Genomic DNA, 72,089 nt, shown 5'->3' on the forward strand with positions numbered 1-72,089 from the left:
CCTACATACATAAGTTCCCCTGATTGTTCGCATGATTGTCTCTTATTAAAACAGTAAGGAGGAGGACGGAGCTGCCTGTCTAATAATTTTCATGTCTTTTTTTTCCCCGTCTCTGCTTGTCATCACCTTGACTACAAAAGAAAAAAAAAACTATTAAACATTACTGTGATGAGTTCCTGACTGCTATTTAATTAAACGCATCCAGGGTTTAACCGCAGACTTGCACTTTAAATGGCAATAGTAAAAGTTCCAGTGCTTTGTAATTCTCAGACAACACTATCAGCGCTGCCTCACACGGCTTTAATTAGAAATTTAACTCCTTGCGTGCCACAGATAGGCTTTCTTTGCCTAAATGAGTACTACCTGCTGAGAATATACGACAACAAAGCAGCAGAAGACAACAATGTCACTTTCATTAGTGAAGTTGATCATGTGTTGCCACAAATGTGCATGTTGTGAAGCCAGTCTGGTTGTAGTGTCGTGATAATATGATTCACAAAACAAGTCTTTGTCCCCTTATGTCTATAATTTAAGGTACCAAGACCCAAGGCTGTAGCCCCCCACCTTCATAAAAAAAAATCACATATAAGGTTTAACATATGTGCTGTATTTTTTTATCAGGAGCAAGTACAGCTATCCAGTGAACTGTACCAATATTGAAAGCCACTGCTGTCTACATAAATTACACATGCAGTGCAATATAAATGATTGACACTTCAACAACAATTTTTTAATATATTTGAAAGTAATGAAATACAGAGACAGCACAGTGTTTGACATTGATTGTATCTACCCACAGTAGTCGAGCAAGCTGGAATATGGCAACACCACTTGGACAAACCACACGCAGAACTGCTTTCTACCATAAGTGGTAGTAACAATAGCTGGGTTTCCATCCAAATGTATCGCAAATTTTAAGCGAATTTTGTGAAAATGCGCAAAAGAAAATGCGAATTTATGCACGTTTCCATTCATTATTGTTTTGCGAGTATTGGAAGTCAACAGGTCGAGCAGAAGGTGGCGCTTCTCATGAAAAATAAAATGCAAAAGAACACCCGTAGAAGAAGAGGGCGCCGTGAGATGACGTCACTGAGAGCGTCTCATGTCCGCAACTGATGTAAACAATTGCCGGCACATCCACGACTACGACGAGATGGAGAGGTTCCTTGGGAACTTCTTGGCTATTGCGAGAGCTCTCATCACACTCATATCAGTGTTGTCAGTGTAGCTGACATAATGCCGTGATGTCTGTGTTGGTACACCAGGCAGCGCACATGATGCAGCGGTATTCAACACATCCAGTCTATTCAGGTAAGTTGTGAAATACACTCACCTGACACTGGAGTGATTACCTCTCTCTACGTTCACACAGGTGTGTGTGTGTGAAGTAGAAGTAGGATTCGGTAGCCTACGTCATTGTTTATTTGCTAAATCTGTTTCAATTGCCAAAAGTCGCATTTTCCTAATATCGATATGCTGACTTTTCCACCCCCTCCAAGCGTAAAAACTTTTTTGCGATATTTCGGCCCTTTTTCGAATTTCTGGCGTTTCCATTCAAGTTTTTTTTTCGCAATTGTTGAAAATGCGAATAAAAATTGGTGGATGGAAACCCACCTAATAATAACGGCAATATGTACATATAAGTATATATGTATATCAGTGGCGGCTGCTGGTCTTTCAAACAGGTTTACATCATAACATTTGTCATATTGTAGCGAGGCAGTAACTTATTAAAGGAACATTTAATTGAAGCCGTTTTTCAACCACACTCATGCCATAGAGCCTCAGCAAAACACACCTCAAAGATTTTCAGATGGGTTAAAACACCTGAACTGTGCTGTACAAACGGTGAAAATGAGCTATATTGCTTATAGAAAAAAGGAACTCCGGACTCCACTTGCATGTGCCGGTGTGTATTTCCAAAGTGCTGTCAATCACAAAGGGGTTCAGCCTTTTAGACAATTCCTCCAATCATCATGCAGACACCGAGCGTCCTCTCCTACCGCTCCATTAGGTCCCAGGGAAGCTGAGCCTCCCTGGAAGTGATGATTTTTCGCATTTATCCAATGACCGTCTCGCTTTGCTGCATGAAAAAAACCTGCTCAGCGCTGTCTCATAGGAATGCTTGGAGGCCCCGTGTCCACTGTGCTGACACGAGAATGTATGACAGGGAGGTCACATTTCAAATCTGGTGATAAACAGCTGACATTTGAACATCATAGTCATGATGTTAGACACATCCTAGCGCACATTTAATGCAATGTAAATTCTTATTTTAATGTAAATTCAACAGTGCATATTTGACCATTTCTTCTATGAAATTTTAGGGGACGTTCAGCCTCCCTTGTTGTCTCAGAGCAATCACCCTTGATGTATATATACACCGATCAGCCAAAACATGAAAACCACTGTTGAAGTGAAAAACATTGATCATCTTTGTTACAGTGCAATGTTCTGCTGGGAAGCTTTGGTTCCTGGCATTCATGTGGATGCTACCTGACACACTCCACCCACACAAACACTGTTGCAGACCAAATACACCCCCTCATGGCGCTCCCGGACGCAGTGGCCCCCTCAGCAGGACAATGCTCCACACCACACTGCAGAAACTGCTCAGCAATGGCCCGAGGAACGTGACAAAGAGCTCAAGCATTCGTGTGACGTGCCCGTACCCCAGAGGTATCCTCAATCCACGGTGGAGCCTCCTTAGAACAAACCTGGCTTTGAAACGTCAAGGCATGGACACAGGGCCTCTGGGGGTGTCCTGTGGTGTCCTCCTTTGAGACCTGTCGGCTGTGAGGTGCATCCCACAAATGCTCGATCAGATTAGAGTCAAGGGAATTTGGAGGCCAGGTCGACCTTGAGCTCTTTGTCACGTTCCTGGGGCCATTCATGAGCATTCTGAGTATTGTCCTGCCCAACATACTTGGCCCGCAGTGGATGGAGTGCGTCAAGTGGCATCCACATGAATGCCAGACCCAAAGGTTCCTCAGCAGAATATTGCATTGGAACATGATGATTAAAGTTAGTCACTTCACCTTGCTGTGAACCCTGAAAAGCAAGACATAGTATTTTTTTAAAAACACAAAAATTTATAAATTCCTGCTGTAAACAGTTTGCCTTTTGTGTAAAAGTCACTGCTCAAGTGCATGCATCCACTCCAGAGAGTAAACTGCATGATTGGTTGACATTTGGAATGTAAATGTCATAAATCTTACATGTGCATCCGAACTCCTCAGCGAGGAGCCACAGATTATTAAAGATGCAAGAATAAATTCACCAAAAAGGAGAATGCCACCCTTGGAAACATTTTATGATTAATTGTGTTTACTAAAAATGCCTTTAAAAAAAACTGCAGAGGGGGTGGGAACAAGAGGTCGCAGTATAGTCACAAGCTCTGAGCACTGGTAAAAGTGGGCCTGCTTACAGAAGAAAGAGAGATGCTGTGTAACAAAGCTTGTGTGTTGGTGTGGGGGGCTCTTGTTGTTGTGTTTAGCAAACACCACTTGGGGGCACTGCAAGCAATGCCTGCCATCAAATCAAGTGCTGCACCATTTATGTTACAGACACTCCATTTAGTGGGAGATCTATGAATATTAACACAATAAAATGTGGAAATTGGTTGGTATGCTTTATTAAAAATGACACAAACATACCTAATTGACTCATCACGCTATAAACTGTATTTGCAGTAATTATTATTTGCAAATTAAATTAACCTTCACCATAATATTTCTGTCAGCCCTCCCACATACTTTGACAACTGAGGGTAAAAAAAGACAGAATATAACACTGTTACAGTTATTTCACTTGTAGTTTAATAATATCTATTCAACTTAAACCAATGTGCATTTCATATTACAACATTATTATCATTGTACAGTGCACATTTACATATTGGAGTTAACATGACATGAACTTTTTCCCCCCAAGTTTCAAGCAGCTAAAGAAATAATACATTTTATTGTTTAATCACTATGTGGAAGTCATGCAATACATCCCGCTATGCAACCTGGACACATGGTCAGAGATGGACCCAGGGTCATTCGGTGTTTCGGGTTTTAATATCAGACACCCTCACCCGGGCGACCCAGCTGGGCCCCGACTTGTGTCCAGGTAGCTCACCTCGCCACTTATCACCCCTCCTAATCCAAAACCAACAGGAAGCCTTTTCAGCAGCTTCCAAGATGTTCCTGATCACTCTTCGTTGCTGCTGTCCGCATATCCCTACAAGTCCAAGGACCCGGTGTAGAGATCACCCTGCGAAGCCTCTGCAGCACACTTCCACAGGCTCACAGTGAGCCCTCCACCCCTGCCTTTGACGCTCTGCCACCAAAGATGCATATTTGCCTCTCTTTCTCTCTCATGCTTCTTCCATTCTGTCCTCCCAGGGGACAGTTAACCCTAGCAACACTACTTGCTTGGTTACCTCAGACATCAAGACCGCATCAGGCCTGAGAGTGGTGGCTGTGATGGTGTCCGGGAACTTCAGCTACCCACCTAGATCGACTGCCTTCGGTCCAGGTTGAGGCTTCTCTCCAGCATGGAAGAAAAACACCGGCCTCAGGATGGGCACAAATGTAAATGAATGAAAGAAAGAAAAAACATACAATTAGGGTGACCATGTGTCCCGCTTAATGTGGGACTGCACAGCATTTTTATTCCTTGTCCTGATTCCCACATATTGAGGCGATATCCTGCATTTTAATTGGCTTTAGTTTTCAAAAGTCAAACCACTGCAGAGCAGACACTTTTCCAAAATCTGCCTTTTATCAACTGGTTGTGAAGAAAGAAGCGAAGGCTGTCATCGTGGAGCTGTGTTTGATGTCAATCAAACTGTGCACAGGTGGGTCAAGCGCAGGGTAACCTGTCATGTTCTTTGCTATATGTCCAATGGGAAAAATTGCAAGACACCACCAAGCTCCCAGGAGCAGTGCACAGCTTTGAGGCCAATATAACATGGTAGTCAAATGTGGAATTACAACCTCTGGGTCCGTCATGTGATGCCATGGGGCCCAAATAGATGTTTTCCCCATAGACTTACATTGTGAGAGACGTCAGTAAATCAGTGGATACATATTCTTTTATGTGTTGGGTCAGAAATTAGAGACTCAACAACTTCCAACTTTGTTTGACATTTAAAGTTGCACAGAGAACAGTTAGTTGTGCCTAGTATGAGCATAGTTAGTGAGCTAATGTTTAGCTAACGTTATAACTCTGTTGTTAAAATGGCATTGCATCTGGCGAAGAGCGCATTGTAATTTGTTCGGGACTCAAAGCTCAAAGTTTAGGACTTGGGACTTGACATGGGACCTTTCAGTCTTGACTTGGAATTACAATTATAATCTTTATTTGTATAGCACCATTCGAAACACAGTTAGTGCAGTTACAAAACTGAATTATGGATAAAGCAATAAAAACAGAATACACGTAACAGAGTAAAAACATGCAATAACAAAGCAGTTAAAATCACCAAAAGGCAATTTTAAACAAGTAGGATTTCAGAGGTGATTTAAAAGATGAGACAGAGTTTGCAGCCCTGATCTCCTCAGACAGGTCAGTCCAAAGACGTGGAGCTCTGACTCCAAAGGCTCTATCACCTTTGTGAATTAATCTCGACCCCATAACAACAAGAAAAGACGCATCTGAGGATCTCAGGGTGTGAGAAGGAACATAGGCCAATAAAAGATCTGTTATATAACATGGAGTAAGGCCTCTCAGGGCTGTATGAGTAAACAATAGAATCTTAAAATCAATTCTAAGAGCAACAGGTAGCCAGTGTCGGGAGGCCAGGATTAGTGTGATGTGGTTATATTGTCAAGTAATGATGCCAGAGAGTAAGAAATTGTGATAATCTAAACGACTGGTTATGAATGCATGAATAACAGCTTCCAGATGTTGGTTCGAAAGGAATGATGTGATCCTGGAGATATTTCTGAGATGGTGAAGCCGTATTGAACTACTAAATTTACATGTTCTGATTTAAAATGACACAGATTTCTGCAGTATGAAGTTTTTGAGTGGGACAGAGGACCAGGACTGTTTGATATTTGAGCGTTTGCACTATCTTGTCCTATGATCAATATCTCTGGAATGGCACTTCCAGACATCTAAACTCCAGAAGATAAAGCCATCAGCACGGCAAATTTAACAACTCACAGAGGGAGAATAAATGTGGTCGGGCGTCATCAGTTGTCGTCAGGGAAGAGCTTGTCATCTACCGAGGCTGTTAGTCAACGGACCTGTCTTCTCGTTCTGATCGACAACTCTATACATACTGTTCCTACTCACTCTTTCTCACACACACCTGTCACAAGTCAAACCTGTTAATTCACTTACAGGAAAAGAAAATTTTAACCAAATTTAAACAGTTATCTTTGACTGTAAACAGCTGTGGGCTCACATTTAGTCTTTGTCAGGAAACAGTGTGTTTAGCGTTACCAATCATTGTCACATGGTGTATTTATTAGCATATAACTGTGATTACATTTTAGCCCTTGTATTTTTAAAGTTGTAGCCACCAGGAAGTCAATCGTCAGCATGTCATATAAACGTAGTCTTCTCTACTCCGAGCACCCAGTGAGAGAAACATTAACTTCATTTAAAGGAAAGCTATAAACATCAGCACATAGACTCGTCCCGCAGGCCTTTATTGCTCCACAACAAGCCTGAACATGAAGTGCTCAGGGAGGGAAGTATTTTCTACCTGTGCAGGAGATTACAGTGCACTCAAGTTCACTGCCCCAGGGACAGAGACATCAACAAATGAGCTGTGTGAGGTAATGATGATCTTAACTCTGAGTGGAGTGGCAAAGCTTTTCTTCTAGGTGATGATTTCTGCAGCATCATAGCAGGTTGAGCACAGCTGCACCTTATACATTAATATCACATAATGACTATTAGCACTGACAATACATTTTTATTTAATTTCTTCTTCTTTCTTCTTTCCTTTAATTGAGATACTTTATTATTAAATTTAGTAAAAAAAAATAATAAAAAAAAATAAAATAAAAAAGCTATTAGTTTTAGCTATTTACTCTGGCTACACCTGTGAGAAAAGGCATCTTGAGATCTCAAATGCACATGATGATGTCCCAGCCAAAAGTAATGATTCAGCTGTTATCTAAATGACCTTGCGTGCTTCCGTCTGCATGGGAAAATAAAACATGGTGTTAATGTGTCACCATTAGAGTCTATTGACTCATGGATTCCAATGAAGTAGCTTTCAGACACCTCTAATCTGAGGCCAGACAGAATATTTGGTTGGAAAAACAAATTAGAACGCTTTTGAAATAATACTGAAACAAACCCTCACCCATGCACCACTACAGTCTATGCAGCAGAAAGATGCAATACTTTTGAAATTGGTGCTACGTGAACAGAGAAAACAGAAGAAAGGGGTTGTGGCACTGGGTTTTGCTCAAGAGGTAGAAAACATACAGCTACCAGAATCCACTGTGCTGCACCGAGCCAATAAACACCCCGCTGGTGGTGGAACAAACGATCTTGTATTACAGTTTAACAGTAAGCTTAAATATGTTTCTGAAAGCATTTTAGATGAAATATAAGCATATCTTGGTTTATATTTGATCACCACTGCTTAGTTTTACAGTTTGATCTGAGTTTGGTCCAAGGGGTGTCTCTCTCTTGATCTGCTTCTACACTCTTTTTCCATTGTCACTCTTGGCCGTGCTGAGTAAAGTCAAGATGCGCCGTGCCACGCCAAGCTGCACCGGAGATGGACCATCTCAGGAGTAGGTCCAAAATTTGGGCTACCTGCTCTCAGGTAGGTAGCAGTGACATCTCGACGACTGCAGCCAACCCCCTTTCTCCCCCCAAAACAAGCCTGTGTTGCGAGACTCTCCTCCCCTCTGTCTGCAGGAGACCAGAGAGAATGGCTTTTTAAAAGTCTCTGTGTGTTCAGCTCTCAGTACGTCTGTAGCTTCAAACTGAATCTCTGTGGTTTGGAGTTTAGTTTCTCTCCTGCGTCCTGTTTTTAATTTACATTTCTGCTTTATTTTACCGTTTCATGTTGGCTATCAGCCGTGTTAGAAGTTGTGTGAAGTTGCTGCTCGAAAACTCAACATTTCCTTATTTTGCTGCTTCACAATAAAAGTCTTTACATGACAAAATAACAGGGGACTTTTATTGTGAAGAATCTACAGGAAATTAAATGTGTTTATCACTGAATTAGCTCTTTTCTTTTCTTCAATTAAAGCAACTCTTACCTTTCTTGCATTTAACACAGCACTTACAAAAAATTTGAACATCCACAACTCCCCCCTCCCTCCAAAGTCCCATCCCCCTCTTCCTGCAACTCCACCTCCCTCCAAAGGCCTACTCCCCCCTCCTCATTGGCATGGTAACGTTAGATACACGGAAGAGGAGGGTGAGTGTAACGTTACAAATGAAACCCCGGAATTTTAAAACTCAACCGGAGTCAGTGATGACTGATGAGTTTTAGAATAAGGTTACAGTGCTAACGTTAGTTTTTCAGAGGCTATGCTACAGTAGGCACAAGGACGCAGCAGTCCCTCACTCCTCAGTGAGTGGATCTCCATTGTCGGATGTAATCCATTTCATGTCCAGCGAGTGGACGTTTGCTAGAAGGCCACTGGGAACGGGAACTGCCCATTGGTTCGACAGCCCATTGTTCCGACCATATTAAACTCATTGTTCCGAAGTCCGTTCCGAAATCATCATGATGCCCTGTGGTTAAGGTCTGGTTAGGTTTAGGCACAAAAAACACTTGGTTAGTGTCAAGAAAAGATCATGGTGTGGGTTAAAATGAAAAAGAAAGTGAGAAACACATAAGCCGTGAGCCTGCTCCGCCTCAAGCCGGTCACGGCGCACCATACGCCCGCCACGAGCCATTCAGCACCGCGGACAGTCGGACTAATGGGATGTCGAACCAATGGGCTGTCGAACCAATGATATGGACCCGCTGGGAATAGCTGGTTTGATGGGGTTAGCTGTTAGCATAGAGCTAACCCCTTCGTGCTTCCGCGTGCCGGCGTATTCCCTTCAGGACAGCAGCAACCATGGTCATCTCAGGTTACTAGTTTATATCCACAAGCGTCCCTGTTACTAGCATATTTGTTGTCTCACAGACTCAGGGGTGGAGGGTGTGGGGGGGGATGTTATGCGAGCAGTTACATCAGTCGGAGGCCTCCACGTGGGGATGACAGACAGGACAGGAGAAAACGCCAACCAATCATTGCATTCGGTCCAACTGCAGTGATTGGTCGGAGTTTTCTTAGAACCATATGAGAATGGTATATGAGTTTTCATCTCTGGTGGAATTCACTTACATTTTAGTGTGCCATCAGCTTATTAATAGCATGTTAACCTAAACAAAGGAAAGTGTAAAATTTCCAGAAAGGTAAGTGTTGCTTTAAGACAAGTCTAATAACTCGGCAGGGAGGAAGAGTAAAAGCAGAAACAGCCACAGTGAGATGTTGATGAAGAGCTGCAGACAACAGGCTCTTACTGCACCTCTGCAAACAGCTCACCTCCAACAGGTAAACTTCTTTTAAAAAACACATGCAGCAAAAATAACAGGGGACTTTAGCCGTGAATCAGCTGCTGCTTTTAAACATCATTGCTCAAGTCAAGCCGTTATCAGATTAAGACACACCTTCAGGAAGGCAGCTCTGTTGTAATAGAAATGCAAACCCTTGCCGGGCTGGGCTGATGACCCAAACCAAACCAAACCAAGCCAGCCCATGACTGTCTAAAAGGGGTAGTTGTATCCTGATGCAGAAATGGAATCTGATTGAGCTGGGAGGGTGGCAGGGAGATCTAGATTGTAGAGTGCCTTTGGAAAAATAATTGGACCAGAGGTGCTTCTTCTGTACCTTGAGTCTAGCCTCTATATGACATTAAAGAATTCAGTTTAAGTAGGCTATTTCAAATACACAAATATAAACTCTTTAAGTACTTTGTTCAAATTACTTAATCTTAAGTTTTGTTGTCTGATAATTACAAAATACTCTGAAATAATAAATATATGTTTTAAATGTTAACATTTCATTGAAATACTGCTGACAAGCTCCAATACAAAACATACCCAGTGTTAATAGGCCTAGTAAATGCTGGTACCCTGATCCGTCAACTATCATACCTACTTATTTTGTAACCACTGATCCCATTAGTTCCTGTTCCTGGCATCAGAAGAGGAAGTAAACCTGATCGTTTCTGGTAAATAGAGACACCTTGTTTGTTTTGCATTGTGGTGGCATGAAATCAGATATCTGCACGTCAAACACTTTCACTGGAAGAACCTTACCTATTGCCTAGAAACTGCTGCTGCAATTTATCAGTTTATGACAGCAGACCAGACGAACCCAAACCCATCACTTTATCAGTTTATCTGGGAGCCAGAAGCACTGCTACACTGAATGATAAAAGACTGACTCAGCAGGCAAACACAGCACTCAGTGGGGATGATGGAGACTTAGCTGTTTGGAGCTAAACTCTGAATAAGGATGCATGTCCATGTTGAGTGGTGAAGAATGACAATTTATTTTTTTGGAAAAGACAGTCTGAGTTTTATATCCTCCATAAAGCTGTTGTTGCACTGCTGACTTATTGGGTGGTTGTGTCAACGAAACAGTGGGTGGCAACGGTATTTTGCCTCAGGGTGAAAGAGAGACATCCATTTTTCTATCATGGGTGGTGCCATATTGAACCAGGCCTTGTAGTCACAGTCTCTCATGCACTGTTATTCTTGTGGGGAAAATCAAGGGAAGGCCGACACTCATTAAACACTGACATGTCTAGCGCTGCTTTGGCTCAGCGAGCTTCACTGCTACCTTTCAAAGCGCCATCCATAGAGGTGAATGGCACGGCGGTACAATTGTCAGCATTGTTGCCTCAAAGCAAGACAGCTACTGGTTTCGTACCGGGAGTGGGACGTTTGAACACCTGGTTGGGAGAGCAGTGTGGAGTTTGCATGTTCTCTCTAGCCCTTTTTAGATAGGAATTGTGCAAATTTGCAGGAAAGCCCAATCAGTCTTTTTTCAGCATTGGCAGTATAAAAACAAAATCAGGGAGTGCAGCAAAATGCCGCCTACCTACTTTTGTTTATACAGAATGTGCCTTTTTCGGGGCAATGGGGGGCGTGAGCAAGTAACAAAACGTGTAGCTCAGTGTGTGACGTAAACAGTGACGTGGGAGGGAAGCCGCAGCTGGTCAGTCCTTCGGCGATTCTCTCGTAAGTCGGCCCGTCCTTCACCATCCCCGTCATCTGACGGTTAATGGCCTCTTTGTTTGCAAGGACAAGGAGGGCGCGCAATTCCTTGTCTCCCCAGTTGCTCATCTTTACAGTGTCTGTCAGGTTTGCGTTTTCTTCTTGCTACTAGCTGCTTGCTAATTCCTGCTATCAGCTGTTTCCTGTTTATCCACCGCCAGTGGCTCATCAACAGCTCCTCCCACAAGTCATCAACAGCCCCTCCTGTTGCGGAAGGCCGCCTCGGTCTACTAAAACTGAAAGGGTTCCGCCAATATAACTACCCTACGAGGCGAAAAATTGGGCACCTCGGTCTAAATGCTCGCAACTTGCCGGCAAAACGACCCAACATTCGTGGAAAATCTGGCAGTGTAAAAGGGGCTTCTGTTTCAGCGTGGGCTTTCTCTGAGTACTCTGGCTTCCTCCCACAGTCCAAAGACATGCAAGTTCGCCATAGGTGTGAATGTGAGTGTGAATGGTTGTCTGTCTCTGTGTGTCAGCCCTGTGATAGTCTGATGACCTGTCCAGGGTGTACCCAGCTTCTTGCCCAATGTCAGCTGGGATAGGCTCCAGCCCCCTGATAACCCACAACAGGATAAACAGTTACCTGAAAATGAATCAATCCATAGAGGTGGTGAAATTTTAATGTGTTGTGATGTAAATGCTTTCTATTGTACTTTCTGTCGGCTTTGCTGGCTAGGCGGCCGGACGTGTTAACATGTAGAAACATGTCCACTGTCCAGCCGTTCTCCACGGGTTTCTTGGCTGCTCAGCATGAACTAAAGTTAGCTAGCTTGTGGCGCTGCTCATTCGGTGATTACAGCTGGTAGTAACACCGTCCTGGTGGCAGAAGGAGTTACTGTATATAGAAGGAGTTACTGTATATAGGAATATTATGCCCAACATATATTTTTTTACAATACAGCAGAGATCCATTAAATTCTGAAAGTAACACTCAAGGCAGTCTTCAGAGTTTTAGGTGGTATCCTTGGTAATCTACCAAAAATGTCCCAAGTTAACTGACTTTACCCTATAAAGCCTAAGGTTGCGTGAGATTACCTCGCTACTCATGATGCTATTAAACTGTTTCTTTATGGGCTGATGTTCCCTGCAGGTCAAGTTGAACTTGAGTTGAGGATAACTCAACAAAGCCAGCAAGCTCATTGTGAGTATCATGTGAGTTCTATTCATACAGATTAAAGAAGGGATCAGTTTCTGCTTTTGTCCGTCACAAGTTTAGATTACACATGACATGAACTTATGACTTATCTCTTAAGAAGACATCTGAGGACAGAGATAAGATAATGCAATTTAGACTCATGCAGTTCTTCCCTTTACCTGCAGTATTACCAATGCATATATTATGATTTAAGACAATTCTCATTAAGTTCAAGCTACTGTGCTGACTGTGCACGCATATCAATTTTGAATGTAATCAGACAGCCAACTTTGGCTTAAATGACTAAAATGCTAATAAAGGCAAGGTCCCCAAAAACCTCCACCGCTGCTGAACCGAGCAGCCTGTGAGAAATTCAAATAGTGAGCAGCTTTGTGAGATGACAGGGTACAAAGGCAATCACAGGGCAATTATTGCCACAAATGGACTTCACTGGGATTCGAGAGTAATTAGCCAAGACTTCCCTTAACCAGGCCCATGCTGTCTAATTCCTTCATCCACAGAGAGCAAAAGTGGAGAAGCAGGCCTAATTTTAAAAGCAATCTCCAGTTCCCATCATAAGCCTGGGATTTTCATTAACATCTTGTTACTGCTCAACAGCACTGCAATTACCTCCTAATTGGAGCTCATTTTGCTCTTATTTATGGAATAATAATCAAGACTACATGCCACTGAGCCGAGAGTTAGGTGGAAAGGGTTACATATATGAATGGCAATAGCTTACTGAGCCTGGGACACCTTTGCCAGGTATGGAATCACTGCCTAATGTGTCATGCTGGAAGATGAAAGAACACAATATCTAGAAAAACAAGATTAAGAGTCAGCAGTCGTGTTTGCAGCTCTGTGAGGCTGTACTAAGCACAGAGGTACTTGGAGCTAAATGCTAACATCAATGCAGGAACATGCTCTTATTAAAACCATAAATAAAGGTCTATACACTGTGGCTCCTTTAAGTGCATGGATAGATAGATTGATAGACTTTAATGCCATTCTAAACCACATCGTCAGCAGTGCACATAGGAACAAAATTTTGTTGCATTTGACTCTGAATTACATAAAATAAATATTAAATATGATAAATGAATAAAAGTCCATCAAGCTCAGACCAGAGATCAGTGAGAGTGTGAGAAGGAGGTTATTGATTGAGTTCAGTGTAAGTGGGTGGTGAGAGTAATCATCATATGGAGTTTAAAAGTCTGATGACTTGAGGGATGAAGCGCAGAATCCGGCTGTTCTTGCCAGAGGCCAGCAGGGGGAACAGTCCATGGTGGGGGTGTGTGGAGTCCTTGGTGATGTTATGGTTGCGTGCACGTGTCAGGCAGCATTTGTGTCCAATGTCCTGGATGGAGGCAAGAGAGGTTCCAATTATATTCTCCGCAGTCTTCACCAATCTCTGCAGGGTCTTCCAGTCCACAGCAGCTTCGGCGCCACACAGAGATGCAGTTGGTCATTATGCTCTCTATCGTGATGTATGGAAAGTGGTGAGGATGGGAGGGAGGAGACTCTGCTGGGCTCGCTTTCCCATCTCTGCTGTGTTTTGGGGCCAGGTTAGAGTGTACGTAATGTGCACCCCCAGGAACTTAGTGCTCCTGACCACCTCCACCAAGTCGACAATGATTTCTTTTGTCTTGTCGACGTTCAGGATCAAGTCATTTCTGCCACACCACTCCACCAGCTGCTCCACCTCCTCTCTGTAGGCATGGTCGTCATTGTTCCGGATGAGGCCTACCACCGATGTGTCGTGTGAGTAACTCCAAGAGCCAGTGCAGCAGCAGCGGAAGAGGGCTCCGCCATTTTTGAAAATGCCCTTTTTCAGACTTTGCTATACATAGAGAAAGACACATATACAGAGAGGGCATCACGTCTCTGTACAAATAGCAAAGTCTGAAGCATTACAGTAGCTCAAAATATCACTTTGTGGATAAGTTGCAAAACCCAAATCCAATCCAAAATCAATGCAGGAGGCTGCCTAGCCTGTCATATTTTGGCAGTATTTGATGAGTCGGGATGAGAATGCATTGGTTTTAAGGGTTACAAAAAGTGTTGGAATTTTGAAAAATACACAGCACCAAGTAAACCAAGGGGCTGGATGAAAAGTTAGGGGATTGCCGAGGTTATTCCAGTTCATCCTGAAATTCTGTAACAAAATTTATGCTGAAATATGCTGCAGTATTTTGCATGACACTTGAATTGTACTGCATACTATACAGGCACTGTGGGCAGAGTTGATTGTGTGACATAATATACCAATATTAAAAAATTAATCGCACCCTGATAAAAAAGGCCTCTCAGCAAGGAATTTCCTGACCTTCCAAACACGACATGCAACTATAAAAAGAATAGGGCAGTCATACTGATGCACTTGGCAAGGCAGAAAGAAATGACTAGGCCTTCGCTGTGCTCTGTCCTAAATGCGTCCCATAGATCAGGTAGACAGAGCTGGAGCTGGAGCTAATTGAGCACGGCTGCCTCTCCTGCTGGACTTGGGCGATTCCCCCTCCATGACTGATGGATGTGTCTCAGAGGAAGAGCCTGGCCCTTCTGCTGCTATCACACTGCCTAATAATATCCATCGGATCACACTCTCAAGCTGATGAAAAATATGAAGGTGTATTAATATATTTATTTATATATCATAAATGCAGTTCTGCTAAGAGACAAAGCTCACAGTGAGGTGCTAATGTAATCATAAAGAAATGTTTAAAACTGCCTTGTGTGCCTGGTATGAATGTTTACCTGCTGAGACAGCAGTCAGACCTTGATAACATCCACTGACTAAGTATTAATTAACTCAGCCACAATCACAAATATTCATGAAAGCCTAATTCAAACGTATCTGTTTGACAGAATATGCAAAATAAGCACTATCTGGAGGAGCTGTGCAAAGAAGAGAATTTAGACAAGTGGAAGCTGCTAAGTCTGTCGTAGAGAAAATGCAATAAAGATGTCAATGTGACAGGACTAAGGATCGGCTCACACAGAAAGCGTTTCAGCTGCTGGAGGCGTGTTTTTGTAATTGTTTTAATGAGAATGAAGCTTTTTGGTCGCTGATTTTGTGTTGCGATGCGCCTCACGATTCTGTGCTCTAGGCGCCTGCCGTTTTTGCCACAGCGCTCTGAACTAACTTAATCTCAATGTGGAAAAGCACCCCATGTCATCTCTTTTTTCCCATTGTGCAATCGGATGATTTGAGAGGCAGGCCTTCTGTGGTGGTCATGGCAACAGGTTTACAGTTGGTAAACAATGGAGGAGAAACTGGTGGTAGTGGTCGCTGGATACCCAGAGCTATATGGCCAGACGATAGACAGCAGGTTGTCAAACTGCCCCTGAGTCATCCTAAAATATGCCTGGAAACATCCATGATGGAGGAGAAGCTCCTGGACCAACTGGTGGTACTCCCCATGATCCAGCCTCTTTTTTAGGGTCTCATGTACCCACACAGATCTCTGTTTATCTGCTGACAGCCTCTCACCCTCAGTAGGCAACTGATACTGTGACAGCCTGGCAGGATGGAGCATTAACTTTTTTGTTAACTGTTAAACTTAATTGAGAATGTTTATTTTATGTTGGTAATTTATTCATTTCAGACAGTCGTATTAAGTTTAACTTTCATTTATGTATTATTTTTTCATGTTAACTGTTATGTGAGTTAGAGATTTATTTTCCAGAAAAGTTAATCTTAACTTGCCCTGTAAGGTTGAAGATTTTTGTTGAGGATTTAATGCCAGCAGCCACTGTGGTAGAGCAGCAGAGATGTTATTGAATGTTCCTGTGAAATAAAATCACAGTCGAGGTCTTAATCACAATCCCAAATCCTGCTTCTGGTGCCTCCTTCTCTCTCTGCATGACACTCCACTGCAACAGATAGCATCTTTTCCTATCATTATGAAAACAATGTGGGTTGCACAGGGTAGTGGCCACAGTAAAATCAGACTATCAGCGTATACATAGGTTACTTAGTGACTTTGCAGTCTTTGCAATAAGCTAGGGTGACCATATTTTGATTTCCAAAAAAGAGGACACTCGGCCGGCCACGACATAGCCCACTTAAATGATACTCGCAGTTTACTCAAAGATGCCTTATAATTTTAATATATTTAAAGTTTATATGTATGGATAGAAAATTCAGTTATATTACAAAATAATATCTCTCAAAGACAGAAATTCAGATAGGCCCCTATAGATATGGGACACATACACACACTAGAGTGTGGCGAGCCAAGCCCGATGGTACCCGACAGGTCGGGCTGGGTTTGGTCCAAAATGTAGCTATAAATTGTATTCGGGCTCGGGTCGGATTCGGTCAGCTTTCAGTGAAAATGTAGTGTAAAAATAAATAAAATCCTATTGTCTGTCCTGTTTATTGCTTGGGCACTGTTATTTACGTGACAACACCTGACCATAACACACACACACACACACACACACATTGGCTGTTTGTTTCTACCTCTCCCCTCGCTGGAAGTCTCGGACCTCCTGCTGCCCGCCTCCTCCTTGATTAAACGCTGAAAATTAAATAAAAGAGGGAGACAGGTTTTTCCTATTTTATCTTATTTTGTTTTATTTCTCCCTCTCCTCTCGCTAGAAGCGTCGGACCTCCTGCCTCCTGCTCCCGTCTCCGCAGCTGAGCATCCACGGCGCACGCCCGGCCTGTTAAATAGCCTGTAACCACTGTGTGACACAAACTCAGTGCTTTGGTCATTAAATAATGTCGGGCTCGGTTCGGGTTCGGACAGAAATATGCCGCCCGTGCCGCACTCTAACACACACAAACACACGGAAAACCGGACATTATCATCAGTTCATAATGAATGGATGTGTCCACTTTTCAATGGGAAAAGTGGACATGTCCAGGTAAAAGAGGGCGTTTGGTCAGCCTACAATAAGCTTCTGCCACCGGTGCCGAAATTTCGCGGGAAAAAAAATCTGCTTCATGGCAGGAAATGTATTGCAAAACTGGTCGGTCAGCCAATCCGGGACTGGAGCTGGTCCTTATGAGGAGCTGGGCATGAGATAGTTGAGTCAGGAGCACAATGGCAGACGGACAAAGTTTGGAGACAAGTGAAAAACGGCCTAGCAAAAGAAAAGGAGCTCCTCTGTGTGAGGAGGCAAAGAAGAGCAAAAAGGAGAGTGATAAAAGAAGAGGAAAAACAAGAGTAAACCTCAGTCAGGCGTTCAAGAGATGGAGGGAGCTCCGTGACCAAAGAGGCTTCAAAACCCATGTCCAGCTAGCTTTCTTTCTAATGGATCAGTAAGTAACACGGCTAAATGTTAGCTAGACCAGAGAGGACTGTACTGTACTGGCTGCTAGTTCATTCCTAGCTGGCCAGCATCGCAAATCGCCGCAACCAGGGAGCGGGTAGCGAGTGTTGGTCGGCTGACATCCTGTTGCCATTCTACTGCAGCCCTCGGACAGTGATACCCCCCTCCCTTCCTTCTGTTCTCTTCTCACGGAGGCAGCTATCGACGGACATCGCCCAGCTAAGTTACGCCCAGCTAAGTGAACACTGGACTTTGTTTCCCATCCAATTTCCCATTTCAATTTCAACAAAATTCTGCGGTGCTTGTTTCTTGAGCTATCACCGCTGCTCTGCTGCTTCGTTGTTAGGGACGCCATAGCCATGGGGGGGAATCCATTCCATTCCCCTGTCGGGAGTTATTTTTCAACAGTCACTGGCTCACTATACATTATCCCTTACGTATCTACTGTTGTTTGTACTGATACTGTGCATATTGGTATCATTCACTGTGAGCTGTTTGTACTGGTACTGTGCATTCTGCTATAATTATTTGCATTACTATTTGTTTTTTCTTCAGATAAATCTGATAATTGTTGCTCGGTCTCTTTACTCACTTATTCAGTAGAGTGTCCACACACCTTTTCATTCTACATATACATAGAGGTATACTGGTGGCTTTACAGCTTACATTTTATTTAAATTAGTGAGTCTAATAGAGTCATATTATTGATTATCTCTGATCCCCACGCTCAATTTGGTCGTTGCGACAGTGCGAGCAACATCGCTGACGCTAGGTGGCGCCAAGCTACAAAAAAACCCCGAATCCTATCTGTTGCCTCTTTAAAGAAAAAATCACGATGCAGAGTCCTAGGGAAGGCGTAGAATGGCAGTGGGTTACAGACACTCAGTGGACCAAGGTAAATTCAGGAGTCAACATTTGGGGCCTTTGTGTCACAGCATCAGAAAAAGAAGTGCAAATCTCTGCTCTGAACATGCTATTTTCATATAATTTATGTCTGTACTTTGGTTTTCTAGGGTGTTCTTTCACATAAAACAATCAGATATGACGTGTTCTGAAGGTGTATGTGCGTGTTGGTTTTATTTTTCCATGAAAAAGATGATGCTTATTGACTCTTGGACTTAAGGCCCTGACACACTGATGCCAGTTGACTGACCTCTGTAACATTGTGTTCCACCTGTCTATGTGCCGTCATTTTTTTTTTTTTAAATGCCTCCAGCAGTCGATGACAGAGTGCAGTATTCCTGTTGGAGAGAGGAACTTGATCCCCCTTTGAATATGCGAACTAACTTGATATAACTTGAGCGTTTTGTGTCAAATACCAACATTTGTTTTATTTATAATCTGAAAGTTATTAGTGTAAGCATTTTCTTTAACCTGAAAAGAATGTGACTCTGATGTGCTTGCAAACAATAGAACAAGTTGTGCCAGAGTCAAGCTGCAAACTCACTAACCTTACAAAGCCCAGCTCACTGCACTGCTGTAGCCTTGCTCACTGTGCTTGCATGTATGCCTGTGTCTTTATATGCCATTTATAATTCTGTTATGTATTGAAAATCTGGGCACTTTTGTGGAAGGGCATCTTACGTGATAGGTGACTTTAAAGAATTTAAGACCACAAACATGGCTGTGGCTAAGTAGGTAAATAGTACCCTTACCTGTGTCTTGGCTACAGGTGTTCATGGCCCTTTTATTTATAAACAGTGGTTTTCTTTGATATGTAACTTGTTGTTTTTTTCAAGTAGAAAATATAATCCAGCCATGCTACTGACATGGCTCTGGGGATGGGAGCTAAGTAAACTGAGTTATTTTAATGAGTAAAACTTCCTGCAGCAAAGAGAAAAACGCAGTAAAGCAGGTATTTTCTAAACCTTTATTTATTTAAGGAGGTTTAACTGAGAGGAAGCCTCTCTTTTGCAGGAACGCCCTGATCCCATTTGCACAGTGAAGCTGCCCAGTACAACCACAGTCTGATCTGCTGGCCACTGAGCAGCTCCACCCAAGTGGTCAAGGTTAAGAACATCACACCACCACCAAATAGGACCTTGTTATGGATGTCAATAACACCCGGTACCATCCTACACAGACTCTCACTCTAACCTTGTCACATGTCGACATTTGGTCATGGACCTTCCACATCCAGATCCGACGTGCAAGGTACGCTGTGTGCGTTAGTTGTTTACATTCTGGGACAGCGTGCCAAGTTCTGCCTGTTACATGCATTGCCTTCTTTCAAAATAAAAGCACTATGTCCGTACAACATCACGAATTGACGTTTTTTTTTTCCTCCAACAACACACAGGGTTTAGGAAAAAAGAACAGGGTTTCGAATCTTACAGGACACAAACACCACTCTCTTGGGTGAAAGACAGTGTTCGTTTGACCGATCCACCACCCCTTCCACTCGGACTTTCACCGCCTTAACTTTAGTCCTTGTCCCATCGCATTTCCCCCTGATGTCTTCTAAACTATAACGGTAATTGGCCTTGTTTCATGTCGACATTACCAGACGCCTTATTTTGCTGGTTTCTGATGCTGCAAGTCACTGCCCAAGCACTTGATTTCGACGACTTTGGAGTAAGACCGGGCTCAACCACCCCACTACAGACTTTCACTGCCTTTTTTGTTCTTGTCCTGCAGCGTTTCCCCCTAACACACAGAGCACCATTAAACTATATCATGCCGGTGCAAAAGGACGGCTTTTTTCACTTCACCCAAGTGCTGGATTTTGATGACTTTGGGGTTAGACCTTAGAATGCATCTTTATATCTACATACGGACCAAGTTGTCTTCCATGGAGTCCACCATGTCGCTCTACCAAGGCCCAGAACAGGTGAATCTAACACTGGCACTCTAGATAGGGCCATTCACACTTTTGCGTTGGCCACCGTAGCTCTCCTTCACACGGCAGAAGTTCAAGTTCTGTAACCTCACCAATTAACGCCACTAAATCCTCCACACTGGACCTTTAAATGTTGATCAGATGGAGTTCTTGTTACACAAAAATAGTTAAAGCATAAAAGTCTATTTCTGTCTCACAAACATGCTGAGAACAGTTTTGTGCTCAGAAACTAACGTGGCCAGCATGTGCAGCCTCTCTGCAGGGAACTTCAGGCAAAACGCTGCAGAGAGCTTGTTTATCACCTAATAAAAAGTTGTCATTGTAAGTCTGTGAAGAATGGGCTCTGCTACGGTGGCTTGACAGATGGCCGTGTTCACTAAACCACTCTGACAACTCCATCAGTCGTAACGATCGCATCACCATCCATCAGTAGTGAACAATTACATTGTTATTCATCCCACCGAAGAAATTATGTAACCACTCATTCAGAAGCTTAGTCGTCATCTCTGACCAGGATGTGCACACACTCAGTGCAGCCGTGTCATGGCAGCAGATTCCATGTACATTGTTTTGCTGCAGCGCCCTGCAGTCACGCCTCGGGAGTGTGGGGATGTTTGTTGAGATAAATGAATGGTAGATGGTTGAGATGGATCAGCTTGTTCAAACAGTGACCTGAGTCATATCTCAGTTTCTCAACGGTTGATTTGTTCTTTTCACTGCATCGTTGTTGACAGGAAAACACAGCATTAAATCTGATGTGTGTTTCAATTATAAACTTGATAAATGTCTCAAAATGGTCCGAAGTTTTAGGGTTTTAAGGATGTCGTCATAATATAATAAAATAAAATTATTATTTATCCATTATTTATTATTATTTATTATTAAAATAATAAAATACTTTTTTATCACAAAATATATTTTGTATTTTCTCTTTTATTTTTTATCTACTTATTCAATTACTATTATTATTTCAATTTTCATATTATTTTTAAATTTATTTATTATTTTTTAAAATGTTTAGTTTTCATTATTTATTCATTTCTCTTTTTATTAATTATTTTTATCATTATTTTTTATTTTCTCTGCATATAGTTGTGTTTTTTGTACATTTGTAAATGTTCTGCTATCACACATTGGTGTCTGAGGATGTTGTGATCTGTACAATACTTATTGGACAGGTGATTTGGTCGTCAGGCTCATCTAATTAGTGGCAGCAGCTGACTGATTCATCACACCTGGTAGGAATCTGTCTGTGTCTCTATCTGTTCTGTGAAGCACTCTGTCAGTAGCATGGGCTGAAACGCTTGCTGCTGTTTTTAATCACTTTTATTATTTGTTTGCACTTTGAGCGTCCGTCTTCATGTGCAAGGATGTTCTAAATAAATTGACATATTTTTTTGCATTGATCTTGCCTGTGAACCTTTTTTTGTGGCTGTCCAGCCCAGTTGTATTGATGTGCAGGTACCTCTTCTGCCGTCCCATCTTTGTGTGCAGTCATTGCGGTGGACAAATGATGAGATAAATGATAGGCACCTGTGAACAGCTATGTTTTCTCGGCTCTCCACTTGTGTTCAGACCCCAAAACGCATGCTTATACCAGGCGTAAACTGGCACAATGCTTCCTGTGCTAACTTGCAAATACTGATGCTTTGTGTAAAAAGATCCAGCTGCATTTGTTTCTCCTAAAAAGATGAAGTCTTTATAGGTGCGTAATTATCTTGTGATTAATGTGGTTTACGTGGTTCCTTTAAAAACAAACAAAAAAGAAAACTGGCAGGCAAAGCTGGTCAAGATGGCAAGTAAAGTGACTGGTGCAGCAAAACTGGCTTCAGATCAGTTAAAGAGTTATCAGTAAATCTCAATCCTTCATCCTTGAGGGTACAAAGAAACAGTACATTAGACTCTACTCTTCCTGTAGCCTTTAAACCTAACATGCAATAAAGATATACATATCTGCATTTCCTCTTGGTCTCACCTGGAAATATGCTTCATTTATCTGCAGTATATTTAGCCCTTTATATAGTAGGTGTCGTAAACCTCCACTTTTATCTACAGTGGTGGAAAAAAGTTTTCGGACACCCTTAAAATTTTACACAATCTCAAATATTATCATGAAATATTTGTGGAAAAATCTTTTTTGTGTTTCAAAAGGTGTGGCTGCATTAGACAGATACAAACAAATACAAATTATATATTTTTGTTTATTGTTTACAAGAAAAACTAACAAAACTAAATTCTTGACAGTTTCAATATGTCACTTCTCAAAATTGTCGGTATCAAAGTCAACAAATAACAGAGAATGTGTTCAAAACTGAACAAAAAATAAATAAACCATCACATCATCAAATTAATATTTAGTAGTCCTGCCACTGGCACGTAGTAGAGCTCTAATCCTGGCTGGCATGTTCCCCACGAGCCTTTCACACTGTTGAGGGGTAATCTTGTCCCATTCTTCTTGAATTACTGCTTTTAATTCTTCTAAATTCTTTGGTTTATGCTTTGAAACAGACCTTTTGATAATCCACCACAGATTTTCAATGGGGCTCATGTCCGGGGATTGAGCTGGCCACTCTAAGACCTGGATACTGTGTTCCTGCAGCCAAGTTCTACTGGCCTTGGATGTGTGGCAAGGGGCATTATCTTGTTGAAACATCCAGTTTTTACCTCGACGGAACAGTGCACGCGCAGAAGGGAGCACGTGGGTTTCGAGAATGGTACAATACTTGGTAGAGTTCAATGTGCCATCACAGACAGTGAGATGACCAACACCAGCAGCACTCATGCATCCCCAAACCATGATACTGCCTCCACCATGCTTGACAGTAGGTACTGTACATGCTGGAGATAATGCTTCGCCTGGCCTTCTGCGTACCCTCACATTAGTAGGAGGAGGATAAAGCTGGAAACTGGACTCATCTGACCACAAAATCTTCTTCCAGTTCCTGGCTGTCCAGTTCTTGTGTGCCTGGGCCCAACGACGCCCGGCTAACCTCTGTCTCTCATTGATCAGGGGCTTCTTGATAGCCTTGTAGGACCTTAACCCATGATCTAAAAGTCGGCCACGTACAGTGCGGGTGGAACACTGGACACCAGTTTGGTTTGACCACTGCTGCTGAAGCTCCTGTGATGTCATTCGGCGGTTTTGCCTGCACATGCGGATCAGGATGCGGTCATTTCTTGCTGAAGAAACCCTTGGACGCCCAGATCTTGGTTTGTCTTCCAAGCTGTTGGTTCGTCTGTATTTCTGCAGAGTGTATCCAACTGCTGAAGGACTGCATCTGCACTTCCTGGCTATCTGGCGGCAGCTGTACCCTTCCTGGCTGAGAATCTTTATCTTCAGGCGTGTTTCCTGCATTAGGTTCCTTGTTTTAGCCATTTTTGTGTCTGAAGAACTTTCAAATGTGCTGGCTTTATGTAGACACGAAGCTTGGCAACAAAAATTGTGTCTTTTAATAAAAAGAACGACCTTCATCACTGGTACCAAAATGACCCAATACTCAAAATTTCTTATGTATTTTTATGGAACCAATCAATTTTAAGTTTTTAATGGCTTTTTTAGGATTTATTTAGTATTTTGGCCGTGACTGTACTAAAAGAAATTGCACTTGAAGACCTAAGAGTGATTCTTAATGCAATATTTCACAAATGCATGGGGTGTCCGAAAACTTTTTTCCACCACTGTAAACCAGTAGAAGCATATCTATTTTTGCCTTAATCTGCACTTTAAATAAACTTTTGCACTGGTTCTGAACACAGAAATGTGGACTCATGAGCAGGAGTTACCGGTAGAGGAGTTGAAAACCATCAATTTTTTATTTAGTAAGAGTTCAAAGCAGAGTTTGACATCAGATAATTGGTCAGTGACAGCAAACTAATCAGGCAAGGGGCAGACGGGCAAAACTGGGAACAGGCCGTGGTCAGGAACTGGCAGGAACAAGACACAGGAGCGAAGGCTGGAACGTTACCACTGGAAAGAACATTAATCGATCTGGCGAATGACTGAGGAAAGAGGGCTTGTATATGCAGAAGTGATGATGAAGTGAAGGGGGAACAGGTGTACTGGTGGGAGAGGGGATCAGGTGACTGGAATTGGTGGGAGCACACTGAGGGCATCTGGAGGGCAGGGGGGGAACAGCAATGTGTTCAGAACTGCATTTTGAAAATGTGTATACATGTGCTAAAGTCGAAAACGTTTCCTCAGGAAAGCAAAGAGTCTTCAAAGCATACGATGCAGGCAGACATATTGTGTTTAGTGTATTAGAGATTCTACAAACATCCATCCAAGAGTGTTTGATTTATCAATAATATACTAAATTTTACTGCTGATTTTAGTTCTGAACTTGAGGCTTAAACCAATGCTTGACGTCACAGTAGCTATGACTATCGTTTTATACCGTCTATACTCCAGACCCACACCAAGCTACCACGTACATGACTGGTCTGTGAACTGAGCGCACAAACTGATATCACCTCATCATCTAACTCTCAGTAACAAGTCCATCTGACAAAATGTTAATGTAACAGCCAGTACAAGGATTAGTAACAGTAAGTAATCACATTATTCTTAGGTGTTGCAAAGTATTGCATTCCTGACGAACACTGATTCTGGAACTTTATGTGTCACTTACAATTTTGCTTTATGTCTCAGAGATTGTAGCATCTGGGCTTTTGGCTACGTTATCAGGCCATTGCTACAGAATACAGATACTGAGTTAAAGTTTGAAAAACAAATACAAATACATCACTGATGCAAAGTGGTCATTACAGGTAAATAAAGATTCAGAGTGGGCATGCTTGTGTTGCTCCTTGGAGGTGGAGTGTACAGTATTCTCACTCTGTGGATAAATGAGTCTCCAAAACCAAACTTAATGGTGTTAATGGTGGAGGTAAAATTCAGATTACATTATGACATACTGCACCTCTTCAGCGTCTAATGATACAATTATGGTTTTGTGCTCGAGAAGATTGTATTGAGAGAAGAGACAGAGAGGAGAGCAGAAGATAAGTGGATGGGTGATGACATGACAAAGACAGTCAGGGTGAAAGACAGAACAAGGAGTGAAAAGTGAGAGTCATTAAAAGATCCCAACCACACGACTGCATACCATTTAGATGAGCTTGTTCCAGGGTGTTGAGGTAGTGCATACTGGCGTACTGATATAGCTCAGTGGGACACTATGTAATCAGTTCTATCTTTGATTTTTCTGTCATGGAAGTCAGAATATCTGCAATTTAATAAAGGGGAACTAATGTTTTTTTCAACCTGGGCCCTATTTTCCGATCTACTTTTGTCTAAATGAGTGATAGGATGTTCAATATGTGACATTTCTCCAGTATGAAGCTAGGGCTGACCTGCCTGCAGCCCGTGAGTGCGCGCTATATTAAATAATAGGGCACTCAGACAGCGTCAAACAACGTCAAAATACATCCACTAAAAGTGCATGGCAGAGGAACATGTCTGAATCCAGCTAAAGGTAAACACAGACGTTCATTTCTCCTTTCCGTTATGTTGTTGGATAATTATACTAACAATCCGAGCCTATCTGTGTGAAAAAAATGCACTTTTAGTGGACGGATTTTGACGTTGTTTGACGCTGTCTGAGTGCCCATTTATTTAATATAGCGCGCACTCACGGGCTGCAGGCAGGTCAGCCCTAGCTTCATACTGGAGAAATGTCAAATATTGAACATCCTATCACTCATTTAGACAAAAGTAGATCGGAAAATAGGGCCCAGGTTGAAAAAAACATTAGTTCCCCTTTAAAGAGAGTTTGGCGGTGTTAATAGTTCACACTGTAAGACATGTGTTATAAACACAGTGTTAATTTCACCTCTGTCTTTCATATTTGCTCTTAGACACATATCTGAACTGAGTACGAATGTGGAAAATACATAATCGGCTGAATACCTGTTTGACGCCAGGTAGAAGTCAGAAATTAAAACAGAAAAAGGAAAGACAATAGGAAATCTATGACGTCCACAATGCATTCAGCACAGGGCGTAGGAATATGACCCTCTGTCTCTGAAATGTCTTCATACTGACTTTAATGCAAATCAAAATGACAATCCCCCCCTCTCATATCTGCACTTTAAACAGCTTATGAGTTATCACTCTTGACTGAGGTGAGTTTATTATGTTCTGCTTTGATTTATTGTCTGCTACCTTATATTCCTTTTGCTGCCTCAGACATATCAGTCTCACCCAGTCACTTGTGGGAGCTCCCTTAGAGGAGCTACCTGCTGCAGAGCTCTGCCATAACTAAATATTTTCAAGGCAATTTTTCTGGCTTGTATTCGAGCTGTCAATTATATTTTCACCAAGCCCCGCCCCTTTGCGATGGTCCCACAAGCTGTCGGACTGAACATGGAGCCCACACTGTAACTAACTGCACTCCCTGAAGACATATAATCATATTTTTGGAAGAATGAAAGAGTGATTCCAGAGAGAAGCAGACAGAGGGGTCTACAGTCTGTGTTTGAAGGATATATCCAGGATGTCAAACTGACTCAGCAGCAACAACAGGTTAAAAAGACAAAGATAGTTAGAAGCTAAAGGTGAACTATAGGCTACAGATCACAGTGTAAAAGTGAACCACCACATCACTGCTGATCGCCACACAAGACAATGAATATAAAGGGAAACTTTGCTGATATTGAACCAGCTGTGTGGCATCACAGTGTGTGCAGATGAACGGTGTTTGGCTTCACCCCTGTGCCGCTGCTGGACAGGCAGGGATCTCCGGGGGGAAGCCAAACAACGTTCATCTGCGTACACTGTGATGACACACAGCTGGTTGAATATGAGCAAAGTTTCCCTGCTTCCCTTCACTGGTTCCTGTACAGCAGGATCGGTTTTTGTTTCACTGTTATAATCATTACAAAGCAAAAGCAGCATGTGTATACATTCAGCAGGCTATATCTTCAGTAGCTAGCTAGCTAACCCTACACTTTACAGGGTTTGATTTTGGTTTTGGAACAGGGAAGAAACGTATATCCTTTTCCAACCTCTTCAGGTAACGAGTGTCATTAATACACGACGTGCCCCAGACACAACATTTAGCTCCAAATCCACAAAACCAGCCTGAAAATGAAGGAAATCTGAAATGACTGCATTACAGTCAATGGAGCACAGCTGTGGGAAATATTGATGCCCACATACTTAACATTACCAATGCCAAAAGGAAAATAAAGATTCAGAGTGGGCATGCTTGTGTTGCTCCTTGGAGGTGGAGTGTACAGTATTCTCACTCTGTGGATAAATGAGTCTCCAAAACCAAACTTAATGGTGTTAATGGTGGAGGTAAAATTCAGATTACATTATGACATACTGCACCTCTTCAGCGTCTAATGATACAATTATGGTTTTGTACTAGAGAAGATTGTATTGAGAGAAGAGACAGAGAGGAAAGCAGAAGATAAGTGGATGGGAGACAGTCAGGGAGAAGGAAGAGAGAACAGAGTGTGAAAGTGAGAGTCATTAAAAGATCCCAACCACATGGATAACAGCCTTTCTCCCTCTTGAGGTGGGGAAGAAGGTACCGGATGCACAAGGCCAGCACTGAGAGGCACAAGAAGAGCTTCTAGAGCTTTGAGTCTGAACGATGCTGCGCTTTAGCCAATCACAATGGAGGGGGCGCGGCCGAGACGTGCAGGTGTCCCCAGGAAATGTGTACCTACAGAAACAGCAAGCTCCGCGTCCATAGCGACCGCTCCAGTAATGCCGTCTCGTCAACGTGAAAAAAAATATTTTTTCCAGCAGATGTCTTAGTTACAACATTATTGAGCTAACTGGAGTAGTTTCATGTCGTCTTTTAACAGATGACGTCCTGATGTTAGCTTTGCTGCTGCTGTTAGCTGTCCCTGTCAGCTGCAGCCACTGATGCTTTCTAGACATCGTGATTTCCCATAACTGAATAAATACCACACATAGCAACACAAAACTGCTTTGCTAGCTCAATCATGTTGTAACTAAGATATTCGCTGGAAAAAATATTTTATTCACGGACCGTTTATTGAGTTATTACCTTATTTTTATACAGTCTATGGTTATAAACAACGCTAACGGCTAACGTTAACAGCTAACGGTTAGCCCAGCTAATCTACGATAACCATATTAATTACGTGCACACAGAAATAGTAACGTTTGTTCAGTCATTGTGTTTATAGACTTAACAAACATCAGATTAGTCTAAACGGTGATATAGTGACGTGAAAAATGTGATATATAGCTAAACTCTGCTGGTTTTCTACCCTAAGTATTTGTAAACAACACGGCGATTCCCTGGGGGCACTGCTGGAAGTGAAGGGCGTGAGGCCCCTTCACTTCCGGTTAGTTGAAAAACTCCGGGCTGTGCCTCCAGAGATAAAGGAAGAATTTTTTTTTTTTTTTTTTTTTTTTTTTTTACCGATGGATTTCCAGATTGAGCTAACGTTAACTTCTTGAGCTTAGCTTCATTAACTTATCTGTAATGGCAGAGATAACAAAGATTGGCAAACGTTATGCTGAATGATTCAGTGTAAATACTGTAGCACCAAACTAACGCAGAGACACTCTTGGTAAAGATGGTAAAAAGGCCGTTATCCTTTTCTCATATTCTGAGCCAAAAACCTTAACTTCAGTGGCACTTTAACTTGTTGTCTTTGATGGTGACGGCAACCAGATGCGGTTCACAAGCGTACACTGTGACCTGTAAATTTTGGCTTGTAATTTAAGCTTTTCATCGACCTTCTCAACAATAAAATGATGAATATATCCCTCCAATGCGTAGTTTAGGCCCTTTTGGTTACTTCTCAATGACATCTGATCGTTATGTTCCCAAAAATCATCAATTCCCTCCTGTGAAATGCCGTGTACTGTGACACCTGCCATAGCGCCGGTCACTGAATGTTGATTGTTTGTCTGAGTGAGTGGAGGGGGCGTGGCTTAGCCATAGGTCAATTAGGAAAACAATGAGGTCCGGGAGCTCCTTACCCTCCGGGCAGAGGACGAGATCAGCCGCCATTTAACAGGGATGGTAAATGATTGTCATTGAATGTTAATGCCATTGTTATTCTATAGAAAGTGCTGCTGACATGTCTGTTGTACGTCAAACTATAGGCCAGTGCTGTTGTGTTACAAGTCATGCCCGTCACGCCTCTTTTGATTCGGTGATGCCGGCATGCTGTCTAAAATCACACATGGGAGTGGCATAATGTCACTGGACTTTGCAATTTTGGGTATGCAATCTATGAAGCACTGGCACAAAAGCAGCTTTTTTTTAATTTGCTGAAGGGAGGGTATTAAATAAATCAAATAGTTACATGTGTTTTTTTAGCCACATGCAGAGGTCAAGCAAAATATTGATAATGTGTAGGATGGTCTTGCTTTCCCACAGAATAAAATAGGAAATATTGTTTAAAAGTAACTCCACAAAAAGTGACCAATGACTGATCCAAACTCCTCAACAGCATTTTAACCATCATGAAATTACAGAATGTGGTCTGTAATAGACATGGACATTCAGCTTCACAACATTACAGCAGCACATTGATGAGCACTTGCCTTTGGGTGGCTTTATTATTTAGGTATGTGGTAAATCAAACTTCACACTGAGCCAATTAAATGCACCAGAGGGAAAAGCAGCTCTGCCTGCTAATTTGAAGAGAAAAAATAGTCCTTGTATTTTACAGAAACGGCACTCTGGATAATTGCAACTGTAATTATTACTGAGGTCAAAGGTGAAAAATGGCCCACAGTGTTTATACTGTGGATAGCTAATAAACCTCAACAAATATAGTCAGTATAGCAAAGAGTAAAATGTTTCTCACGTATAGAGAACTAGAGTAACTGCCTTGCGATTGTATGCCTTTGCGCACCAGTCAGGTTTCTCTTACAGTCCACATCCATGTCTGGTGGCTTCACACACATCATCCCCCCCAGCAGCACAAAAGATCTATACAATCAGCACAGTTTCAAAGTGGACACACAAGATTAGTGTCACTAATTCAGTATTTAACCAAATGTTTTCCCTTCCATCATGACCTTTTAATGGCCAGAACAGTGTTTTTGCAGAACATCATGATGTCACAGTGAAGTTGACCTTTGATATAAAATGTTATCGGGTCATTATTGTATCGTATCAGGCATGTGTGTGAAATTTTGACATAATTAGCATATAAATTATTGAGTTACAATCAAAAGCAGGTTTTGTGAGGTCACAGTGACCTTGATCTTTGACTTTCAACCATCAAATTATGAGCAGTTCATTGTTGAGTCCAAGTGCCAAATTTAAAGAAATTCTCCCAAAGTGTTCTTGAGATGTCATGTTCACAAGAATGAGATGGATGCAAGGTCACATTGACCTTGACCTTTGATAACCAAAATCCAAGCACTTCATTGTTGAGTCCAAGTGGATGTTTGTGCCAAATTTAAAGAAATACCCTCAAGGCTTTCTTTTGATATCACCTTCACAAGGATGGGACAGAGCGATGAACAGACAACCTGAAAACATAATGCTTCCGGTCATGGCTATCGCCTGCAAGGAGGCGTAAAAATAATTTGCTGATATATGGTAAAATGACTCATAAAGAAAAGCTACAGTGTAGAACTTTTTCTGGAGTATAATTTAAACAAAAGACAAAGATCCTTATGTGCACAGTCAAGCGCAGGACCATTACTGTTAGCCTTGGAGACAGACAAGGTTCATTTTTGTCCACTGTCCTGTTTACAAGGACATAATGGATGAGCTTTTTAATGAAATTACATCAATTTCTGCTGATTTTTGGCTGGATGATAATGAAAAACTTAAGCTGTGCCACAGGCATGGAATCGTTTGTCGTTGCAGATTTTATTTGCCAATGGGAGAGAATGAGGAATATTTTGTTCAAGACTGAGCTGTGAATGAATCTGTAACATGACGTGAAAAGTAATGAAATGTTGGATGATTGCAGCTTTACTTTTGGTGGGCACTTTGTGTGCATGACATGAAAATAAAGAAAATCAGTCAAAAGCTATATCATATATTTTACTATTTTACTACCAAACTGCATTTTCATACTTTTTAAAATGTATCCAGAGCAATGTTATAGCTTCACGCCCTTCTTCTCATCTCCTCTTGTAACATTTTGTTCCCTAGCAACTGATTAGTTGAATTTAACAGGGTTAAATCTGGGTTTATGTCTGTGTTCATTATCCAAAACCTGTTTGGTTTGCCAGTATTTATCTGTCTGTATGTGGTAATTAATTATTCTTCATTTGATCCTTCATTGAATTTCATAAAGGTTCATCGAGGTCGTCCCTTTTTAAAAGTTGATACTATGAACATGTTACTACTGAACATTAATCTGAAGATTTAACTGTTATCATTTCTTGTTGCATTATGACATTAGCACCAGATCACTGAAAATATTCAAGGTGATGATGGTTAACTGGGAGTTAACATAATTAAAACGTATATGCCTTTGACCTGTCACAAAACGTAGTTATCACTGAGTCTGCCTTTCCTGGCAACATCCTGGTGATAAACCTGAGATTTACAGCTTGATAAGAGCAGACCAAAAGCAGATGGCTGTTCGGTGGTGTGTTAATTTTTAACAGCGGGGACTGTCCTCCCCCCATCCTCTGCTTTGTCTGGTAGCTTCTTACCGGAACAGATGATAAGACATACTGGTTTTGAACTGCCCACTGGAGTAATAAACGTGTGAGAGTCTCTCCACTGTTTATTAAAAGCTGTGTTCGCTGTCTCTTTAAAACACACAGTGTGAATTTATTTTCTCTGATTCACCTATTTCTTCGACAGGCTGAAGGAGAACCAGTTGTGTCCCACAGCTTCAGTGTCAGGTGAGGGAGAAAGGTGCATGAAATATACCCTCACAGCTGGTCCCACAGCGGCCCCCACCCCCACCCGTCAGCAACTGTATGAATAAGAGTTCTTTGTTTTTGTTTTTATTACAGTACATGGGGCACATCATGATATTGTCTGCAATTTCGGCATATAAAATAAATATATAAAAGGTACATGGTCCAAAGTTTTCTTTGTTATATAAGTCAGCCATTCAGGAAGATTTAGAAGGCGACAGTTCCGAGAGGAGCAGTTGCGCCCTGCAGCTTCAGTGTCTGGTGAAAGAGAGTCCGTTGTGCCTTGCAGCTTTAGCATCTGGTGAGGGAGAACCGGTTTTGCCCCAACAGCTTGGCAGCAGTTGTGACATTTTATCAGGCAGAGACAAGTTGAAAGCAACAGTTTTTATCACTGTCATAGATCAACTTGGTAATAGCATGAAACTGAATCTGAGGTGTCACTCCTACAAAGTTATTCAGCAGACACTTGGACTTTTGAACAATATCTATCTCCATACAGGAGCAGCTGGAATATATGCAGGGGATATGGAGGAAGATTTCGTGGATGAAATTGGATAATTGACCCTTCATTAAGTCCCGCCCCCAGACGCAGACTGGCCAATCATAACGTAGCATCAGGCCGGCTCAGACCAGGGTCCGACACAAACACAGCTGTGCTCCATTGATTCTAATGCAGTCGTTTCAGGTTTCCTTCATTTCCAGGCTGGTTTTGTGGATTTGGAGCTAAATGTTGTGCCTGGGGCACGTTGTGTATTAATGATACCCGTTACCTGGAGAGGTTGGAAAAAGATATACGTTTCTTCCCTGTTCCAAAACCAGAATCAGTGTAGAGTTAGCTAGCTAGCTACTAAAGATATAGCCTACTGAATGTATGCACATGCTGCTTTTGCTTTTTAATGATTACTAGTCCATACCCATTGGTAGCTTTGTGACCTTCTACCTATGCCAGTCCTCAATGCCTATGTGCAGTTTCACATAGACTGACCATGTCAGTGAGTAGAAAAACGTGGGACAGACAGAATGACTGACTGACAGAATGACACACTGACAGTTTCCGTGATTATGTACAGCATACCATACCATGACTTAGTCATACCAAAAATTAGAACAACAACAACATTGGTCCACAGGGGGAGCCACAGTGATCGGTCGCATTTTAGCCATTTGTAAGCATTTTTCTGTTGTTATAGCGCCACCCAGTTGCCAATTAGAGTTAAATTTCTCCAGTCACCTTGAGGCGTCCTGTTCTACATATCTACCAAGTTTAGTAAAAATCCATATGGCGGTTAGGCCTAGATAAGAAATGAGCTCTCTAGCGCCCCCATTTTGTTTGATGGGGTCAATAATGGAGGGGTCCCCTCAGATTATGTGTGGTCATATGCCTACAAAGTTGCGTGGTGATGGGTGAAACCCTTGAGATGTTATACACCTTTATGTGATGAGCCACGCCCTCCGCAATATTCATTGCCTTATAGAAGCTCAGCTTTAGTAAGTTTTCCAACTTTTGCCAAGAGGGAACTTTAGATATTGGTCCCTAGATTATGTTCACCCAGTTTCATGCAGATCGCTCAAACTTCCTAGGAAGAGATCCATTTGAAGTGTTTTTCAAAAAATTCAAAATGGCGGAAAATCTATATAAGTGGAAGTTATGGGTTCTTGAGGCAAATGTGTTCCTCATGAGGAGAGGCATCTCTGTGCAAAGTTTCATGTCTCTACGACATACGGGGCATGAGATATGCCCATTCAAAGTTTGACATTTCAATCGGTTGCTATAGCGCCCCCCTTTGGCCAATTGATGTAATATTGCTTCGTTCGCATCCTCCCATGACCCTCTACCACTGTGCCAAATTTCACATGGATTGACCAAGTCAGTGAGGAGAAAAACGTGGAACAGACACACAGACAGAGTTTTCGTCATTATATAGTAAGATAACAGTGAAACAAAGGCCGACACTGCTGTACAGGAACCAGTGAAGGGAAGCAGGGAAACTTTGCTGATATGGAACCAGCTGTGTGAACGTTGTTTGACTTCCCACAGAGATCCCTACCCATCCAGCAGCAGAGGTGCGGGTGCTGGCAGCGGCACAGGGGCGAAATCCTGTTCATCTGCACACACTGTGATGCCACACAGCTGGTTCAATATCAGCAAAGTTTCCCTTTATATTCATTGTCTTGTGTGGCGATCAGCAATGATGTGGTGGTTCACTTTTACACTGTGATCTGTAGCCTATAGTTCACCTTTAGCTTCTAACTATCTTTGTCTTTTTAACCTGTTGTTGCTGCTGAGTCAGTTTGACATCCTGGATATATCCTTCAAACACAGACTGTAGACCCCTCTGTCTGCTGCTCTCTGGAATCACTCTTTCATTTTTCCAACAATATGATAATATTTCTTAAGGGAGTGCAGTTAGTTACAGTGTGGGCTCCATGCTTACTGCGACAGCTTGTGGGACCATCACAAAGGGGCGGGGCTTAGTGAAAGGTCAATTCAGAGACTTTATTGGGCAAATCTGGATTAATGATCACAACCTGTAAGTCAGCTTCATGAATTGTGGGTTTATGTCCAAAACAAATAAGGTAGCCACTGCCAAGTGTTGAAGTGCAGAGTTGATGACTGTAGGTAAGCTGTGCACCCAGTGCTCAGCTGTAGGTCTCAGCTAACGAGCTGATGTTATTGTGTTGAAATGAGGCAGAGCTGAAAGCAGATGTTGAAAGCTTTAGTGAAAGTTCAGTCAGGCAGACTATACTTGTGCATGCTTAGGCTTGTAATTTATTTCTCATGCCATCTACCATTCACTACCTGTATGCATGCTCACTCACAATTGCTTGTTGTTTGTCTGCGGCTGTCCGTTGAGAGGCCATCTTTTAGACCCTTGGGATTGCCAATGATCTCTGCTGACATAGTTGTTTTTAAGTGGCTGTGCTGCACTTATTTTCAACGTAACACGATGACAGTGGAATCATGTGAAACTTGGCATCTATTTATATCAACCACACCATGTCAGCAATGCATAGGGGGCTAAAAATGAGGATAAATTACGGTCAGGGAAAACTTGCAAGGCCATTTTCAAAGGGGTCCCTTGACCTCTTACCTCAAGATATCTGCATGAAACAGGTTCTGCGGGTACCAACAAGTCTCCCCTTTACAGACTAGCCAGTTTTGTTGTAATCCCATTTACTTGATGGCAAAAACCATGCAGTTTTTGGCATGGTGTTTTTGACATTTCCACTCACTGGGGTCCCTTAAAGGGATAGTGCACGCAAAAATGAAAATTCAGCCATTATCTACTCACCCATATGCCGAGGGAGGCTTAGGTGAAGTTTTAGAGTCCTCACAACACTTGTGGAGATCCAAGGGGAGAGGGAGTAACCTGCATTAGGTGGAGTTGTGCTGCTACCCCCTCTTCCCTTGGATCTCTGCAAGGGATGTGAGGACTCTAAAACTTCACCTGAGCCTCCCTCGGCATATGGGTGAGTAGATAATGGCTTAATTTTCATTTTTGGGTGCACTATCCTTTTAACAGTCTTCAAGTTGCATAAATTTGGTATGACTGAAAGGTTGAGACTGGATTCAATGAGCCCAACTGTATTTAAGCATGACAATGCAGTCCCCACAGTAGCCATTTCATTGTTGAACTTATAAAATGACCTACCATTCAGTTTTCGAAATTATAATTCGTTCAGTCGTTTTTCAAAATAAAACCAAATATGAAAAAACAAAATAATGACTTGTTTTTTCAGTATTTGTTTCCAGAACCAAAATGAAAAAACGGATAACGGATGCTTAGATACTATATTATTAACAGTTTTTTGTTTTTGTTTGTACATTTGCACATTGTACATGTAGGTGTGTGGTGTATCATACTCACAGGAAGAACTGGAACCTGGTTCATTCATCTTACAGCCTCACAAGAACAAAAGCGATAAGCATTACGGTTTTATAATTAGGCAAATAATGACTCAGGAAGACATCACTGCGTAGACAAATATTGATCCAGGAAGCAACATGTGTGTCATTAACTCTGATTTCCAATGAAATGGTGTTATCACAGGAGATAACGTAATACACTGGAATCTTTTATATATTGTAGATTACAAACATAAAGTGGAGCTGATTCCAAAATGCAGCTTCATTTGTTTTTTTTGTTTACCAGGGAACTTGTTACCAGGAGATCTGACGTCATTGTTACTATAGTTACAGTTGTGTTTTCAGCTGCTCAGGTAGCCACAGGAGCTGATATCCAGCTGTGGTAAGGAGTAGTAAAAACAGAGTGGGCCAGCTGACCAACCAGAGCAGACTGAGATTTTCAAGAGGTGGACCATGAGCTCAGATAAGTTTCAGGCAGAGGTCCTGCAGCAGAACATTAAACCTATTCTAATTAAACCCCAAAATACAAATGTGATTCTGAAAATGAGCATGAAAAGACCTTTGTAAGGGCTTCTCTGTCAGAAAAACAAGGAAGACAAACTTCTAAAGGTGGGAGTGTGATTGTGATGGTTGTGGTTTATGATTGTGCTGCTGCTGTGTTTGCTGCATTTTTATGTCTTTGTTCCTGAGTGTGTATGTGTGGGCCGTGTAATATTCTGAGCACGCTTGTACACATGCCATCGAATGAATAAATCTTCCTGCCTTTCCAGCATTGCAGAAAGCATATTTATTCTATATAACAAATTAGGATTAAACAGTATTCTATGTTATTCCATCAACATTTTTCACACAGTCTGAATTATTTCATGAGGGAAGTGTTGGAGTTTTTGCGTCTCGATTTAATTCTTGCACTCATGTTTCATCAAGGGTCGACGTCAGGTCATACCGCCGCCGGATGGCACCTGTTTCAGTCAGGTTACCGCCAGGTTGAAATGCTGCCAGTAAGGATGCAATATGAGGAGCTGGAAAGTCCGTGGATTGGTCAAACAGACCCCGGACTTTCCCCCAGGAGGCTGGTGTTTACCTCTCATATGAATGTAGAACAAAACTATGATGCTTTTTTCTAAACCTAATCATGTGTTTTTGTTGCCTAAACCTAATCATGTCCTTTGGGCCCAGGGCTGTGAGGCTCTGGAACAATCTGCCCAAGAAAATCATGTCGGCCGAGTCAGTAATCTCTTTTAAATCCCTGCTTAAAACATACTTATAGTACTCCAGCCTTTTACCTTTAAGTTTTAAATTAATTTAAACTGTCTTTTGTTTCTTAAGTTTTAACAGTGTTTTTTATCCATTCTTTTAAATGTTGCTGTTTTCATGTCTTGTCTGTTTTAATTATTGACATGTAAAGCACTTTGTAACTCTGTTTTGAAAAGGCCTTTTTTAAATAAAGAATATTATTAGTATAATTCTTAAAGGGGAACTAGTTCCCCTTTAATTTCCTGGCTTTGGTTGTCACTTGCTTTTGTTCTCAACCTAACCTCTGTGCTTTTGTTGAAGCCCTGGTGTTGGTTGCGGCGTCCCAGAGCGTCAACAGCAGGTGCAGGAGGATAACTATGGCTTAATATGTAGATGTGAAAAGCCACAATTTGGGATGAGAACATGTTGGGCATATAAATTATGGATTAGTCAGACTGGCTATGGTGGCTAGGCTAACAATAGCTCAGGCTAGGGCTGCACAATTAATTGAATAGTAAGCACAACCGCAGTTTTGACTTCCACCAATCAAATGAACATGATCCACCTGATAATGACATTTAAAATGTGTGTTCTGCCTCAGCTCACAGAAAAGTCTGCTGCATATCAAATCGAGCACTCCCTAAACTACCAGCCAGCCTCCATGTCTGAGGAGCTGTCATGCTGCTACGCCTGCACCATGAAAAACTGTGAAAAACCTGTGCCTGTGAAAAACCATTAACTTAGCAACCAAGATCATCTGTTGGTTGGAAGTATTTCTGATTTAGGAAAGATCAAATCATCTGCAAGAAACTTGTGTCTGCTCTGCAAAGCAACAAAACTAACTTGTTAAATCACACTTAAATCACATCTTTCACGTCTACATATAAAGCGCTAGGTATCCTCTTGTGTCTGCTATTGATGTTTTGAGAACACAACCAATGCCGGGACATCAACAAAAGCATGTGGTTCGGTTTAGAAATAAAACATAATGGTTTTGGCTCAACATTCATACAGGAAGTGAACACTCAAACTGAACTCAACATCTCAAACTGATGTTGTCCAGCAGTGTATCATACTGCTGCAACAGGTGTCTTCTGGCCACATTACCAATGGAAGCTGCCTGTCCACATTTCATACTGCTGCAACAGGTGCCGTCTGGTCGACCGGCAGCATATCATAACACCACAGTCTTAGAGTTTCACGTAGCCGGGCCTCACTTGTAGTCTCAGGGTCAGTTGAAATGCAAATGGCTGCGCGCTCACATGTTTCAGAACGACATAATAATCCACAACTTCCTCCTTCTCTTCCTAATTATCCATAAAACGAGCCTAATAATGAGCTGTGGGAGTCTGGCTAGCCTCAAACCATCATAAAGTTAGTTTTAGTCGCTCCTCACTGAGTCATCAGCGCTGCAGACTGAGAGACGGATAAAGCGTGGTGCCAGGATCTGGATCCGATGGAAAGAGTTAAAGTTGAAGTTTTATCTTATCTTACTAGCAGCCTGAATGCTCTGTGTTATAGGTTTATTGCACAGAGATGCTCTGACATTATGGACTATGGACTGCACATTATGGACTTTACTGATTGTGTTACTGCAGACAGTGAAGTGATGAACAAGCTCGCAGTAAAAAAGGTAACAAGGAAACAACTGTAGGCTATTTACCTTAAAGCAGACATAGAGCCAAGTCTTTACATCTCTCATGACCGGGCCTGGGTTTTAGTTTCAGCGTCAGGTGTAATTCAAACAGCTGGGTGTTTCAGGACCAGGGCGATCTTGCAGCCACAGAGCTGCAATGTTGTGAAAGGTAAACATGTTGATTCTTTTGATTGATTTGGTTTTTAATGTGTTCTGTAGTGTCAGTTTGCAATTTTCTAATGTAGGTTGAGAGCAGGGAACGTCTGGGTATCATGTACTGATGTTAAATTACAGAACTGTCAATCTCTTCCACAAACTGTCTCGTGATACTCCTTTGTTTTATTAATCCTCGATACATGCATAATATTAGCTAGATACTGGACCCCTAAATGGCACCTATTGAGTTCAGTGGAGATTCTCGTCTGGCGCATATGGCAAAAATTGTCTCTAGCTTTTGGGTTTACTCCTGCGATACACGGCCCACTGAATATGCTACTGGCCTCACCCATGAGTTCCTGCTCAACTCACAGGCTTTATTTTGTGATGACTTCACAGATTTTTAAAATGCTTTTCTACACTTTAGGAAAGTTTTACAAATACTAAACCTCCATCAAAAATTCATAATAGAAAGATTCATAATTGAACTTATTTGCAGTTTGAGGTGTCCTGTCAACACTTTCACAGACATCTCGTTTACAGTGGTGGCCTAGGGGAAAATGCTTGCATAAATGCGTAAATGATTTTATGCTGCAATACCGTTAATGACCACTGGGAAAAATAGATCCCTAATTTTCCTGTTGTCTTTATGATTTTAACGGATGATTTTAAGTACAGAGATTTGCTAACAGAGAGGAAAATATATCATTTTATCATTATTTATTTATTTTTGTCTTCAGATTTGATTGTTTTCTGATAAACTAAAGGATTAAGTGCTTTTTACTGGTTGACAGACTTCCTCTAAACAAAGTTAAATACTTTAAAGTCACAAATCTTTACTGAAGAGATGGCCCAGCCCAGGCTACTACATCTCATTGTTATATCATATACAATTTAACATTTATTATCAGGCACAGTCTGCTTTTTTCCACCATTTTAGTTCATTTGTAATAACTCTTGTTCTGATCTTATTCCTATTGTTACTCTATTACTCACTGGTTTTGTTTTTGCTCTTTGAAAACAAGATAAAACACTTATCTTATATTTGTATATTTTGCCAGGTATTTAAAGGCATGCTAAGCACTGTTGGGCGTCACTTCTGTTTACATTCAACAATGTTATCAAACACAACGGAGCTAGCTCTAAGTTTTAGAGTCCTCACATCACTTGTGGAGATCCAAGGGGAGAGGGGGTAGCAGCACAACTCCACCTAATGCAGGCTGACAGTGCCCCAGATTCAAACGTCCAAAAACAGATAACTGAAACCACAAAATATCTCCATACTGCTCGTCTGTAGTGATCCAAGTGTCCTGAAGCCCCGACATAAAAAGTTGTTTGGAAAAACGTAATTTGAACTCTGTTTTTAGCCTCATTGTAGCCTGTAGCTCTGACTGCCTCTTTGTGCACCACGCTCACGTGTGCGCGCTTGTGTGAGACCGTGAGACATGGGCACCGCGTTCATGTGTGTGTGTGCTTGCTTTCGCTGGTCTTGCGCTGGCCAGTTGGTGCAACCTGGACCTAAATGATTTTGTTGCCATTTGCGGAGCCTGGGCTGCCCACAGAGACCGGACTTTTTCACAGCATATTCAGAGGACATGTAGCTAGCGGATCGTGAGGAGATGTTTGCTGTATTTGACAAAAACTTTTCAAGCTTAGGAAGACTTAGAGAGCCTTTAATACTCTATTGTCTGTAAAGCTGAGCCCAGTGAGTGAGCCTGACCCCGGGAACCCACTGGTTGTTCTGGTTGTGAATGTTTATTTGTTGTTATGTGTGGCGACCCCGTCATGACCCGGCTCGTTGGCCATGACAAAAATGGGAGACACGCACGGTATCAACTGAAAAGTGCACACATTTATTATTGACCAAAGATAATTGGAAACACATAGTTAATTCATGAGGTGTGTAAATCTGGATGAATGGGTGAGTGAGTGATGTGTGCAGGGTGTTGTACGGTGTAGAACACAAACTAAAAACCAGGCCGAAGCCATCTAAAAAAAGCGTGGTGTCGGATGAGGGGACGAGATAAGCTTTACATCATGAAGCACACTGGCCCAAGTGTGGCTCATGAGATAAATGATGGCCTTCTGCCTTGATCTTTAGTGTAACTGTAATTTGAAGCATTCTCTGGCACAATAATTTCCTTCTGGATAAAAAAAAAAAGCTCTGCTGAACTGGTCTTAACACCGGGCCAGGTGCTCCAGGTTCAAAAAGTCAGTTTCGTCAAGGTCTTCGAATCACTCTTAGTCTGGTCCCTCCCTTGGGACCACTTTGTCTTGGGAGAACACAGCTCTCAGGTTCACAGGGACACGCAAACCCCTCCATCACGTTAAGGTGGCGACTCTCGGAGCAGGGTGGCGATTCTCACCTCTCGCTGGGGGTGTTTCGGGCATGTCCCACTGGTAGGAGGCCCCGGGGCAGACCCAGAACACGCTGGAGGGATTATATATGTAATCTGGCCTGGGAACACCTTGGGGTCCCCCAGGAGGAGCTGGAAAGTGTTGCTGGGGAGAGGGACGTCTGGGGTGCTTTGCTCGGCCTGCTGCCCCCATGACCTGGCCTCAGATAAGCGGAGGAGAATGGATAGATGGCAGAAATATGTGCCACAAAAATGTCTACTACACTGAGTTTTGGCCTTTAATATGCTGTAACAGGGGACAGTTCAAGCTCAATCCAGCTCCAATAACCAACGGATATGAAGTAAAATAACTTTTTATTTTGTCTAGAAACATCATAATTTAATTTATATCTTTACAGAAGTGTCCAGAACTCACGTACTGAACATGAGACTGTATTCCTTTGAGAGGTGAATATTGGAGCTGTGCCTCGGCTGCGTCTCATCCAATCAGCTGCATCTGCGTCTGTGCATAAGGGTGCACGTGATGTTGCTTTGAAACCTGACGGTGTTTCCCTCCCATTTTCCTCTGACACACTACTTCACTTTGTTTAATTAATGCCACGTTATTAATGAAAAGCAGCGGGCCACATGATCATCCACGCCTTCCTCCTCCCTGTTCTTGATAATAATTCATAATTCGTGCATAATAATGAGGTGTGGGAGTGGTGTTTTCATGCAGTCTGGCTGCTCATAGCCTCAAAGCAACATTAAGTTAGAGTTAGTCGCTCCTCACCGAGTCATCAGCGCTGCAGGCTGCATGAGAGGCGGATAATGCGCCGTGCCAGGATCTGGATCCGACCGAGTTAACTCAACTACTTATCTTATGGATTAATATTTAACTTACCTTCATATTGTATTTGTAAAGCACACCTGGTGGAGATTTTAATATCTAGATTTTCTTTTTCTTTTTATTGTCTAAGTCAGAGTAGAGCAGCAGGAGAAGAGGAGGACCGGAGCCGCCGCAGGTATTGGATTTTTACTTTGTTCATCTCCTGATGTCTTTTTTGGATTTATTTAGATTTATTTTCTTGATTTTTGTGTCATTTATGGAACAAGAAATCTGATCCAGGCGGGGAATAAATACATTATTTTATTTGTGGTTATTTTCGGACATATTTGAACAGAAATCTAGATTTAAAACTTTAATATTTTTCCCGAATTTTCTTGTTGAAGGCCAAAATACATCTATAAAAGCTGATGACAGAAGAGGGCTGAGAGTCTGAACGTTTGTGAAGAAACTGTTGCTTCCTTATTATTATTGTCTGGATGGATCCTGGACACCTGTGCAGAGACCACACCTCTCTGCACCCGATGAACCAAACAAAGGACTTCATGCTGCACCAATGGGCAATCACCTGGATTACCGTCACTCTCCGGTACCCTTACTGTCTGACGTTATACCTGGAGTAGGAGTGGATTTACCCTCTCAAAAGGTAGGACAACATTCAAAAAACATTTATAAATTTAAAGCATTACTTTATTTTATTTTATTTTATCTTATCTTAACTTATTTTATCTTATTTTATTTTATTCTATTTTATCTTATCTTATTTTATCTATTTTATTTTTATTCATTTGTTTATTTTATTTTATTTATCTATTTTATTTTTATTAATTTATTTTATTCTATTTTATTTATTTTTTTTATCTTATCTTATTTTATTCTAATTGTTTTATTTTATCTTATTTTATTAATTTGACTGACAGCATAATCTTCATAGATTTTCGGTGGCTCAAAAATGAACAGTAGCACCACTACAGAAATCAAGTGATAATAATAATAATATGTAGGCTACTCATTATTTTCTTTTAATTTTTATTATTGATGAATAAAATTAAACTTTTGAAAATAATCAAACCTCAACCAGTCATAAGACAAATAATGCACACACTGTGACATTCATGTTGCAGTGACTGGCAGCTGTATTTGTCTGATATAAAGATAACTTTATGTTAATCTAAATGCAGGTGTGAGCGCTCCACTACCAAACTGCCTTATTTGCTTTCCATGGTTACAGCTTTAAACAAACAATATGACAGTATGTTAACGAGAGTTTCCCACATTTATGACTGTGCTCTCTCTTGTTTATTACACCACACACTTTGTCCACAGATTGGAACCTTTTCCCAATCAAAGTGACATCACAGAGATGAATTCAAAAGTGAGGATGCTCATTTTCGTCCTGTGTGTGACTGGTGTCTGTGTGTTCTGGAGGGAATACATGTCACCGTACTCCCTGCCTAAACAAAAACCCTGCGCTTGTGACAAATGCTTATCTGAGGAGGACCCGTGGTTCACACAGCGTTTCGACAAATCTGTTGAACCATTTCTGTCAGCGAACTACAGCGTCTCAGAGGAGGCTTTCAACTGGTGGAAGGTAAACTGTGACAACATTGCAAGAAAACTATGCAAATCAGTGTTGGGAAGTAAAATAATTCTAAATCAACTGTCATCTTCCCTGTGGCGACAACGGCTGTCAATATGTTTATAAAGTTTAGTTGCTAACTGGTCTAACGGCAACTTGTGTTTGATATGCACAACAGCTTTTACAGGCTGAAAGGCGCAACTTCAGTACCTACAGAAAAACAGTCAATGGGCTGTTTCAGATCTTCCCACCTGCTCCAGATGTTGTAAAATCCAAGCCTGACCGCTGCAGGACTTGTGCTGTGGTGGGGAATTCTGGTAATTTAAGGAGATCACATTATGGACTTCTCATAGACTACCACGACATCATCATAAGGTAAATCCTCCAGCTATAGAAAGCTGTTTCAGTGCATCATTGTCTTTGGTCCCTTCTTAAAGGGAAATTTCGGTTTATTTCAACCTGTCTCCTATCGTCCTAAATTTGTTTCAAGTGACTAGTGACATAAAAATAATAGTTAGCATGTTAGCCCTTAGCCTAGATACAGCCGGGGCGCATAGTAGCGTCAGACCTGTTAAAACATAAGTGAACGGGCAACCTTCAAGTGCAAAGTTAGTCCACTAAACAAGCTTTTTTTCCACAAAGACCGCCTCATATCGTTAGGATAAATGTCAGAGAACATGTAGAAAACAACATGTAAACGTGTTGTCTTACCTTACCGGTGTGCTACCATGTTTGTTTACCATTTAGCTCTGCTTTCCAAAGCGCGAAATATATCTCGCGAGCTCTAGATAAAGCCCAGCTGGATACTACTCCAGGTGGAGGTGTCTCGTCCTCGGTCACATCCAGACCTTGAAAATAAGGCTGCAACCGGTCCCATTCCTTGCAACAGAGGCATTCCTCTTCTGTGGGCACTGGGGCACAGCATTCACAGGTACACCACCAATCTCCAGAGCTACGCAGCCTTGCAGCAGCCATTCTAGTCGTCTACCTGTTGCGCCTCTCTCTCTCTCTCTCTCCTCCTCTGTATTTCAGTTTCACGAAGCTCTTCGTCAGTGTATTCTGGCTCAAATAAATAAGGGCGGCCATCAAACTCTGCAAAATCAAATTCCTCCTCCACAAAGTCGAAGTCTGGCAAAAAGTTAGTGGACTAACTTTGCACTTGAAGGTTGCCCGTTCACTTACATTCTAACAGGCCTGACGCTACTATGCGCCCCGGCTGTATCTAGGCTAACGGCTAACATGCTAACTATTATTTTTATGTCAGTAGTCACTTGAAACAAATTTAGGACGATAGGAGACAGGTTGAAATAAACTGAAATTTCCCTTTAAACAATGATTTGAGACAGTTGGACAAACATGAAAGTTTTCCTCAGTGGCAGACACTTTACATCAAAATCCAAACAAACCCCTGATGATATATTTCCTTTTGTACTATATAGAATGAACTCTGCCCATACCAAAGGCTTTGAAGCAGACGTTGGAAGCAGAACAACTCATCGCATCATGTATCCAGAGAGTGCTGTGGATTTAGACAACACCACTCATCTGGTGCTTGTTCCGTTCAAGATACAGGATCTGGAGTGGGCCACGAAGGCCTTAACTACAGGATTTTCTGGACGGTGAGTCATATTTTTATTCTACTTTGCAAATGATCATTTGCCCCCAGTATGTAGACCTTCTGTTCAAGCTAAAATTGTTGGCTTGTACTTTGGCACACTGATGGTTTCAGCTAAATGCTAACACAAGCATGCTATCATGCTTGCAATGGCAATGCTGTTACATTAAGGACATTGTTAGCATGTAGGCTATAATGTAAACCGTATTTATTATTTTATCTCACCATGTTCAACATGCTAACATTTGCTAATTTGCTGACACAGACAGCAGTGCCTTAAAGGTATGGCTCTGATTTTTTTATGTGGCATTATGTGGCGCCTCCAGTTTGGAGAAGCAGCAGGAGTGCCGACTCAGAAGCTAAGCAAAATAAAAATTTATTTTAGACAACTAAAAAGAAAAAAAAATAACAGTTTAAGTGTTTGTTGTATTGTAAATAATTTCACAGCTTTACCTTTCTATCAGATGGCCCTTTCAAGCCCGGTCTCACTCTGAAGTCGTCGAAATCCAGTGCTAGGGCAGTGACTTGTGGCGTCAGAAATCAATGAAAAAGGTGTCCTTAAATGTCGGCATGATACAATGCCGGTTGCCATTGCGTCAGGAGGAAACGCGGAGGGACAAGGACAAAAGTTCAGGCGGGGAAAGTCCTAGTGGGGCAGGCAGGAGGTTGGTGGATGGGTCCAACAAACACCGACCTAACCCAACCATGTGTGTTCGTTGTTGAAGGGAAAAAAAAACATCAAGTCACAGTGTTGTACCAACGTATTTATTTTGAAAGAGACTGTATGTAAATGAAAGAGGACGATCCATGTAACAGGCAGAACTTGACACGGTGTCCCAGAACATCAACAACCAACACACCCAGGGTACCTTGCATGGCGTATGTGAACGTGGAAAGTCCATGACCAAACATCGATATGTGACGAGGGTGGAGTGAGAATGTGTTGTTGCTTTCCTACAGCGAAGCCGTTAACAGCTTCATTTCTCAAACTATGCTCCCATCAGAGCCACCAGACCCCACTGACAAAAGCTGTCATTTTTTCTCTCTGAACACAGAGGTTGCTGGTTCACCGCTGCCTCGACCTGTTAGTCGACACCCCAACCTGCTCCCTTAAAAGAATACTTCCTTTACTCCCCTCAGCGTATTGGTCACATGATTGCAGCTTTACCAAATGCGTGGATTATACATGAAGTTCTGGCTCATGATTTAATAAGATTGAATACAGTTGAGTGCATTGCTTTTCGTATACAAATAGTGCATAAGAACAGCCTGAGTTGTGAGGTTGCTAAACAGGACTTTGAAAGCAAAGGTATTATATTGTGCTTAAGTAAAGAATGCTCAGTCTGATCCAAGGCCGACTGAGTAACATCAGACTGACAGAGTTTGTACAGGATTTACCACACTGTAGGAGCTCAACATGTCCAAACATGGCAGACAAAGCATTTCAATGAATGCTATTTATTTTCCTAAGCTTTTGAAGTGTCCTCTGAGATAATGCGCACTACGTTAGTGCAGCAGAGTATTCCCACTGAAAGACTCTGTATGCCTATAGAGCATAGGCAACAAAGACCACCTTCCTCTGTCACAACTGACTGCTAATTGCTCAGACAACCTGTGCCTGCAGCACACAGTTTTCATACGATGCAAACACTGAGTGCCAGTGCAAGAAATCGTTTCCTTCTATGCAAAGCATTTGTCTTTCTGTCACGCAAGAGACCGGAGCTCATGTTCTGTGGGACACAAACAATAAACGCTGTGGACTTAACTAAACCATGAACATTCCCCATGCTCAGGGTAAGTCCAGCTAAAGAGAGGAAACACACCCCAGCACCACTAAGCTGAGTACCTTGACTTGGACATGTATCAGACTTGAGTCATAATTTTGATTACTTTAGTCTCAACTTGACAAAAGTTTCACCCAAGCCCAAATATTAAAAAGTATTTTCTTTATAAAGTGTGTCACAAATCCATTTATTCCTCTTAATTTCTGGAATCAGCTACAATTAATGTTATTAATGTTATGTTTCTGAGCACCAGTTGGAAAAAAGATACCAAAGATAATTTTGTTCTCGTACAAACGCTACATGGTGGTCAACAAAAATCAACTCAACTCAACTCAGCTCAACTCAACTTTATGTATATAGCCCTTTAAAACAGCCACAGCTGAAACAAAGTGCTGTACATAAATAGATAAAGCAACACAGGGACATGAATCAATTAACAGGAAATTAATACTTAAATAATTGTTTATTGTTTTTAAAACAATTTAAAAACAATAAAACAATAAATAAAACAAACCGTAAAACACTAAAACAGAAGCAGAGTCTCATGCGGAGTTGAAAGCCAAGGAATAAAAATGGGTTTTTAGACGAGTTTTAAAAATGGACAGTGAGGAGGCTTGTCTAATGTGGAGGGGTAGCTCGTTCCACAATTTAGGAGTGGCAACGGAAAAAGCTCTGTCCCCTCTGAGCTTCCGTTTGGACCTCTGCACCTCCAGGAGCAGCAGATCGGCTGACCTGAGGCACCAAGCAGGAGCGTAGGGGTGAAGAAGCTCAGAGAGGTAAGGTGGGGCCAGACCATTTAAAGATTTAAAAACTAATAAAAGAATCTTAAAATGGACTCTAAAGTGCACAGGCAGCCAGTGGAGGGAGGCCAGGATGGGAGTTATATGCTCCCTCTTACGTACTCCAGTTAACAGGCACGCATCTGTGTTTTGCACCAACTGGAGATGTGCAAGGGAGGACTGGCTGACTCCAAAATAAAGTGCATTACAGTAATCCAGCGGAGATGTTATAAAGGCATGGATTACTGTTTCAAAGTGCTGTTGTGCAAGGAAAGGTTTCACCTTAGCCAGCTGTCTAAATTGAAAAAAGTTGGACTTCACTACAGAGCTAATTAGCTGATCCAACTTAAAATCACTGTCCATCTTAAAACCCAAGTTTGAGACTGTCAACAGGGGGGGTTCACAAAGGCCACTGGGACCAAACACCATCACTTCTGTTTTTTTCTCATTAAAATTTAAAAAGTTCAAGGCCATCCAGTCTTTGATGTCTTCAAGACATGCCAGAAGTGGTGTGAGTGAGAAGGCATTTTTCTTTTTTAGCGGCACATATATCTGACTATCGTCAGCATAGAAGTGGAAAGAGATGCCATGCTTTCTCAGGATGGATCCCAGGGGCAGTAAATACAAAGAAAAAAGCAGAGGCCCTAAAATCGACCCCTGTGGAACCCCATACGGCAGTGGAACAGAGCTGGATTCTGAGTTTCCAAGGCTTACACTCATGCTTCTGTCAGCCAGATAAGATATGAACCACTCCAGCGCAGTTCCACAGATGCCCGTTAAATGGAGTAACCGAGCCACTAGGGTATTGTGGTCCACGGTGTCAAAAGCTGCTGTTAGGTCAAATAAAACAAGAATTACATGGTCACCAGAGTCATTTGCCAGGAGGATGTCATTAAAAGCTCTTAGTAAAGCTGACTCGGTGCTATGCAGAGTTTTAAAGCCTGATTGAGAGATCTCCAGGACATTATGCTCATCTCAAAACCATTTTAGCTGAGCATGAACAACTTTTTCTAAGATTTTGGAGATAAAAGGCAGCTTAGAGATGGGCCTAAAATTGGCCAGCACGCTGCCATCAAGGCCAGGTTTCTTAAGTAGGGGCTGGACCACTGCATGTTTCAAACTTGGGGGAACAACACCAGAGGACAGACTGCTGTTAATGATGGCCAGAACCGACTGCCCTATACTAGGGGAAAACTACTTTAAAGAAACCAGGAGGGACAAAATCAATTAACGTGGGGGTCAAACATTAAAAACTCGAAACTCTAAGTTACGAAGTAAGACTTGAGTGCAAAGACTTGAGACTTGATTATGACTTGCAAAACAATGACATGGTCTCATCTCTGCAACATACAACACACTATACAGCTCTAGTCGAATTGAGAATGTGTTGGTAAAACAACTAAAGCCCTTTTCAATCAGGGATCGCGCCATTGGGCCGCTACGTAGCCCCTTCTTTATGCCACCTGCGTATTTCTACACGGAGCAAAACATCTTTGTGCTGCTCCAGTGTGTGACTTTATAAAGCATGCCGGCATCACGGAAACAAAAGAGGCGTGACGGGCATGACATGTAACACAGTGTCAGTCTCTAGTGCGACATATACCGTATGCATTGACAAGCATAAAATATCGCATAACATGACAATAACAATCCTTCACCATCTTTGTTACATGGCAGCTGATCTTGTCCTCTGCTTAGAGGGTAACGAGCTCCTGGACTTCATTGTTGTCCCAATTTGCGCACAGTTTTGGCCACTGTTCTTCTTCCTTGTGTTAGCTGCTAACTGCTAGCAGCTACTTTTTAGATCTCTGTGGTGGGTTACATGCAGCACATGTCGTCAAAGCGTCACACCTGTGCTGCCCATGGTCCCATCCTGCCAGCTGTTATGTTTATAGAGACGTCATTTCAGCGTGACTACCTATGAAAAAGGGGCTTAAGATATGACTAACAGCTTTTAGATGGGTGTGTTGAGGATAGTCTGCCCTGCCGGTTTGAGCAGTGGAGGGGGCTCATCCACTCATTCACTCACTATAGAATAGGGCTGCTAGTCCTGTGTATTACAACTGGCCATTACTGGCTACTGGACGGGGTGGTGGAGTTGAATTGTTCGTCCTCTCCCTTACACCTATTGTCCTTCAGGTGTCAGATTACAGACTCTTGCCACATGAGACAAGACAGGTTTACAGTAGTGTACAAGCTATCCCGGCACGTGAGACCCAATCATCTACTGTTACCATGTAGGTGGCATTTGCCTTGCAAGTTACCACTACTGGCAACAGGAGACAGCATAACAGGGCAACATGAGTCTCATCCACATGCTTGCAGAGTTTTGCATTTGTGAAATAGAACTTCCTCCTGAGGTAGGCGTTCATATTGGGAATCATCTTGGTTTTACTTATTTCTATACTATTTTATTGACACAACCATGCAGTCATTCCATGTTTGACATTTCATGGTGTTTTTAACAGATCATATGCACCAGTGAAATCCAAAATCAAGGCTAACAAGGATTTGGTGAGTGTATTTTTTCATTCAGCAATAAACTTTATTGGCTGCAAAGTTAATGGCTCATAAAAATGATAATTTGATTAATAACAGGTGATGGTGGTCAATCCAGCTTTTATGAGGTATGTTCATGACATGTGGCTGGCAAAGAAGGGCAGGTATCCATCCACTGGCTTTATGGCTGTGGTTCTTGCTCTGCATATTTGTGACGAGGTAAGTTCATTTTTAAATTGGAGTTTTCCTTGATTTTAAAGCTTTGGCTACGTTACCAGTTCCTAAAATGTTAACTTCTGTTTTCCTAGGTCAGTGTGTTTGGTTATGGAGCAGACAGTGATGGAAACTGGAGCCATTACTGGGAAAAACTCAAATACAAAAATTTAAAAACTGGCATTCATCCCGGAAGTCACGAGTATGGAATTATCGAGGAGCTAGCTAAGCAAGGAAAAGTCAGATTTTATAAAGGGTGGTGATCTTCCTTGCAGCGTTTAAGGCATCAAAGCCTTGACAGTGAATCATTTACAAAGCAAAACAAGACTAAGAAGGATAGGCCTTAAAACTCAGGAGACATCTCTTCTCTGGCTGCACACAAGAACCCTTCATAGACTACATGTGTGATGAATGTGACTGATCCTGTCGACAGTGTTTTGTGCTGAGATGTTTTCACTGTTTATTTATTCTCACTTTGTGATGCTGGACACTGAAATGCACAACATAAATCAACAGGTTCTTCAGGCCAAAAAATGCTTGAATTGAAATTTAAACATGGTAGCATGTTTCAGTGCATGGAGCATTGTGTTTTTTTCTTGCAATGGCAGCTCCAACAGGGGAGTGTATCAGGGGGCATGAACCCCCTGATGCAGTTGCTTGCTACCTCACTGGCATCCCCCTGGCAATAATGATTGGAGGCCACCATTAGTGTCTTCAAGAGCCTGTTGCGCACTTAAGCTAGCATTAAGGTGGTGGGACAGCCTGAGGCGTTTGTTGGCACCAAGCATGTCATGCTAGCTTGTCAGGAAGGGGGCTAAATAATGCTCCAAAGTTTGGCTAAATTTTGGGAATGACTTGCACGTCCATTTTCAAAGGGATCCCCTTAGCTCTCATCTCAAGATCTCTCAACCTGCTCTCATCCCAACTCATCAAATGTCGTAACTTAGTCAGTGGACTTTCATGTTTACATATGATGCACTAGGTATCCTCCTACATGTGTTTTTTCAAAATATACTTTTGTTTTCACAGGAAATGTAGAATATTTGCTTGTTAGCTACCTACAGTCTTTTTCAAAATAAACTTACAGCGTCGGTTAAAGGGATAGTGCACCCAAAAATGAAAATTCAGCCATTATCTACTCACCCATATGCCGAGGGAGGCTCAGGTGAAGTTTTAGAGTCCTCACAACACTTGTGGAGATCCGAATTGAGAGGAGGTAGCAATGCAACTCCGTACTGCTCGTCCGTAGTGATCCAAGTGTCCTGAAGCCCCGACATAAAAAGTTGTTTGGAAAAACGTCATTTGAACTCTGTTTTTAGCCTCATTGTAGCCTCATATGACGTTTTTCCAAACAACTTTTTATGTGGGGCTTCAGGACACTTGGATCACTACGGACGAGCAGTATGGAGATATTTTGTGGTTTCAATTATGTGTTTTTGGACGTTTGAATCTGGGGCGCCATAAGTGGACTTGTGTTGCTACCCCCTCTCAATTCGGATCTCCACAAGTGTTGTGAGGACTCTAAAACTTCACCTGACCCTCCTTCGGCATATGGGTGAGTAGATAATGGCTGAATTTTCATTTTTGGGTGCACTATCCCTTTAAATAAAGCATATTTAGATTTATTTCCTCGTGCAGCAAAAGCACATGGTTACGCAGCATTTCAAAATGACGCCATCACCCAGCAGCATATCATACAGCCACAGAAGGTGCCTGTTTGTGTTGAAAATCACTGACAATGCGGCGGTATATGACAAATTTGGAATGAGAACAGGCTGCATATCTGAATGGAAACAGGCTCCACGAGTCTCCCCTAAACTTGAGATGGCTTGTTTCCAGTAAATGTTTCATTCCCTTTATAATCCACTCCTTCAAATTAAAGCTGTATATCTGTCTTTTTAGGGAAAATGACAACCAGCTTACTCAAACAATGAGTCGTCTAACATGTATTGATACGTAACACATTACTACAGCACTGTTGTGGACCTTAAAATGTGAACTGTATCGATATTGACGTTGTTTGCACTTCAACAGCATAACTGATTTCTTAAGATTCGGTTTTAAGAGTTTCAGTGGCTCCACCTGGACCACCCCATGAAAAATGTCTGGGACACCACTGTTTTCTTGATGTGATGAAACCTGTTTTGTTTGTTGAAAGGGTGGTCAATAACATTTGTAAATCACACAGTTCCCTTGGAACATCTCTGTGTTGTGACCATGTGAGAATGTCTGAACAAAAGATGACCTGTGTTTTTTTCTCACCTACAGTACAGACACTGATCACTGTGATATGATGTATGTAAATCTCCTGGGCGTACCGGGCAGATGACTCTTTTGTAGGATGGATTATTTGCATGTTTGACTGAAAGGTTAACACGCTGATATAATATGATATCAAAGGATATATATTTATATAAATACCCAACTGTAGAGTGTAGAAATGCCTCTGTGAGTGCTACACAATAATACTCTGTCAACTGAAGTAGACTAAAAGTAGTGCCAACATTTCTGCTTGTTTACATGGAATTAAAAAAAGGTTAGGATAATGGTGAACTATACTGTATTAAATGTATTTAACTAATGTAATAAGTGAAATACAGAATTCTTTTTTTGTTTGTTTTTGCCTGGAAGAAATATTTGTAAGGATTGATACATTCTGTGTTGTCCCTCAGGCTGCACACAGAGAAAAGTGTGATCACACAGCACACAAACTCGGTAAATAAACGATGTGTCCTCAGGTCAGTGGTCGTCTGTGTTCTGTCTTTATAAAAAGCTGAACAGATTTGGTGGACGTCTGCAGTGTTGAGCTCAGTTCCCACACATCCAACATGTCCTTGATCTGGTTTTATGTTCTGAACAACTTTGCGTGAGTGGATGAGCCATTAACCTGCCTGAATAACCAGCCAGTGGAAAGAACAAAGACAGTCATTAAACCAACCCAGCTAAACACACACATAAAATACCTGCCTGTATCTGTTTCCTTAGGCGGACATTAAGTGGGTTTTTATGAGTTAATAAAATTCCAATCACAGTCCCCACCACTTTGACTAATGGATGAGAGTTTAAATTGGGCCTGTCATGCTGTCATTATACATGTTGAAACATAGAGGGTGCTCTTTTACTTCTTTCTGTAATAAGTGGAAGACAAGGCATCAGCACTCCACTGATGGGTGCAGTGAGGTGGGACAAGAGTACACGCCTTCTTCAGCCTCTGGCAGCCTCTTCCCAATGAACTTCTAGGGGGGGCTAAGGGGTGAGGGGCATGTAGAGCAAATCCCAGTGTTCTTAACTTATTTAGAGTTCTTCTTTGAACACAGGCCCATATCCAAGGTGGCAATCACTCATAGGGGCCCCTCTCCACCCAGCACACTGTTGGAGGGCCCACTCTCTTTTTCGGTCCCCCTCCCCACCTCATGGGCCCTAGTGCACTGCCCACACTGTCTATATTTACACTCATACCCCTCCAGCATTTGCACTCATACCCCTCCAGCATCAGTTAGAGACCATGTGTCAGCTTATGCTTGATACACACACGAGTCTTTAAGTTAAGTTTTTAAGTTGACTTCCCATTATTTAGGCAACAAGAACAGGTGGATAGTTTTGGAAAAAGACATCATGGTTGGCCCAAAACAAGTATGTTTGTTGCTGACTAAATGTGACACTCAGGGTTTTTTTGTTTTGTTTGGTTTGGTTTGGTTTGGGTTTTTTTTAACTTCAAAATACTTACAAAACAGATGGAAATTTAACAGTAGACATAAGTCAAATGGAACTGTTATGGTCTGCGGTGCCTTCCCCCCTTTTCCCAGTGTTTTCTTATGTTTACCCCTCCCTTGTGTTTCCTACAGTATGTGTGCCTTGTCTGTTCTCTCCCTGTAGCTGTGTTTCCATCCAAAAGTGATTCGAATCATTGGGAAATGCGTATTAAAAGAAATACATATTCTGTGTGTTTCCATTAAATGTACAGACTTTGGTGAAAACTACGAACTTGCGAGTTTTCCACAGAACCAGAAACAAAACAAGTCTGGCATTCTTCTTCTTCTACGTTTTCTGGCGGCTGGCAACCAGCTTGTAAATGCATTACCGCCTTCCCGACCCGGAGTGTGGATATCACCATGGAGAGAGATGCGCTACGTCAGACTTAATTTGAACATAACTGTTTCCATCCCCCGTTTTGCGAATCAACATTTTTTCAAATCAACCAAAACCCAGCTAAAGCGAGCGTATTTTAGTTTGTGTGAATCAGGGGATTTTAATTCCAATTTTGGCGTTTCCATCATAATTTTCCGAAGCGATACTGTGTGCATCTAAACAGGCTGATGGAAACATGGCTTGTGTCTGTCTGGGCGTGGCCATCCTCCTGCTGCTACTCACCTGCTGCCAATCTGACACACCTGCAACCTATCCAGTAATCAACCCAAGCAGTACATAAACCCTGGCTCTTCACTCCAATCTTTGCCAGTTTATTCAGTCACCCAAGTAGTATTTGACGCTACGGCTCTCATCTTTGTGGTTTGTGATATCTCTGTGTGTTTTTTCCTTGCCTTGTGACCTGACTTGCTCTTTGTCTGTGCCTCAGGATCATTTCCTGTGCTTTCAGGGTATAAACATGGGAGGACTATGACACAGTGGACTCCCGGGATGTGCAAAGGGCCCCAACACTTCTCCTACATTGGATAAAGTTGTGAAGCATCTTTCTGTGGTTTTGTGTTTCTTTGTGGTCATTTTGAGTCTCTTCTTGGTCAGGATGTGTTAATTTGACTTTTGACATTTTGCACGTAGAGGCCAGGGGGTCCCCTGACACTTTGGGCCCTGGGACCTGTGTCCACTAGTCCCATTCAGTAATCCACCCATAGGTATGTCAGTGTTTCTGTATTAATGGAAAGTAAGGGGTTGTCTGAGTCTGTACAGGTCCATGGTTTCCATGGTTTGGGTTCTTTTGGTGCAAGTGGCTCCAGAATTCCTGAAACAATTAAAACTCAGACGGACAATCCACTTTCAATAAATTTAGTTTAAACATGATCTGAGGCTCATAAGTGCTTTGGACTGAGAGGTGGACTGTCATACAAGACACACTTGAAACAGGACAAATTCACACTAAAGACTCTGAACATTAAGATTCTCGTCACTTCTATCTTCCGAACCATCTGCTGAACAGCTCGAGGAAAATGTCACGAGTCTAACAACATTCTGTTTTGTTAGTTGCAAGTAAGGTGATTTTGTAGAAGCACACCAGGACCCAATATAATATTACCAGTGATCAGCGGCTAAAAGATGTTGCAAGAAGTCCTAAGTCATCATTAAGATTAAAATAATAACCACCTGGTAACAGTTTGGGAGTCTGGTTGGCGCTGCTCTTGTAGCGTCCTGAGGCAGATTCATGTTCAAATTCAAATTCATGTTCACCATCACATGTGCAACTACAGTGGAAAGCTGTGCCCTGCCTCTCTCATCCTTAAATAAACAAACACCATCCATACCATAATATTTACAGCCTGCAGCAATAAACACTTACAATGCACATAACTATAAACCCAGAGCACTATCATCTAACACTGCATACACACTATCTACAAAAGGTGATCAGTGCATGTGGGGACATCAGCTATTCAGCCTGTGAAGAGAAAAACAGGTGAGGTGGTTACTGATACCGAAACTTTTGTGGCGCCTCAGGAAGCGTAGCACCTGCTGTGTCCTCTCATTCCCCTGTGAGTGTGTGTGTGATGTGTGTGCCCAGGAATTTAAAACTGCCAGCGATTTCGACAGACGAGCCGCTGATGGGGTGTAATTCCCTCTGGACTTCCTAAAGTCAACAATAATTCCTTTTGTGCGGACTGATACTGGACTCGCTGGTTCATCACCTGGAAAAGAATGTCGTTTATAGACCTGCTGGAAATTCTCAACACATCAGAACAAGGAAGCGACTCGGGGGGGGGGGTTGGGGGGGGTTCACCTGAGGTCAGGGCGGCGGAAAATCAACCGCCTCCCACTGCCTACTGACTTCCTGGTGATTGTCCAGTTCCTTTGTGATGAAACAGATGAGCTACAGGCCAGTATACCCCATCTACACCTGTACAGCCTGTGTGTTGGCTCTCACCTAAACCTGGCCTTCTAACAACTGTAACTTGGACATTGTGATCAACAGATTTGGGGCCCCTGTGAGTATGGAGTATGAAGAAAATCAGCTGGGAGACTTCAGTCTTTTTGCTCTGATGCCTCAGTTTTGAATGAATTAATGACTTTTTTGAGCTCAATGAAATAAACAACAGTTCAGATATTAATATACAAATCCCAACCAATCCCAGATAAACAAATAAACCAGTCCATCAGCATCTCCAATCTTCATCTGCATACCTCCTAAATATACTGTGTCTGTACGTCTTTTTAAAATGCTCTATAGTTGTGTTTCCCTTTAAGTCCTCATCTGACCCATACGGGGTGCCGTTTGTAAAGTGGCTCACGCTGAAAATAACACCAACATTTTGCTACATTTAGCTTCAAACAATGTTTAAAAAAGTGTTTTTTTAGATTCAGCATTTAGATTTAACATTTAGATTTAGATTTAGCATTTAGATTTAGATTTAATATTTAGATTTAGATTTAGCATTTAGATTTAACATTTAGATTTAATATTTAGAGTTAACATTTAGATTTAGCATTTAGATTTAACATTTAGATTTAGATTTAATATTTAGATTTAACATTTACATTTAACATATAGATTTAGATTTAATATTTAGATTTAACATTTAGATTTAGATTTAGCATTTAGATTTAACATTTACATTTAACATTTAGATTTAGATTTAGCATTTACATTTAACATTTAGATTTAGATTTAATATTTAGATTTAGATTTAGCATTTAGATTTAACATTTAGTTTTAGATTTAACATTTAGATTTAGATTTAATATTTAAATTTAACATTTAGATTTAGATTTAATATTTAGATTTAACATTTAGAATTAGCATTTATATTTAACATTTAGATTGAACATTTAGATTTAGATTTAATATTAAGATTTAACATTTAGATTTAGATTTAGATTTAGCATTTAGATTTAACATTTAGATTTAGATTTAGTGTTTAGATTTAACATTTAACATTTAGGTGCCACATTTAATATTTAGATTTAACTATTTAATATATTTCTAAGTTAACAAATATTGCTGTAAATGTGGTAAAAGGTGACGTTAAAAAATTCACAACACTTTTTTAAACATTGTTTGAAGCTAAATGTGGCAAAATGTTGATGTTATTTTCAGCGTGAGACACTTTACAAATGGCACCCCATAAACCTGTTCCATAAATCCACCCCACACACTGAAATACACAGACTTTTCAAAGTTGTACAAACACAATGTTTTTTAGATTTAATTTTCCTCTTGAATTAAATCCCCTCTTTGTCACCAAACGTCGCTGTATTATTTTAGTAGATTTTAATCTTTGTAACCTGAAGACATTTTTATAATGATAGTTCAGATTCCACAGAGTGAGGTTATATTGGGTACTTATCAGTAGTCAGTGTATTAGATACAGCAGATGTCTGTCCGCATGCTCCCAGTTTATGAAAAGCAGCAGATATGCTGAAGTTTAAGTGATGGGGGTCAGCAACCAAATGTATTTTTGCCACTTTAAAAAAGTTCCACCTAAGAAAATCTATATTGTTTTAAGTGTAGGCTATAGTGGGGGTAGTTTCCCCACTTTACCTTTCCATCACACTGTGTGTTCAGATGGTGCAGCCATTAAACAGCTTTACTTCCCTATTTTTGCTTCTGTTAAAGCCGCCAGACTCCACTGACAAAACAGTAACTTTGACTCAGTGAACATGGACGCTGCTGGTCCACTGCTGCCTTGCTCAGTCTGTTAATTTGTGTTCTTGTGTGACATTTATGAATCTAAACTAACCCATTCAATCACCAAAGTTACACAGTTTCATTCTTTTATATACTTTATTAATCCCAGAGGGGAAATTCAGTTTTTCTCTCTGTTGTCATACACACACACAGGCCTGATCTAATCTAATCTAATCTGTGAAGCTCTAGTGACCCCTCCCACGTCACTTTGGGACACCCAGTGACAGCGTGTTAATTTACACATGGATGCATTTTTTTTTCTTCAAAATAAATTTCCGTTTCTTACAGGAAATGTACAGTTCTTGCTCATTAAATGTATTTTTTCCCCAAAAAATAAATTCACAATGTAGGTAGTTCAGAGCAGTAACTCTGAGGTTCCTTTAGGGGTCGCTGACCCCCTGTTGAACACCCAGAGAATATATGCTTTCTGGCACAGCGCCCTGAAGGCCTCCACCCTCCAGGAAGCTCCTTCCATCAGGCTAATTATTCACTTAACATATAGAATACATGCAAATTCTGTCGTCACCACTCACACCTGAAATAGACGAAATCGTTCAAAAAAGTATTTATGTATTTTAACATGCATTTCCCAAACAACAGAGCTCCTGATCTGCTGTAGTGAGATGCAGAAATACACAGAAATATATATAATTTTAATCATGTGACTGTTACCTCATCTGACTGCGCCCTGGTTCCGATTGTAGGTATTTAACAGCTGACTGGAGTTTGCTGCTGTTTGGAACAGGGAAGCAGGAACACAGGCAGAGGTGAGCAAACAATTATTTATCATGCAAACGTCAATCAAACACACGTGTGATTAGAGAGAGAGAGAGAAGTGTGAAGTGTGTGTGATGTGATCAATGAGTGATCAGGAACTTTTCATTTTACTTTGGAGTGAGTTTCTGTGAGGGCGCGTTTTATGAGCAGGCCCTCAGGAATTTAGTTTAAAAGTATGTTTGATCTGCACGGGCTGCCTGCATCAATATTTGAATCTACAACATCCTAAAGCTGATTTTCAACCGGTGGTGAAAGCATTAATGCAGCAGTGCAGGGTTAATCTCAGCCCTGTGTAGGCAGCAGGAGTGATGTTGCGCACTGTGGGGCCACAATTACGCACCGCTGATCCGCTCTTCAGGCGAAATGTGGTGCTTTCATTTATCCCACACAGTCACAATTAGAGAACAGGCAGATGTGAATCTGTGCTGAGCAGTGCCAGACCTAGCACATCCTGCGCCCTGAGCACGGGTCCCCTCCCCCCAGACAGGAACAGGAGGTAGTAAGAAATCAAATTTAAATAAATAACAGATGACAACTTGGTTAACATACAGTGATAATAAATGAACCAAAGAAAACAAAATGTGCAGATTTTGTCTTTTTTAATTTTATTTTTTAATAAATTAATTACTAGTTTTTTTCTGCGCCCCACACAGCTTGCTCTGACTGTGACGATCACTCACAGATGAACACGTCAAGATGAAATGGCAGGAGTGATGTTATAAGTGCACATGTAGACAACTTAACACAGTCAGGATCAGGAGGCGAAGTTTCCTGCAGCCCTCACTCTGTACAGGAAGTCACAGAAACACACATCCTGTTACATCTGATGCCAGTTATTAAAAATGTTATCAGACCCATAAATCAGTTTGTTCTCAGTCTCCAGCTGTTTCAGTTATGACATAATAGCCTGTTAAAATGCTTTACTGTAATATCTGTCTATCGTCCAACCTCCATTTTGCATGGCGTCTCATGTAAATAGCATCATATCAGTTTGACCTGTTCCCTCAAATACACAGGCTAAATAAAAATGTGTTTGACTATGAGGTTCATATTTTATACAAGACAACTGCTGTCATTAAAGATCAGTCAGATGTAATCGGGGCTTCACATCTGTACAGGTGTTTTGTCAAGAATCTTCACAACCCACTGACAACAAGTCTGTATGCTGCTAAATTGATATACAGTAGACTCTGTATAGTTTATGGTGAATGTATTCAGTCTCTGAGGACTAAACTTCACCATCAGTCACACAACATGTTTTCTGGCACAGAATAAACCTTCAAATCAGACAATTAACATCTAAATCTCTGAAATCCAACTAAGATTAAAAGTTTATCTAAGACATCATCTTGTGAGAGCCAGGTGTTTCCCATCATGCTCTGGGCCTTGCAGTCAGTGTAGAGCAGCTAAAACTGGCTCTAAAAACTGCAGCCACCTTCCCCTTACGAGAATATCGCTGTCCACTTTTGTATGACGTCAGAGCAAGTCAGGGACCCAAATAAAACCAGCATGTATTGTGCAGCGACTGCTGGAGATCAAACCTGTGCAGGCCTGATACTGAACCTCAAGTTGCTGTGTTAAAAACTGAGCAGCAGGTGGCACCATGTACAGTAGCCTCGGCCACCAGTGTGTGTGTGTGTGTGTGTGTGTGTGTGTGAATGGGTGAATGTGACTCGTAGTGTAAAGAAGACTAGAAAGTTTACCGTTTACCATTTAAGCTTGGTGTGGGACATTTAATTATAACAATAATTGATGAGGATGAATGGGTGTTTCTAAGTACTGTTTTCATAGTTCCTCTAAGTACTTTCAGCCAATTCCATTAGTAAATAAATTTTAGAAAATATTGTTGTCTATTAAAGCCTTTTTTTTTTGCAGTTTTAATATGTTTTGTATTTATCGTAGTTAAAAAATGCAGCAGGGCCCTCTTCATTTGTGTGTACACATGACCTGAAGCAGTTCTACATTTGCTCCCAGAGTATGAGCAAATTGAGCTAAGAAAATGTTGATGAATCCTGGATTTATGCATAAAGTATTCATACACACGATTTAGGCATAGATTTGTGCATGTGCACTGTTTGTGAATGCAGAGACTCACCTGTGTGCTTCATCACATATTGTATCCACAGATCGGCTCTGATCTTCCCTCAAGAGCGTCAAGCTGCCGAGATGCTTTCAAGATTGAGAAAAAAAAGCATTATAATTTCCCTTCTTTGCGTCACTGCCATCGGAGTGTTCTCCAAATCGTCATGGAATTTATCGGTATACTCCTTTGGACTTCAGAGCTCAAGTCCTTGTGCCTGTCTCAGATGTTTAACAGTGGGTGATCCGTGGTTTCAGGAGATTCTTAATTCATCTCCTCAGCCCTTCTTGTCAAAAACGTATACGACGTCAGAGGATGATTTCAGCTGGTGGAAGGTGAATGTCAACTTCTCTTTAAACACACAAATGTTCTGCTCCTGTTTCACTGTTCGTTGTTTGGGAAACTCTGATTCTGCAGGAAAATCAGCAGCTATTTAAAGTCCTCTGCACAGTTTTTACATTCTATTTCTGAAAGAGGAAGCTGTTTCATGTCAATGGTGTTTTCTGTCACTTTTTATAGCACTTTCCAAAATAATGTTTCTCTCTAACTCTAATTTCCACTAGTTTAAATGACTGCAAGCCCTTTTAACATTTAATCAACCGCAATAATAGTAACTCAGTGTGGGGAGAATTGCATGATGTCATTTTGAATAGTAGCCTTCAATTAATTTCACACTAATTCATCAACAGTGGAAATATTCTTTGTAGATGTCTAACTTAATAACAACTGGTCAACTTTTACCATTAACGTCTACTACTTCTACTTTAAATACCACACCTCTGGTAAGTGGAAACTGATATGTGGTTAATATTAAACTGATGCTGGAATAACAGTCTTTTCCTGTTATGTGTGTGTCAGCGCATGCAGGGGGAAAACCGCAACTTCACTTTCTACAAATCAACAGTGGACAAGCTATTTCAGATCTTCCCACCCGTTCCAGATGTTGTAGAATTCAGCCCTGACCGCTGCAGGACTTGTGCTGTGGTGGGGAACTCTGGTAATTTGAAGAGATCACACTATGGACCTCTCATAGATATGCATGATATCGTAATAAGGTAAGTCATTACTGACATCATGACGCTAACATAAAGACAAATTCTGAACATTTTTCCTTTGGAGTGTAACTAACTTTTTCGTAACATCTAAAACCACATTGTTGTTCTTCAGCTACTTGATATTAAATACATGTTCCCCTGTGTCTTTCAGAATGAACCGCGGCCGTACTAAAGGCTATGAAACAGATGTTGGGACCAAAACAACTCATCATGTAATGTATCCAGAGAGTGCTAAAAATCTGGACAACACCACGCATCTTGTGCTGTTTCCATTCAAGATAAGTGATTTCCTGTGGCTCCTCCAGAAATTCAATTCAGGGTGAGTTTGTAATTCGTAAAACTGTAACTGAATGAAAAACCCTGGTAGGCGCAAATATTCACACTGAGTGGATATGTTTGTGTGAAATCTCCAAATTTATATTACTGTTAGCATCATGGTAGCACTAATGATTGATACTGATCACATGTTTGGAAATGTAAACCCGAGACTTTACATAGAATTTCGAAATTTACAACAGAGGGCAGGTGGTACGTTGTAATTAAGCAAAGATGAATTAAACTGAAATCAGTGGGGAAATGAACCTGCCCATATCCATGCTGGTTTCCGCTGTGCGAGGATCGTTGATTAGACCAGGGTGTATCTTAAGCCCCTTTTACACTGCCAGATTTTTTCCCCAAATGTTGGGCCATTTTGCTGGCAAGCTGCGAGCATTTAGACACACAGAGGTGGATTGGTGAGTTGATCCGAGGCGCCCAATTTTCCGTCTCGTAGGGTAGACATATTGGAGGAACCCTTATAGTTTTAAAAGACAGAGGCAGCCTTCCGCAACAGGAGGGGCTGTAGATGGCTTGTGGGAGGAGCTGTTGATGACTTGTGGGAGGAGCTGTTGATGACTTGTGGGAGGAGCTGTTGATGACTTGTGGGAGGAGCTGTTGATGACTCTGCACCTGCGAGCCACTGGCGGGGGATAAACAGGAAACAGCTGATAGCAGGAATTAGCAAGCAGCTAGTAGCAAGAGGGAAACACAAACCTGACAGACACTGTAAAGATGAGCAACTGGGGAGACAAGGAATTGCGCGCCCTCCTTGTCCTCACAAACGAAGAGGCCATTAACCATCAGATGACGGGAACGGTGAAGAACGGGCCGACTTATGAGAGAATCACCGAAGGACTGACCAGCCGCGGCTTCCCTCCCACGTCACTGTTTACGTCACACGCTGAGCTACACGTTTTGTTACTTGCTCACGCCCCCCATTGCCCCGAAAAAGGCACATTCTGTATAAACAAAAGTAGGTAGGCGGCATTTTGCTGCACTCCCTGATTTTGTTTTTATACTGCCAATGCTGAAAAAAGACTGATTGGGCTTTCCTGCAAATTTGCACAACTTCTGTCTAAAAAGGGCTTTAGATTACACCCCATCAGAAGATGGCTAACGTTACACAAATGGGCAATGAAATGAAAACAGTCCATTCAATGTCCATGAAATGTTCTTTTTCCTCAGTCAACAAAAATTGTTTTTGAATGAAGTGTCTCCGTTGCCTCACCCTACCTTATTCAGGTTAGCTCCACCTGTGGCCCAAGATGATTGGCTGCTTGTTATACTTTTATGACTTAATGAGAAACACACAGAACGTCAGTGTCATAAAGTACTATGTCAATCTATTGGTGCAGAAAGTAACATATCAGTATGACTGTACATGTCAAGTGACCACTGTGTCACTTGAAATAGTCTCGATGTCAAATTGACATCTAAAATAACATAATAACCAATTTGAACAAACAGTTATGACTGGTTATGTTGGTGTCATGTATAGTTTGTTATTAATAAATACTTTGTAATACATTTAATCTACCTTTAAATTTATCAAGTAATTTTACTCCCAACAGGAAAAACAGTACTGTGACTCCAAAGACGATAGCTAACAAGGATTTGGTGAGTATTTATTTTAGATGATTTTGCATGAAACTGTCATATATGATACGCCACCCAGAAATACATCGCATTGTACTGTGCATTGACTGCAGAAGGAATGGTTTATGAATGTGAGTTAAAAGCTAAGTCTGATTGATAACAGGTGATGATCCTCAATCCAGCTCTCATGAGATATGTTCATGAAACTTGGCTGGGAAAGAAGGGCAAGTATCCATCGACTGGCTTCCTGACTCTGGCTCTCAGCCTGCAGATCTGTGACGAGGTGGGTTCAGTTACACATTGTGCTAAATTTCATGCTGTTTCACTGATTGACAGTTGATGGGAAAATGCACCTATAAACAATGATGTGTCAGCAATGGTAGGGAAGACGAAGACTGCTCGGCAGTAAGTAAGTAGAATGCTCACAAATTACATGTTTTGTTTAGCAAGATTGTCTTCACAAATTTACCACTTTTGTAATTTGTGAAGCGCAAATGCAAACACCTGAATTAAAAAGCAGGTGTTAAAAGAACATCACCACAGTCGCATAATTTAACATTGCTACACCATAATAAGGGGCCAGACACATGCTGTGTCTTTAACCGCCTGGGAAACCCGACGCCGGGAGCTGGGCGTGACTTTTGTGCCTAGTCTGTGGCAACTTTCAAGTAAACAAAGAGAGGTTGCGTCTTCAGTTGCAAAGTGACCACAACCATCAACTTCTTCTCCATATTTATCACAGACTGATATTTACAGAAGAAGGGAAAGATATCTGTCGGCTGTGATTGGTTGTTCCTCGTCACATGACATACAGAATGCACTGCTGCATTGCAAAAGTCAAATGTTATTCATCTCAGCATGTAGCCGTTGCGCCCTGAACAATGGGCACTCAGGAACATGTGCCTGCAATGGCGTTGCACTGGCATTTGAGTGTGCCTGCTGCATGTGTTCACTGAAAACAATTAATATGAGGGTGCAAAAAACGCAGCATGTTGGATGTAAAGTCGTGTTTGGTGTGATGACAGTCTTTAGTCACATTTAGCCATGTTAGCAACCGCCTTTTTAAGACGCCTTAAAGCTTACAAATTGACAAAGGGGGTATTTACTGATTATTTCATGTCATGAAAACAAAATATGAATGTCTCTAAAGTTTGTCTTAACCACAGACATTATTTCAGGCATCTAAAGCCCATTGAATTTGTGATGAGGGAACCGTGAATGCTAAAATGCTAACTCATTTCTGCGTTATAGGACTCTTTCCTGAAGCACTCTATGAAAATACAAGTTAGGATCATCAAAATAATACGAATATTATAAGAAAATAAATGTTTTTGTGTTTATTACAATAGCAATAGTTCAACATTTTGGGAGCCTGTTAGCTTAGCATGTTAGCTTAGATTAGCACGTAGGCTGTGGGGAAACAGCTAGCCTGGTTGTGTCCAAAGGTAATAGGATTTGCCTCTCAGTGCTTACAAGACACCTATTGACATGTTATACTTTGTTTTTGTATTTAAAAATGTTTAAAACAACAATTTGCCACATTTTCCCTGTTTCCAGTTTTTATATAAGCTAAGCTAATTGTTTCCTGGCTCCATCTTCATTTTACCATACAGAGGTGAGAATGATGGATCATCTTTTCTAACTCTCAACAAGAAAGATGATAAGGATACATTTTTTCAAAATACAGTTCAAAGTTCAAAAGGTTTTTATTGTCAATCGCTATATGTGCAGGACATGCAGAGAATCGAAATGCTGTTTCCCTCTCACCGATTATAATTACAGTTTAAGAGCTAAAAGAAAGCTAAATTGGGAAAATAATAATACAATGAAAAACAATATGTACAAGTAAAAATAAAGATAAAACTAAGCAGTATAACTAATATGTACAATAAGAAGTACTTATTCAAGGTCAAGGACAACAAAAATACTCAAAAGGCAAATCGGTAGGCCTTACTCTGTGGAGTGTAGCACCATAATGCTGAAGTACACAATGAAATGTTATTTAGACTTTGCAGAAATTAAATAAATTAATAAATAAATAAAAATAAAATGAATACAAAAAAAGTTTAGTGGCAACAGCACTCTAAGGTAAATCCCGCCGAGAGTTATAGTGTCATTTTTGTTTCCCCAGGTCAGTGTTTTTGGGTTTGGAGCAGACAGCGATGGAAACTGGGACCATTACTATGAAGTTCTGAAACAGAAACAGCTGAGAACTGGACCTCACGCAGGAATGCATGAATATGATATTATTCAGCAGCTACAGGATCAGAAGAAAATCGTCTTTTTTAAAGGATTTTAAAGGTAATATTTGTTACTCTTTCTCTATCTGTGTCAGTTACAGTATATAATGTATATAATTGTACAATGCCAACTCGAATGGCTACGTCTTCTTTCTGTCGTCAGGACACAGTCTGCCTAGCTGCTCCTGTCCCGATGGAGTTTCACTGATTCTTTGGGCATCAAAAACCAAGCCTACCTCTGCAGTCCTGAGGAACTTTGAAGGGTCTTCACTGAGGAAATATGTGAGGCCCCACAGGATGACGGACATTTTCTTTTGTCATTGTAGTGTTCTGTTATTGTTCTGTTTGTACCACTCTAACTGCTACAGCTACTAATGCTGATCACACAGCTGCTACGTGTTATTAGTAGTTGTATAGGTTTAAATTTTACAGTCAACATTTGACATTGCATTAAAATGTTCCTCATACAAAGCTAAAATACTTGCTTCATCGTCAAGTGCACTTGGGGCATATTTCAGCCAGTCCTGGCCCTGTAGAGCTGCAGTAATCCAGACAAATGCTGCTCCAGCTCATCTCAACTCAGCTGAATTGATTCAAGTGAATTCAGCTTCAGTTTATAGGAGATAAAAAAGAAAACTGAGGACAAACTTTTTCAGCTCAGTCCACGCAGAAAGGTGAGATTGAAATTTTGCAGTTTCTATTATTTATACCAAATTTTAAACAACGTATTTATGTTTGCAATGTTGTCCATTAAAGGCCACTGAAGGAGACCGCCATGATGAAGACTGCTCAATGAGTTCTACCTTCTAAGCTGGATTGATTTAACACACTTTGGTGTATTCATAAAAAACAGCGATTGGCTCAGTTTATATCTAACAGACAAAAAAATGGGTGGTGGTTGATTGGGACATTGCTACCATTAGATGTCAGACTTCACAGGAATTTGGTCTTGGTTGCTGTCTGTCCTGCTTGTTCTGTACATATAAAAATAAATAAATAAAACTTTGTATAGATGGTTGCTTGAGTGATGTATTCAAATTTAAGGCAAGAGTTCATGAAGGTAACAGTTTCTCATCTGTACTTGAGACCAGCCTTGCAAACTCTTTAGGGTCAGATGGGTGTAATCATAGAATTATTCACATATTTTTACACCTATGCATTATTTATTTATTTTTTTTTTTTGAAGGGCTGTGATACTGTAGTTTGCTGTTATCCCTGTCAATTTGACCAATAACCCATAAACCCTATATACAAATTAAGGATCAGAGCTGCCGTTTTCCTTTGAAGCCGAGATACACCAAACCAACATCAAAGAACTAGCAGTGACAAAGGCAGACTATTGTCACCTCATGTCGTCTGTGTCTCAGCCAAAATGTTGGACTTGAACACACTGCAAACACTACAACCAAGGACCAACTACCACACTGTGCGTGGGAGGAAATAACTCTCCACTCCAGCAGGTGGCAGCAGTCATTCAAAAAGGAAACCAAAAGACCAACAGGACAGATTCTAGATGCTAGTTAGCCAGTTAGCACATGAGCAACTTAACCTGACTGTTACACTCCCCATAGGTGAATGGGTGATTAACCTATGCTGTGTTGCTCCAGCTCCTCTTCCTTTATATGCCCCAGATGGTCTGATTGGCTACTGGTCCCCAGCCAATGGAGAAAGAGAGGGAAGGAGGCCTGAAGAGCAATGCAGCCTATGGGGAAATGTAACACTGATGTTGGAAGAACAAATTATATTTACCAAAAATAACACAAACATTTACAAACCATTTTTGCTTAAGCGCTCTTGTAGGGACTTGTGGTTAAAAGTATTAAAATAGCATAATTAATGATAATTAAAAAATAACTGTCCATTATATAAAATAGCATTTAATTTTATTAAATCACCTCATGACACAAAGTGTGTGTGGTGTGTGTACGTGGGAGAGAGACACAATACCAAATGACTCAATACCAGAATTTTGGTAGAAAACAGAAGTGCATCTCACATCGTAAATACCAATGGTGGAAGTAATCTTAAAGCTCCTCTAGCTGGACTTCAAACCAGGATGGCAGATCTTCAGTGCTGCGCTGTAAGCTGAGGATGACAAAGCCAATGGCAAGGCTTAACTGATGCAAGATAACAGGGGGTGGATAAAATCATAGAAACACCGACCGTGCAACTTCATCCAGCAGCCATACAGTTGTTGTTGAGAGAAGCGGATAGACCTTCAAAGATATAAAGAAAACACTTAGTGAAGAAATTAAAATCACACGCTTACTGTTTCTTTGTTAATCCATCAAACACCACTCGTGTTTGAAAAGTGTAATGCCTTTTGTGATCCATCAGTTCAAGTTAAGTGGCTCTTTGTTGAGATGAAGATCAAGATTGTTCCAAGTGGGAGTGTAGTGTGCTGTACGAGAGTGGTGTTCGTGATTATATGAAGTTTCCATGAGGCGTTCAGGGTCATTGCTACTGTTTGTGCTTTGAAACATGTCACTCCTCAGGGCACTATCTGTTGCTCTGAAAGGAAATCAAGGAACACTATACATTATACACTGGAAAAAACACTCTGCCTCTATTATCCATCCATCCATCCATTCATTTTCATTCGCTTATCCAGGGCCAGGTAGCGGGGGCAGCAAGCCGAACAAAGCACCCCAGACATCCCTCTCCCCAGCTCCTCCTGGAGGACCCCAAGGCGTTCCCAGGCCAGACAAGATATTTAATCCCTCAAGTGTGTTCTGCATCTGCCTCGGGGCCTCCTACCAGTGGGACGTGCCTGGGACCCTCCAGCAGGAGGCGCCCAGGAGGCATCCTAGTCAGATGCCCGAACCACCTCAACTGACCCCTTTCGACGCGAAGGAGCAGCGGCTCTACTCTGAGCTCCCTCCGGATGTCTGAGCTCCTCCCCCTATCTCTAAGGCTGAGCCCAGCCACCCCACGGAGGAAACTCATTTCCACCGTTTTTATCTGCGATCTCATTCTTTCGGTCACTACCCAGAGCTCATGACCATAGGTGAGGGTTGGGACGTAGATGGACCAGTAAATCGAAAGCTTTGCTTCCCGGCTCAGCTCCCTCTTCACCACGACGGACCGACACAGCGCCTGCATCACTGCAGAAGCCGCGCCGACCCACCGATCCATCTCACGCTCCATTCTACCCTCACTCGTGAACAAGACCCCAAGATACTTGAACTCCCTCGCTTGAGCCACCGGTTTCCGACAGAGGACCATGGCCTCAGACTTGGAGGTGCTGACTCTCACCAGACATACAGATATAAAAATAAAGTACAAGCAAAGTTAAAAGCTGTTTTTCACTATATGTTTATTGACTGTTATTTGATTAGTAATTGATACTTGATTCAGGCTTGGAGGGCTGGTAGGTTGTTTGACTTCCATTCCACCTCTTGGGGCGAGCCAGACCATAGTATAGCTAATAATACAATAATACAGATCTCTGAAATATAATTTGGGACCACTCTGCTTTCTTTTGTTTTTTTTAGGTTGGTTTTTGTACTTAGCTTGTTTTGTTAGCTTGTTAGAAACACACCGACACACTGACGATCTCTTCAGAAAAACAGCTGCCGATAGCTTCGATGTGCGATAATGTATGATATGTTTTACTGCAGGTATGTTGTACTTAGTTTTGGTCAAGTGTACCTACAGTACTTTTCCACAGTGATGAAATGACAAGTGTGACTTTGACTCAGAGGTAGAGCAGGTCGTCAACTACTCGTAAGATCGGCGGTTCAATCCCCGGCTCCTCCAGTCTGCATGTTGAAGTATCCTTGAGCAAGTTGCTGAACCCCAAATTGCTCCCGATGGTTGTTCCATCTGTGTGTGAAAAAAACAAACAAACTGAGTAGCAGGTGGCACCAGTGTGTGAATGTGACTCAGTGTAAAAAGCACTTTGAGTGGTCAGAGGACTAGGAAGCCACTAAACGAGTGCAGATCCATTTACAATTGACAAATTAAACCATGATAGGAGGAAATAACAAAGATGCAGTAGTGTTTGTTGTCTTGTAAAATGGTGCACATCCAGATTTTGCCAAGTCGTTTTCCAGTGTTAACCTAGTGAATAACTAGGTTCATACTGTCTATTCATAGTGTCTCTTCCAGCTGCTCATTGTTAGACATCCAGACTTAAAAGATCACAAAACTCTTTTATCCTCCAATATTTACTGTTTGACTCCACGGAGCTTTTAAAATTTGTTTGATGTATTTTTTCTTTACGATTGGTTTAGTCCTTTTCATTGTTATTGCTGAGCTGTGCCTACCTATAATTTGCCCTTTGGACCTTTGCAGTTGAACTGAACATTTATAATTGCCCTCTCAGTTACCTGCACCTCTGACTCCTGATGATCCCATGATTACTTCTGCTCATCCTAATTCTGCTATTGCAGTAGAGATGAGGTCAAATCCTCAGAGTAGTTCACACTCTTATCTGTACCCATACCTGGTGGCAGTTGACTGTAACATTAACCCCCTTTACACTGCCTGTTCAAGGCTGGTTGGGGAACTCCTCGTCCGTATACACGGGCTCAAATAAGTACGGGCGGCCATCGTAATAAAAGGGCTCATCTTCATTCTCGAAATCGGGTAAATATGCAGCCATGATACCGATGCAGTAAAACTCTCAACTGTACTCCGGGACAACCAGCGGCACTCTGAGCGGCGCTCAGCATGGCTCCTCTGTTTTCTTCCGGCAACAAGCAAAGCTCTCACGAGATGACATCACAGCCGGGAGGAGGTGAGGGGTAAGGGAAACGCTTAGTATACTATTTACAGAGATAGCACTGGCAATCTGAACTGGTCAGTGGCGAAAAAAGCACATTTAATGCGCAAACTTATACGGGACGCATTTGCCCCCATATCTACCGTTTTAGCTCGTTTCGCAGCTGCCGGCTGCATCCGCCTCCCTCAATACTGAACCAATTTTAGAACGAGTTGTACCTATGAATCATACGCACACATACACATGGGGAAATAGGGCCCAGGTTGAAAAATACCGAAGTTATCCTTTAAGGCGACGAAAGTCTGAGTGGGGCGGGTGGGAGGGGTGGTAAATGGGTCTAACAACTTTCACCCGAGAAAGCGGTGTTCATGTCCTGTAAGATTCTAAAGCCAAACCCTGTTCTTTTTTCTCAAACCTAACCATGTGTGTTTGTTGTTGAAGAAAAAAAAAACATCACTTCGCGGTGTTGCACTGATGTAGTGCATTTATTTTGAAAGAGACTGTATGTAAACGCTAAATTGCCCATGCAAATGGAAGTGTATCTTGAAAG

General features: G+C 41.6%; 2 protein-coding genes across 11 annotated transcripts; both read left to right on the forward strand.

Annotated features, from left to right (window-relative positions):
• The first annotated feature begins 36,699 nt into the window (after positions 1–36,699).
• On the forward strand, positions 36,700–53,634 carry LOC117263919 (CMP-N-acetylneuraminate-beta-galactosamide-alpha-2,3-sialyltransferase 1-like). 9 transcript variants are annotated; one of them, XM_078175634.1, is made up of 9 exons: positions 36,700–36,821; positions 42,557–42,601; positions 42,810–43,069; positions 43,750–44,014; positions 44,181–44,377; positions 45,442–45,621; positions 50,649–50,694; positions 50,779–50,898; positions 50,988–53,634. In XM_078175634.1, the coding sequence occupies exons 4-9, from the start codon at positions 43,787–43,789 to the stop codon at positions 51,153–51,155; spliced, it is 939 nt and encodes a 312-aa protein (XP_078031760.1). In that variant the 5' UTR covers positions 36,700–36,821; positions 42,557–42,601; positions 42,810–43,069; positions 43,750–43,786; the 3' UTR covers positions 51,156–53,634. The 9 variants fall into 9 exon arrangements, with proteins under 9 accessions (XP_078031760.1, XP_078031764.1, XP_078031761.1 ...); XM_078175638.1 differs by having other exon boundaries at positions 36,756–36,821; positions 42,561–42,601; XM_078175635.1 differs by lacking the exon at positions 36,700–36,821 and adding an exon at positions 38,899–39,081.
• A 5,770-nt stretch (positions 53,635–59,404) lies between these two features.
• Positions 59,405–67,828, forward strand: LOC117264035 (CMP-N-acetylneuraminate-beta-galactosamide-alpha-2,3-sialyltransferase 1-like). 2 transcript variants are annotated; one of them, XR_004502233.2, is made up of 9 exons: positions 59,405–59,514; positions 61,651–61,939; positions 62,463–62,659; positions 62,811–62,978; positions 64,549–64,594; positions 64,737–64,856; positions 66,705–66,874; positions 66,977–67,487; positions 67,570–67,828. XR_004502233.2 is itself a non-coding variant. In XM_033637830.2 (8 exons), the coding sequence occupies exons 2-7, from the start codon at positions 61,691–61,693 to the stop codon at positions 66,870–66,872; spliced, it is 948 nt and encodes a 315-aa protein (XP_033493721.2). In that variant the 5' UTR covers positions 59,405–59,514; positions 61,651–61,690; the 3' UTR covers positions 66,873–66,874; positions 66,977–67,828. The 2 variants fall into 2 exon arrangements, 1 of the variants encoding a protein (XP_033493721.2); XM_033637830.2 differs by having other exon boundaries at positions 66,977–67,828.
• Positions 67,829–72,089: the final 4,261 nt, after the last annotated feature.

Source organism: Epinephelus lanceolatus, chromosome 16 (genome assembly GCF_041903045.1).
Source record: "Epinephelus lanceolatus isolate andai-2023 chromosome 16, ASM4190304v1, whole genome shotgun sequence".
Lineage (NCBI taxonomy): Eukaryota > Metazoa > Chordata > Actinopteri > Perciformes > Serranidae > Epinephelus > Epinephelus lanceolatus.

What these genes read in the sequence shown, in the direction of transcription:
- LOC117263919 (XM_078175634.1), top strand. Translation starts at nt 43,787, where the DNA reads ATGAATTCAAAAGTGAGGATGCTCATTTTCGTCCTGTGTGTGACTGGT. An exon ending in TCAAGGCTAACAAGGATTTG is followed by an intron (nt 50,695 to 50,778) that starts GTGAGTGTATTT and finishes GATTAATAACAG; the next exon opens with GTGATGGTGGTCAATCCAGC. An exon ending in CTCTGCATATTTGTGACGAG is followed by an intron (nt 50,899 to 50,987) that starts GTAAGTTCATTT and finishes CTGTTTTCCTAG; the next exon opens with GTCAGTGTGTTTGGTTATGG.
- LOC117264035 (XM_033637830.2), top strand. Translation starts at nt 61,691, where the DNA reads ATGCTTTCAAGATTGAGAAAAAAAAGCATTATAATTTCCCTTCTTTGC. An exon ending in ATGATTTCAGCTGGTGGAAG is followed by an intron (nt 61,940 to 62,462) that starts GTGAATGTCAAC and finishes TGTGTGTGTCAG; the next exon opens with CGCATGCAGGGGGAAAACCG. An exon ending in CTCCAGAAATTCAATTCAGG is followed by an intron (nt 62,979 to 64,548) that starts GTGAGTTTGTAA and finishes TACTCCCAACAG; the next exon opens with GAAAAACAGTACTGTGACTC.